The 72,089-nt window shown below is 43.5% G+C and overlaps 3 protein-coding genes across 3 annotated transcripts; 1 reads left to right on the top strand and 2 right to left on the bottom strand.

The window, feature by feature from the left end:
• Positions 1–4,616: 4,616 nt before the first annotated feature.
• On the bottom strand, positions 4,617–16,926 carry LOC311144483 (metaxin-3-like; the record flags this gene model as incomplete). Its single annotated transcript, XM_084180510.1, has 9 exons — positions 16,843–16,926; positions 12,899–12,968; positions 12,473–12,549; positions 12,287–12,379; positions 11,858–12,040; positions 11,641–11,717; positions 11,397–11,551; positions 4,884–4,972; positions 4,617–4,718 (listed from the first exon to the last, which is right to left on the bottom strand). Exons 1-9 carry the CDS (start codon positions 16,921–16,923, stop codon positions 4,617–4,619), a joined length of 927 nt encoding a protein of 308 aa, XP_084036636.1. The 5' UTR covers positions 16,924–16,926.
• Positions 16,927–21,732: 4,806 nt separating this feature from the next.
• Positions 21,733–30,872, top strand: LOC311144357 (thrombospondin-4-B-like; the record flags this gene model as incomplete). The annotated part of the gene is made up of 22 exons (XM_084180385.1): positions 21,733–21,754; positions 22,106–22,303; positions 22,529–22,776; positions 22,896–23,007; positions 23,185–23,270; positions 23,378–23,429; positions 23,793–23,974; positions 24,071–24,208; positions 24,354–24,434; positions 24,704–24,856; positions 24,944–25,048; positions 26,348–26,455; positions 26,555–26,714; positions 27,696–27,814; positions 28,057–28,109; positions 28,205–28,386; positions 28,559–28,737; positions 28,980–29,028; positions 29,195–29,391; positions 29,528–29,700; positions 29,921–30,060; positions 30,209–30,872. The coding sequence occupies 22 exons, from the start codon at positions 21,733–21,735 to the stop codon at positions 30,256–30,258; spliced, it is 2,787 nt and encodes a 928-aa protein (XP_084036511.1). The 3' UTR covers positions 30,259–30,872.
• Positions 30,873–31,029: 157 nt separating this feature from the next.
• LOC311144265 (serine incorporator 5-like) lies at positions 31,030–66,464 on the bottom strand. The gene is made up of 12 exons (XM_084180276.1): positions 66,280–66,464; positions 50,540–50,707; positions 44,437–44,615; positions 44,257–44,339; positions 43,575–43,668; positions 36,569–36,780; positions 36,377–36,469; positions 35,788–35,914; positions 34,978–35,047; positions 34,791–34,827; positions 33,785–33,929; positions 31,030–33,420 (listed from the first exon to the last, which is right to left on the bottom strand). The coding sequence occupies exons 1-12, from the start codon at positions 66,310–66,312 to the stop codon at positions 33,276–33,278; spliced, it is 1,386 nt and encodes a 461-aa protein (XP_084036402.1). The 5' UTR covers positions 66,313–66,464; the 3' UTR covers positions 31,030–33,275.
• Between the last annotated feature and the right edge of the window lie 5,625 nt (positions 66,465–72,089).

The following is a 72,089-nucleotide window of genomic DNA, read 5'->3' as shown; positions in this document are numbered from 1 at the left end:
GCTCTTGGCTTGCAGCTGCTGAAAAGAAAGCTGTACATGGTGGGAACAGTACGGAGGAATAAGCCTGAGCTTCCCCCTGCTCTGTTGTCAAAAAAGGACCGGGCACGGTTCTCATCGAAGTTTGCCTTCACCGAGACCCATGCTCTAGTGTCATATCACCCCAAAAAACAGAAAAATGTTCTTCTGATGAGCACTCTGCATCGGGATGCTGCTGTGAGCAACAGGGATGACAAAAGGCCCAAAATCATTGAAGATTACAATCACAACAAAGGTGGTGTTGATAACCTTGACAAAGTTACCAGTGTGTACACGTGCAAAAGAATGACAGCCCGTTGGCCACTCGTTGTCTTCTACAACATTCTCGACGTGTCTGCATACAACTCTTTTGTCCTATGGTCTGAAATCAAGCCAGCCTGGAATCAGGGAAAGTACAACAAGAGAAGGCTCTTCATGGAGGAGCTTGGGCGACAACTGGTGATACCTCACATCAAGCGACGCAAGGTTATTCCCCGCACGTCAGCCGCTGTCAAATTGGTTAAGGAGATCCAGCAGGTCTCCTCCAGCTCTACCTCTGCAGCAGCTCCCCCTCTCCCAGTTCCCTCATGCCGACCAGCCCTTCCTCGCCCATTACCCAAAAGGAGTAGGTGCAAATTCTGCCCTCGCCGAAGTGATTTCAAAACATCCAAAATGTGCCAAAAATGCAATGCATACATCTGCAAAGATCACGCCATTACTACCTGCCTCGCATGCAACTGAGGGCTCATTCAGACTAAAAAGTTAGGTTTTGAAGTTGAAAATGTTTTGGAAATGAATTATAACATGTGTTATATGTCAGGTAATAGGTTGGAATAAAGTTGACTGAAAAGTTGAAACAGAGAAGTGATTGTAAATGTATACTGTATGCTTTATAAACAGTCAAACCAGGCGGGGTCATTTTTGACCCCAGAGGACAAAAGGTGTGATTATGGGCTGTCATTAATAAAAATAAAATGATTCAAAAACAGCATCCTCACTAAACTTTTACAAATACCACTCAGTGATAAGTCAAATAGTCAAAATAATAATAGGTCAAAATAATTCATAGTTTCATTGTATTTTTACTTAAAAACAGGGTATAATTTTATGTAAACAAGGTCTATTGGCTCTAAATTCCAAAACAAATGAAAAAAATTATAGTAATGGGTTGAACAGAAGTAAGACTAAAGATGTAACACAGAATTGATTGAAAATGTATACTGTATGCTTTATAAACAGTCAAACCAGGCGGGGTCATTTTTGACCCCAGAGGACAAAAGGTGTGATTATGGGCTGTCATTAATAAAAATAAAATGATTCAAAAACAGCATCCTCACTAAACTTTTACAAATACCACTCAGTGATAAGTCAAATAGTCAAAATAATAATAGGTCAAAATAATTCATAGTTTCATTGTATTTTTTACTTAAAAACAGGGTATACTTTTATGTAAACAAGGTCTATTGGCTCTAAATTCCAAAACAAATGAAAAAAAATATAGTAATGGGTTGAACAGAAGTAAGACTAAAGATGTAACACAGAATTGATTGAAAATGTATACTGTATGCTTTATAAACAGTCAAACCAGGCGGGGTCATTTTTGACCCCAGAGGACAAAAGGCGTAAGGCATTTGGGAGGACAACACGAGGGTTAAAAAACTATTCCACAACATGGGGTGAATTAGTGATCAGACTTGATGAACTGATATCGAAAGTAAAATACCTCACAATGACACTTGTATTACGATAGTCTGTTTCTGATACTGCCGAACAATCATCTAAAACATGTATCTAAATTAACCCCAACTGTACAGAGTCAATAACTCAATTCAGTCTTAACTAAAGAATGAAAACACACGTGAGGAGTTGAACTGCATTAATCTAAGCAGCACTGTTATAAAAAGGTACAAGGTTGAATTAAATGCATTGGATTAGTATTTTAAATGTATTTACAATTATACAAAGTTAAGATCACAACAATTTTCTTTTAATGAAGAGGCAGGATAATAGCTAATTAAATTAGGTAACTTCTACAGAGATATGATAGCATACATACTGTACAGTTTATTAGGTACACCACCCCGTTCACGAAAATGGATCGCTCCTACAGACAGTGAGTCATTTGGCCGTTGCTTGCTATATAAAGCATGCAGACAGGCATAGAGGCATTGAGTTACTGTTCGATTGAATGTTAGAATGGGCAAAACGAGTGACCTAAGGGACTTTGAGCACGGTATGATCGTCAGTGCCAGGCGCGCCGGATCCAGTATCTCAGAAACTGCCGCCCTCCTGTGATTTTCACGCACGACAGTATCTAGGGTTTACAGAGAATGGTGCGACAAACCAAAAACATCCAGTCAGCGGCAGTCCTGTGGGCGAAAACAGCTCGCTGATGAGAGAAGTAGAAGGGCAAGAATCGTGCAAGCTAACAGGCGGCCCACAAACAGACAAATAAGGGTGCAGTACAACAGTGGTGTTAAGAATGGCATGACGTGGATGGGCTATTGCAGCAGACGACCATACCGGGTTCCACTCCTATCAGCTAAAAACAAGAAGGACCTGCTCCAGTGGGCACGCAATCACAAACACTGGACAATTAAGGAGTGGAAAAACATTGCTTGGAACATGACAGCGAGGTCAGTTTACTTGAGTCGCCTGCGCAGTCCCCAGACCTCAACCCAATAGAGCATCTTCGGGATGAGATGGAACGAGCTGTTGACATGAATGTACTACCGTCCAATCTGCAGCATCTGCATGAAGCCATCGAGTCAGCATGGACCAACATCCCTGTGGAACGTTTCCGACACCTTGTAGAATGCCCCAAAGAATTCAGGCTGTTCTGGAGGCAAAGGGGGGTCCGACCCAGTACTAGATTGGTGTACCTAATAAACTGAGTGTATACTAATAACTCTATTTACAGTGCTAATTTAACACAACAGTTGTAAAGATGATCTATTTGTTAAAGGGAAAACTTCAGGCTTTGACATCTCCCTCAGTAAAATAAACGTAATCCTAACAAATCATTTGCGTTATATTAAACACTCCCCCATTCAATATGAACATAAATTTGACCTAAAAACACTGGCATCTATCACTGAAACTAAAGAGCTATAGTACAGTACATACCCTCATACAGTAATACTAACTGATTATGCACATAGATACAGCAGGTCTGGATGGAAACACCACAGATAGCTAGTATGCGTCCTAAATGGCACTGTATTCCCTTTATAGTGCACTACTTTTGATCAGGGCCCATAGCACTCTGGTCAAAAGTAGTGCACTTTATAGGGAATAGGGTGCAATTTGGGGCGTACCTCTAGTCACAGTGGATAAAGGGTTGAATCAGTCCTCAGGTGAGGAATGACCTTCACTTTGAGGACAGCATTATTCTGATAATTTAGGATTGTGCAACAACTACAGTAGCTTCTAGCTACATAACATTTCAAAACTCAAGTAGACCAGTGTCAGTGCCTGCCTGTCAGTAATGACCTCATTTAGACCAGAATCTCTCAAAATGATGCATCAATTCCACCTGTACTGTTCATTACAAACATAAATATAAGTGTCCCAAGCATTTTCATTTACATTATACCACAGAAATATAGAATAATTCCCTGATATACTTGGCATAGATTTAGCCCTTAACTAATAAATTCAATCAAACCTGCCATAGCAGTGCTTATGCAGTAACTTTGTTTACACGACTACAGTCCATGAACACACAACTTTTTTCTGAATCCTGAGAGCATCTACAGTACCTGTGCCTGTGGGGGAGCTATGCATTTGTATTACCTGACTACAGGAAAGAAAACATGTAACATGTTCCTGCGTAAATACATACTACAATGCAGGTTTGAATGAATAGGGGCCTCAGTCATTTCAATCCTTTAGAATATGTGACACAGAAAAGGGTTTAATAAAATTACAGTTTTCCCCTCTCATACGATCACTAGAAAGTTATTTTAATGCCACTATCTCTCAGAGCTTTTTTCTCCAACTGGCCATCTAATTTCCTGCCTCTTGCCTTTCAATGTTCTAAAGGCTTCTCATGTAGTAGCAGTCCTCAGCATTCCTCTCTAAACAACTAACACTTTTCTCAACCTTCCACATTCTTCCTCATTTCATGAAACCATATTTATTTAACATACACCATCATGGTCTCTAAATAGTCCACAATTCTGTCATTGTTATTATTCATTGACAGTTTCCATTTAGGGCAGTTTCAATTACACTTGCAAGGCATAAACTGTCTAAAACTATCAAATGCTCTATTTATCATGTAAGGGATAACCCAGGGTATTTGTAGCCTGATCCCAGATCTGTTTGTGCTCTTGCCAACTCCACTGCTGTCCTTGTCAATGAGTGACAAAGAGTTGGCATGCTAGTACAAACAGACTGGCACTCAGGCTATGGTATTTACAGTATCTGAACCAGGTTCAGTATAATACAGCACACCTCCAACACAGGGGTAGAGCTCTTCTCATCCACCAGGCTGGTCAGGGGGGGTAGAGCTCTTCTCATCCACCAGGCTGGTCAGGGGGGGTAGAGCTCTTCTCATCCACCAGGCTGGTCAGGGTCTAGAGGTCAGGGGCTAAGGGTTAGGCAGGGGTAGAGCTCTTGTCGTTGCCCAAGCTGGGTCTGGATCTGGGGTCTGCTCTGAGGGGTTTGTGCTGAGGGCTGCTTCTCAGGTTGTGATCCATCTGCAGGAGAACACACACAGTCAGTAAACATACATATAACATAGAAGTTACTAAAAACAAACTCTAAACACATATACATACAGAAGTGTATCTAATGCCCACAATATACTCCAATTACTAACACAACACACACAAACACGTGCAAGTAGAGAAACGCAGCAGGACCTTCTCTATGAGGTTGGACTCTTTATTAACAAGCTGAGTGAGTTTCTGAAGGTTGGCATCCACTGTCTCATGAACAGACTGGGGAGACCCTGGAGAGAACAGGGTGGGGAGAAACCGGGGGGGAGAGAGAAAGAGAGGCCGTTATAAAAAGAAAGCAGGGTAAATCCATTTGAATTCAATCACTTCTTGACAGCATCTCTTTTGATATAAACAAAACTTTCCATACATGTTTGCCCATGGAAGAAGTGGTCAGAAAGGGACTTTTTGGACCTGAGTGCCAAAACATTCAGGAAATAAAGGTGCTCAATGTGGACCCATTTTGCATACCACACCATACCATGAGACATCCATGTCTTCACCACTTGAAAAGATACACGGTTGAGTTTGATATAATTTAAAAGCTTACAAACAGGGTTGTAAAACTATTTGATAAGTTCTTAAAAAAAAAAAAAGGTAAACTTTGAGCACCTTTATGTCTTGAATGTTTTGGCATTCAGGTCCAAAAAGGTCAATGTTTTAGCACTTCTACAAATGGGCAAATATAGGGCTGTCCCCAACAACAACAAATATTGGTTGACCGAGAGTAGTCTGTTCTTTCGATTGATCAACATTTTAAAACGTGTATTTTTCCATATATAGCCTAATTTAGATCGGTTTCTGCTTATAATTTCTGAAATGTTGGTAGGCTTATTTGTTAGTCGACTTAATTAGATACATGCAGCTTCTCTTGTCATTATATGTTGCCCTAGAAATCTAAATAAACCCTTGCTCACCAGACATTTAGCAGACGCTCTTATCCAGAGCAACTTACAGGTAGTGAGTGCATACATTTTTTATTTTACTGTCACAAATGATGAATGAATGCTTCAATCTAGTTGACATCCGTAAAGTTCTGTCATCTTGGCTTCTTCCTGGAGCAAAGACATTTAGGGACCGGGGAGAAAATGCAAAAAAAAAAAAAAAAAAAAAGGGAACGATTTTCGGTGTGGAATTCAGTTTGACCGGTTGTAAGGAAATAGAAAGCTGTGAAAACGACCCAACATATTTCTGATAAGATTTCAGTTCGGCTTGAATGCATATTTTATGTGGTTCAAATATTCTCTCATGATGCAGAAAGAAAAATCATATTTTTCTACTCCTGTTCCTGAGTAAAAATTTACATTTGATGTAGCCTATCATTTTACTGCAAGAAATGCTAAATTTGCAGGAAATAATATTAAGGCTATGTGAGAGGTTATAGACCTACAGTCAGTGTCCATATTTCCGTTTCCATTTAACCCATCTGAACAGTAGGTTACAGTTCCCCTGATGTGTCATAGGCCTATTTGAAGTTGCCGTCTAGCGACTGTCGAATTTGTATAGCGCCTCCCCACTGGACAAAGACGTCAATTCAACATCTATTCCACGTTGGTTCCACATAATTTCATTAAAATTACGTGGAAACAACGTTGATTCAACCAGTGTGTGCCAAGTGGGTCACAATCATCACACATAACATAGGCAATGCTATCATCCTCTTTTACCACTTCACCAAATCTTTCATACATTACTTTTCTGGTCAACTTTTGCACATTCCCAAAAGCGGTTGGCGTGTAGGCTATTTGGCGTGCATAAAGTTAGGCCCTAAAGCTTAGGCTTACGCATTAATGCCAGATAGCCTACAAATAATGAAAGAAAAACCTCAATGTAGCCTGTAGATATAAATTGCGCAAGAATTATACATTTATGGATTTTTGAAGATATTGTTTTCTCTTTATTCAACCTGCCCGCCACCCACCTGCCCTTCATCCAGTATTTCATGACTCTAAACCCGCCCGCCCTGCGGATCTAACCACGGGAACTGCGGGTTATGAGTAAACCCGCGCATCCCCAACGCATACCATGTAAGCACGAGCTGACAATAATTGACTATTTTTGACTGCTGTCATATCAACACTTACAGTGGGGAGAACAAGTATTTGATACACTGCCGATTTTGCAGGTTTTCCTACTTACAAAGCATGTAGAGGTCTGTAATTTTTATCATAGGTACACTTCAACTGTGAGAGACGGAATCTAAAACAAAAATCCAGAAAATCACATTGTATGATTTTTAAGTAATTAATTTGCATTTTATTGCATGACATAATTATTTGATCACCTACCAACCAGTAAGAATTCTGGCTCTCACAGACCTGTTAGTTTTTCTTTAAGAAGCCCTCCTGTTCTCCACTCATTACCTGTATTAACTAGACCTGTTTGAACTCATTACCTGTATAAAAGACACCTGTCCACACACTCAATCAAACAGACTCCAACCTCTCCACAATGGCCAAGACCAGAGAGCAGTGTAAGGACATCAGGGATACAATTGTAGACCTGCACAAGGCTGGGATGGGCTACAGGACAATAGGCAAGCAGCTTGGTGAGAAGGCAACAACTGTTGGCGCAATTATTAGAAAATGGAAGAAGTTCAAGATGACGGTCAATCACACTTGGTCTGGGGCTCCATGCAAGATCTCACCTCGTGGGGCATCAATGATCATGAGGAAGGTGAGGGATCAGCCCAGAACTACACGGCAGGACCTGGTCAATGACCTGAAGAGAGCTGGGACCACAGTCTCAAAGAAAACCATTAGTAACACACTACGCCGTCATGGATTAAAATCCTGCAGCGCACGCAAGGTCCCCCTGCTCAAGCCAGCGCATGTCCAGGCACGTCTGAAGTTTGCCAATGACCATCTGGATGATCCAGAGGAGGAATGGGAGAAGGTAATGTGGTCTGATGAGACAAAAATAGAGCTTTTTGGTCTAAACTCCACTCGCTGTGTTTGGAGGAAGAAGAAGGATGAGTACAACCCCAAGAACACCATCCCAACCGTGAAGCATGGAGGTGGAAACATCATTCTTTGGGGATGCTTTTCTGCAAAGGGGACAGGACGACTGCACCGTATTGAGGGGAGGATGGATGGGTCCATATATCGCAAGATCTTGGCCAACAACCTCCTTCCCTCAGTAAGAGCATTGAAGATGGGTCGTGGCTGGGTCTTCCAGCATGACAACGACCCAAAACATACAGCCAGGGCAACTAAGGAGTGGCTCCGTAAGAAGCATCTCAAGGTCCTGGAGTGGCCTAGCCAGTCTCCAGACCTGAACCCAATAGAACATCTTTGGAGGGAGCTGAAAGTCCGTATTGCCCAGCGACAGCCCCGAAACCTGAAAGATCTGGAGAAGGTCTGTATGGAGGAGTGGGCCAAAATCCCTGCTGCAGTGTGTGCAAACCTGGTCAAGACCTACAGGAAACATAAGATCTCTGTAATTGCAAACAAAGGTTTCTGTACCAAATATTAAGTTCTGCTTTTCTGATGTATCAAATACTTATGTCATGCAATAAAATGCAAATTAATTACTTAAAAATCAAACAATGTGATTTTCTGGATTTTCGTTTTAGATTCCGTCTCTCACAGTTGAAGTGTACCTATGATAAAAATTACAGACCTCTACATGCTTTGTAAGTAGGAAAACCTGCAAAATCGGCAGTGTTTCAAATACTTGTTCTCCCCACTGTATATTCATTATAATGACATTATTGCTTTTGTGCCGATTTTCACTATTTATCAAGCACACTTGGTTACAAAAACAAGCTGTTACCACATTCCAACACATATGCTTTCTGTTTCATAGTTGTACCAAAGGCACTCCACAAATAAAATTGATTGTACACTTGAATGTGTTGTTACTGGTTTTTGGTTTTTACATTTAGCCTACAGTAACAAACTAACGAAAATGCTATTGTGTTATTTGAGAATTAAAAATAATATTGTATTCTAATGTTACCTTTGACTTTCATAAACACAACCAAATGATTCTTTTTACGATAGCATAAATGAAATGAATGAATTACACTGTTAGCTTGAAGAGGGGGGTCCCTCAAGGCCCAGCGGTTGTAGTGATGAAAGGGGATGTTTGGCATTATGTTAATACTGTATATGTTCGAGGCATAGGCCTAATGGTCCTGGGAAATGTTATATTTATACAATTCAAGCCAGCCCTACGGTATCGTTAAACAGGGGTTACACATACTGTACCTACTGAACATAGCATGGTTGTTTTAGAGATTCCATCTGTTCTGAAATCCCACAGCTGCAGCCTTGAACTGATTCATGTAAATGCCAGATGTTTGATTTCGAAAATTGATTTTAGTGTAACTCTGGCTTCTCAAACCAACGCGGACATTCTGATTATTACTGAATCTTAGTTAAAGAAGTCTAGGCCGAATTCGGATGCGTTTCTGACTGGTTAAAATGTATATACAGTGCATTCGGAAAGTATTCAGACCCCTTGACTTTTTCCACATTTTGTTACGTTACAGCCTTATTCTAAAATGGATTAAATAATTTTCCCCCCTCATCAATCTACACACAATACCCCATAATGACAAAACAAAAACCGGTTTTTAGAAATTTGGGCAAATGTATTAAAAATAAAACACTGAAAAATGACATTTATGTAAGTATTCAGACCCTTTACTCAGTACTTTGTTGAAGCACCTTTGGCAGCGATTACAGCCTTGAGTCTTGGGTATGACGCTACAAGCTTGGCACACTTGTATTTGGGGAGTTTCTTCCATTCTTCTCTGCAGATCCACTCAAGCTCTGTCAGGTTGGATGGGGAGCGTCGCTGCACAGCTATTTTCAGGTCTCTCCAGAGATGTTCAATCAGGTTCAAGTCCGGGCTCTGGCTGGGCCACTCAAGGACATTGAGACTTGTCCAGAAGCCACTCCTGCGTTATCTTGGCTGTGTGCTTAGGGTTGTTGTCCTGTTGGAAGGTGAACCTTCGCCCCAGTCTGAGGTCCAGAGCGCTCTGGAGCAGGTTTTCATCAAGGATCTCTCTGTACTTTGCTCCATTCATCTTTCCCTCGATCCAGACTTGTCTCCCAGTCCCTGATGCTGAAAAACATCCCCACAGCATGATGCTGCCACCACCATGCTTCACAGTAGGGATGGTTGTTCCAAGTCTTGGTGGTTCCAAACTTCTTCCATTTAAGAATGATGGAGGCCACTGTGGAGGACCTTCAATGCTGCAGAAATGTTTTGTTACCATTCCCCAGATCTGTGCCTCGACACAATTCTGTCTCGGAGCTCTACGGACAATTCCTTCGCCCTCATGGCATCATACGGGCCAGATTTCAGTATTTTGAAAATATATGTTTTTCTTAACATTTATACATTCTAAACATTAATAACATTTTTCAGACTTTTCATATTTACTCATTGGATGAGTCTCTCGTCGAGCGGGTTCACGCCTATAAATATCTGGGCGTAAGATTTAAAGTGGGCCTCTTTTTTAGATCTGGCCTCTCTAAACAGCAGGAAGCAGATTGTACAATCAACTTTCCTGCCAGTTTTGGACTATGGTGTCACCATTTATCAAAATGCAGGTAAAATGCAGGTATATCCGCTTTCAGTTTTAATACCCCCAAATTCTTGGAATAGCCTGCAGAACTCCTTGCATCTTGATTCCCTGGTGCCACCAGGGCAGTTTAAGACTAGTATTAGACGTGTTGAATGAGAGTTGGTTGTTTTTGATTGAATGAAGAGATTGTTGTGGTTGTAATGTTGAAAGTTGTAACTTGTAGTTTTGTCTTTGTTTTATCTTTGTTAGAGTGATTATTTTGTATCGTTGTATTGCTGTGCTTAGGGCACCTTTGAAAATGAGACCCTGGTCTCAATGGGTTTCCCCTGACTAAATCAAAGTAAAATAATAAAAATCAAACAATATTGTAATAAACCATACAATTCAGAAAATATTTATAAAATAATGTATTTTTTTGTGTGTTACACCATTGTTCTTACATAATATAACCATATACAATTTCAGTATCACGTCTTAGAGTGATGGACTGTGTCATCCCTGTGGCCTAGTCCGCTAGATTAGTCCGCTGAGACAGACGCCAATCAGACATGCGTCTTGTGTGCCATAAAAAATAACAATATGCGACTGCCCGACAAAAATAAACTTTTGTCCAACAGCCTATCGACCAAACAATCGACCAGTCAACTAAATGGGGTCAGTAATGGAAGGTTTCATAAAACATTTTTAAAGTGATGGAATTCAAATGGATTTACCCAGCGAGAGATATAGACAGCAGAGAAAAGAGCAAGAGAGAGTGAGAGAAAAGAGGGGAGATCTAGCATCAATGCCAGAATGTAGCAGAAGCTCTCCATCACAGCCCAGACAAAGGAAGCGATAAACTGTGTTAGTGTCTTAGTTCACCGACGCTCACACATACATGTACAGACTCTTAGGTATTGCTCCTGCTGCAATGACAACCTGCCAAAAGTACCACATCCTGTGTTTATAAAAGGCTTTGCAGGACCTGAAGTTCACCAGATTTTCACCGCCATGTTCTATTAAAAACACAACAGGCTCTTTGTAACCCAAACCCCTGGACCTGAAGCAATCATCAATATATAAACAGCCTAGGCTGACAATCACACAAACACACACAAGGTATAGAACGCTGGTCTCACCGGGATGACTGCTGAAGTGAGCGTTGAGTATGTGGTCACAGAAGCGTTGGAGGTTGTCCAGCTGTCTGAGGTGGCTCTGCAGAGGGCTGCTGGGTAGACTGGCCTTGTGGAGGGGAGCTACAGAGCCAAACACAAACGCATCCAGGCTGGACGGCCTGCGACAGATAGAAAGACACATACATTAATACACCACACATAATATAATCATACCCAGCCCAACCCACTACGGTAGTCCAGAACTCACGTGTTCCCAAAGAAGTAGTAGGCCGTCCCCAATCTGTGGGAGAGAAGATTCAGACACTCCTTCGCTTCACTGTAAATCTGACGAGAGGGGGGATGGAGAGAGGAGAATTTACTTAGAATGCAGGGGTGAGATATCATTTGGTATCAAGTAGTCCCCACAGTATGTATTCCTGTCCTACCTTCACCTCTGTGATGGTGTGTAGAGGAGTCTCTCCTACCTTTCCCTCCACCTCAGTGATGGTGTGTAGAGGGGACTCTCCCTTGGTCAGCAGGATCCGGGACAGGGCCATGTTGGCATGGCGACCAGGGACCAGGAAGTTGAGGGGGAAGGGAGAGTGGGAGGCGAACCACGGCCGAGTCAGGTTAGCATAGTTCTCAGCATCCACCCAGAACGTGTGTAACTACAGGACAACATACACACACACACACACACACACACACACACACACACACACACACACACACACACACACACACACACAGAATACACACTTAGAAAACAGTACACAATACAGGGCACATAACACTCTTATTATGCAAACAAAAACCCTCTGCTGCACTTTCAAAATGTGTCTAAGTGCAAAACAACATACACACCCACAACAATCTGTACACACCACAACTACACACACACTGGTTGTTCCTACCAGAGCTGGTCGTAGTTTCTCCTCCAGCAGAGCAATGTAAGCCATGGTGTCTGCTCCCTGCCTCGCCGACAACTCATAGTCTGCATTAAACCTCTGGTAGACAACACACAGGCTTTGTTGTTAGCTCTGCATAAATATAGTTCTTCAAAACTTAATTTACTGTGAAGGCAGGAAAGGAGACTTTACTTGTTTTCTCAGGAAGTTGAGAATCTGAGCAGGTTCGGTTACTGTGGATCCCTGGCAGACCAACTCTGGCACTGCGCCTGTAGTGTTGGACAGAGGGGAAACTGAGTTTGACAGTGTGTCATCCTGTGTTACTACACCGTTCATATGTTATAACGGTATGGCCTATACAACTACAGTAGACCAGGAAGAGAGACTTCACCTTTCACTGACACACGTAGGCTCTCTACATTTAGATCATGTTGTAAATATGTCTATGTACAGTAGGCAGTAAATCTCATACTCTTCCATCAGATAGAGTATTTTAGGTCTGGATGACTATCCTTTACTAGCTAATATTTACCTTTTCTACAAGGTTAAATTACATAATAATGATCATGTAATTACTAGTGTTAGTACAACATAATTCTGATTCTTTGGAAACAGTACCTGTCAATGTCCTCCACGTCCAGTCTATGGGTGTAACAGTGAGTTTGGCTCCAGAGAAATTGGCATAAGCCTGAGAGAGAGCAGAGAAGTTAGCTTTTCAGAGGAAACATAAGACATGAGACTATTGAAACCTTTACTGAATAACACTGTATCATAAAGCCTACATAATAATAACCATGAGCGGAACACATGACATTCATTTGTCATCAAGTTTCCCTTGCTCTAGCCAGGCAGGATCATAGCGGTGTTGTCAGAGTATTATGCAGGCTTTAGTCCCTTCTCACAGCCGCTATGTCTCAGTGGCTGTGATAAGAGACTATGCAGGCTTAGGCTATCATATCAATGTTGTCAAAGCAGTACACTTTCTTGGTTGTTAAGCTCGGCAAGATATCACTTAGTATTATTTGGCATTGGCTCTAGTCTAGGCTTTGGCACTAGCTCTAATAGCAGACTATCAGTATTTAGTAGATTGGCGGGTAGATTATTAGTAAGCACCAAGAACAACAATACAAATAGAGATAGGACAGACATGCCAAAATTATGCCAAACTATTTTGTTGACACTGTCAGCCAGCATATGATCTGGCAGTTGCAAGCCATTTTCAACAGGAACGGTGTCACCTTGCAATTGCATGATTCATATAGTTGAAGCAGCTAGCCTATAGGGAATTGGATCATGCAACTGTATACTTACCTAATTAGCTAAATTTGGATATGTTAAAATTAGCTACTGGGCTAGCTAGCTACAAAGCTAAGAACAAGAAGACAGGAGAGTGGTCGTACCGAGGTCAGTAGAAGTAAATCGAGAGAGAGCCGACCTTGAACTTGAAGAAATGTTAGCAATGAGAATGGCATCTGACAGTGACAGCTATTAACATTAGCTAGCTTCAGCTAGACATAAAAGACAGACATACAGTGCATTCTTAAAGTATTCAGACCCCTTGACTTTTTCCACATTTTGTTACGTTACAGCCTTATTCTAAAATTGATTAAATATTTGTATTGGATATTCGGTGGATATTAGGTTCTCTCGTCAATAGCTATTGAACCAAGCATGCCATGACTATAAAGATGGTATATTCGGAATCAAGGGTGGATAGAAGAAAAGCCACATTTTTTCATTTTTGTATATAATAACATTTCGGATTTCAATCTTCAATAGTTCATACACAAAGCATGCCATGACTATGATAATGACATTCTGAATCAGGGGAAGATGGACAAAAATCCACTACGTTTGATTTTTGGAGATTTTTGGAGTTTTTTGCTTTCAATCTTCAATAGTTTTTACACAAAGCTAGCTCTCGAAAACTCTAGGCAGCATTCTACATTTACATTTTAGTCATTTAGCAAACGCTCTTATCCAGAGTGACTTACAGTTAGTGAGTGCATACATTTTTCATACTGGCCCCCCGTGGGAAACGAACCCACAACCCTGGCATTGCAAGCACTATGCTATACCAACTGAGCTACAGTGGACTACTAGATAGTGGACTAATGCATTTGAACAATTCTGCCTTCTCCCTACAGTTATCAGCCACACTTCCTGAGTGTTTGGAGCATGCTAGAAAGCTAATTAGCACAGGTGGTCGCCTCTTGTCTTCCGTCTGTTTTCCTTAAACAAGCGCTGTAACATGGAGATATGGCTGTGTGGGAACACTAACCCTATCAAGGTGTGTATCAATTTAACCTTTTGTTTATTTAAAATTATTTCTTGCTGATACGAAAGATAAGTTCCTTATGCTTCCAAAACCGTACCGCAAGCAATGCATGTTAATGTTCAGACCGAGCGTCTGGGATCTTAACAAAACTCTCCCCATACAAGAGAGCCTTCGTCCAATGACTCTTATGTGTAATGTAATGGATAACACAAAGCGTGCCATGACTATGACAATGATATATTCTGAATCCGGGGAGGACGGACAAAAAATAAAAATGGGCCTCCCAAGTGGCGCAACGATCTAAGGCACTGCATTGCATTGTTAGAGGCGTCACTACAGACGTGAGTTCGATCCCAGGCTGTATCACAACCGGCCGTGATCATGAGTCCCATAGGGCGGCGCACAATTGGCCCAGCGTCGGGAGGGTTTGGCCGGGGATGCTTTACTTGGCTCATCGCGCTCTAGCGCCTCTTTGTGGCGGGCTTGGTGCCTGCAGGCTGACCTCGGTCGTCAGTTGAACAGTGTTTCCTCCGACACATTGGTGCTGGCTTCTGGGTTAAGCGGGCGGGTGTTAAGGCCACATGACTCGACCTTCGCCTCCCGAGCCCGTTGGGGGGTTGCAGCAATGAGACAAGATCGAAAAAGGGGGTTAAATAAAAAATGGGATTTTTTATCTGTGAGCTGTTGGCTAGAACGCACGTGCCAAGACCAGAGTAGGAATATTTGCTATTTAACGCAACAGTTTGTGACAAAACTATCGGTAGAGTTGAAAATGCAATGGAAACACATTGAACTTTAGATATTTATTCGGTATGTGAAAACTTAATCGAAAAAGTAAATTTTGTGTGCACTACGTCATCATGCACTGATGGTGGAAAATGCGCATATTTTCTTTATGCTGATTTTAGAATATTCTCATGAAAATCTGTCCCCAATTGGATGGAAACCTAGCTATAGACCCCCACAGTGGAGTTGTCATAATACCCATAAAACCTAGCGGTCAAACAAGGACATGGTTCCAATCGTTTTTCCACCATTCATTTAGGGGATTTTAGAAACACTTAAATTCAGGGATGTGTTTCGTGTAGGCTTACCCTGGAGTTACATTTTGATAACTGTGTAAATCTCTCTTGGACAAGGTGATTTTTATCACTATATTCGGCTCTATTTACTTTCAGATTCGAAAATGCAAATTAGCATCAAAGTAGACATCATGCAAAACTACAAATCCCTGCCAGCTCCTGCACGTCATCTCTGCTAACAGTTATTGTGTCAATTTAAAACTTGCACAAGATAGTTCACAAATGTCAATTTAAATACATTTTGCCAACTTATTCATTACTACATTTAGCTAACCTTAGATAGTTAATCCAGAGATTATTACCTTTGCCTCGATTCGGCAGTCTTGTCCAGATTATCATGGCATTTGTAGTTCTTTATGAGACACATTAGCAGCTAATTAGCGTTTCATTTTTGGGGGGTAAATACAGTTGAATATATTGATAAGTCACCTTGTCCTAGAGAGATTTACAGTTATCAAAACGTCACACCAGTGTAAGCCTACACGAAACACAGCCCTTATTTTAAGTGTTTCTAAAATCCCCTATAGGAAAAATGAATGGTGGAAAAACGACTCAAACCATTTCCCTGTTTGACCGCTAGGTTTTATGGGTATTATGACTCATAATGTGGTACTCTATAGTCATAGCACGCTTTTATAAGAGTTATTGAAGATTGAAAACCAGAAGTAAAAACTAACTAACTAAATCAATTTACTGGATTTTTGTCTATTCTACCCTGATTCAGAATAGGCTATATCATTTTCATAGTCATGGCACCTTTGTCTAAAAACTATTGAAGAACGAAGCAAAAAAAGGGAAAAAAGTAAGATATTTAAAAAAAACTAAAGCCGTGGATTTTCGTCCATCCTCCCCCAATTCAGAATATATCATTTTCATAGTCATGGCACGCTTTGTGTAAGAGCTATTGAAGATTGAAAGCCGGAAGCTTTTAGGTAGTTAAAATGTAATTTAAAAGCCTCTAAAAGGCTAGATTCATAGATAAACCGAAATACCAAATATCGATATTTAGCTAGCTTTCCAGTTAGCTAGCTAGCTAAATACTGTAGGTAGCTCAGTCTTGTTGATGATGGTTTTGCATGCATCCCTCGTAAGAGGTGAAGATTGTCAGATAAAACAATGGAAATGTAGCTAGCCAGCCATGCATCAGAACACTGGCGAGACAAAGATTATATCATCATTTAGTTTTTCCTGAACGCATTTACCAGCACTATGAGGGAATCTGTGTGTACTGAAGGCAAACCCCAATCACCTCCCCAGCATCTCAGCTCCATGGAAGCCGCCATGTTTGTTTGCTGTGACCTGGGGTGTAATCATTGCTCCAAACAGTTGCAAAAGTTATGTTTTGCAACAAAAACTAGCGTTTCTATTGGACAGACTCAGGTAGGTCCTTCCCTGTGTGCTGAACCTGCCCGATATGAACGCTTTGCAACTGTTTGGAGTAATGAATACACCCCATGAAGTGTGTGATGTCATCGGGAATTTGTCATTTAGTCGGTAATTAGCCCCCAGGAGATGTGGACATTTAAGTGGGTTGCAAACATAACTTTGCAGGTTGAAAATTAATAGTCTACTCAAAGGCTTAACTTAATGGCCTTCTGATACACCCTGCAGGGCCTGTATTCATTCAACTGCAGCTCTATGACCATTAGACCTACCTATGATGATGTCCTATATTGTTGATATTTATGAATACTTTATGAGGGGGTTTATCCAGGAAGTTACATAGCAGAACATGTATGGCAGTCAGACTTGACACTGGTCTAACTCATGTCCATGCATATGGCAATGGACTCTCCATGTCTTAAAATTATCATTATTTTAAATGTGGCTTTCTAAGAACTATATAGGCCTTGGCCCTATATCTTTAAAAAATAGTAAAACATCATACATTATTTTATGTAGAAAATGCTATGTTCAGGAGAAAGAATGTGACATATTTATTGCCCATTTTATGACATGGTCATGCATTGTGTAATTTTCAGTAACTCTTATTCCTTCCAGCTGGTTTAAGCTGTATGAGATTTTACCCCTGGGATTTTCCCCTTTGTGTCATAGAGATAAAAGGCTCCAATATGGCATCCGTCCAGCACCTGATTGGAATAGGGTGGGCCAGTGCCCGCAGCTGGAACTGGTATTAGGGTGAACTGAACTTCAGACACTTGGACACTTCAACTATAGGAAATGGTGTCATTATATGATAGATGTAATTTCAAATCTCTCTCTCAAGAGACTTCCTGGTCAAAGAAAGGTAAAATAAAATTAGAAAATAGAAAACCAAACAGAGCAACACACAGAAAGTGGTATGCATTTGGAGATGTCTGTTATGCTGAAGCCTCTGAGATGTCGAAATAACTTGCGGTTACCAAAGGAAGCACAGAGGCAGAGATGAAGACCAGACTCTCAACTTGAAACTCCTCCAGAGTTAAAAACTGTCTCAAGGTCCAAGGTCTTGACACACACACACACACACACACACACACACACTTCTTTAAAAACCTAGTCACTACAGGAACACTGAGACATTACCCTCCCCTTTAAAAATCCCTTCAGCCACGGGAGTGTAGGGACACACCCCTCCACTTTAAAGTTTGGCCCCTTTAAAAAGCCAGTCTGAAACAACAAGAGCATCTCACCTCTGCTACTGGGACTCTTCTTTCAATATACCCCACAAAGACTTACAGCATCTGTCAGTCTGTCGGTCCATCTATCAGTCAGCACCAGGGGTATTCTAAATAGATAGCTGCTTCAGTGATCCCTGTCTGTAGGACCAGGTCTTTTGTGCAGCAGCTGTGACCCCAGACCCAGCCTGGGTTATCAGGGCTGGTTTGTGCTGAAGGCTGAAGACTAAAGGATACTTCTGAGGATGGGGGTGTGGATCAGAGAAGTGCTCCTCGCTCTGCTGATGCTACAGTTGGCTAGGACTGTCACAGCACAAGGCATAGGTCAGTACCTCAACCTATCATCTATCAATACTCTACTCTCTGACCTCTCAAAATGCTCCTACAGTACTAAACTGATAACTTTAGTAGTTTTAAACCCTATCAATCTACTCAAGGTCCCCTGTAGCTCAGTTGGTAGAGCATGGCGCTTGCAACGCCAGGGTTGTGGGTTTGTTTCCCATGGGGGGCCAGTATGAAAAATGTATGCACTCACTAACTGTAAGTCGCTCTGGATAAGAGCGTCTGCTAAATGACAAAAAAAAATGCACCTTCTTAATCTACTGAGTATGTAATTTATTAATCTACTCAAACTGGAACTTCTAAATCTACTCAATCTACACCAAATTTGAATGTGTAACTTTGCTTCTCTGCTGAATCTGTTTTTTTTCCCTTAGTCTTTAAATCATGCATGGTTTTCTAATTGCAGATGAAGTATAATTATATATTTAGCTGGAGCTGTTAAATGATTGCCTTTGGAATCGTTTGTGAAAAGGCTTCACAGTTACACATCTATCGACTGGGTGACCCAAATAAGCCCACTATGGGAGAGTAGAATAACACTGATTGGCTTTAGGAAAGTGTTTGTGCAATAACTTAATTTCTCTGGAATCCATACACATCAGCTTTTCCCATACAAATGTCTCTTTGTATAATTCCTGAATTTGGGTTATGGCTCTAGCAGCAGCGTGTACATGGTTGTGCATGTGTGTGTGTCAGAGTTGTAGCAGCAGTGGGTTTGTTCCAGTGTAAAGAGTTTACTGCTGGCAATTTGGTCAATCTGCAACTCTATAAAACAGTGGTAACACACAAACACACACACACATGCACACATGCATGTACGCACACACACACACAAACCCACGTACACAAACACAATCTACCACTTCATAAAGCCCTGACACTCAGCAGGAGCTACTCTACAGCAAGGTTATTATAGTAAACTAAAACCGAAACGAAAACGAATCATGAAAAAACCATTTAGTAAACTGAAATAAAATCATTTACAAACACATTTGGAAAAACTAAAACTATACTGAAGCTATTATTTTTGACTCCAAAACTAACTAAAATAAAATAAAAACCATTATAAATTATGTGCAGTTTTAGTTTTTTCTGGGGGGCCAAAAATCCAATGGGGTTTCAATAGGCTTTTCAAGCTTTTTTTTCTAATGGGGTTTTCAAGTTTCTTAATCTGGCAGGTCACATTGAGATTGACTTCATAATTTAAATGTAGACTCAGCGAGATGACATTGCCACGAGCAGCACTGCAGATATTGGGCGTGTTTGAGTGGTAAGGCTAAAGAAACTGACTGTAGACGATAGGAGTGAAGTTGGGGGAGGTGCATCTGCGACAGCCGAAAGTCGGATACTAATGTGGTTTTCCAATGGCAAGGCTCCGATCAACATGGCAGTGTTGCCATTGTTTAAAAAATGTTTTCTTTATAATGTCGAAATAAACATCTTACCCCATACCACACACTCACAAACTGAAATCATAATATAATATTGTGTGAACATTGTACAATCAAGTAGTGAAAGAGAGCCTCAAATATCACATTTATTTGTATATATCCACTGTATACTGTACATAAATCGCAGCAAATTGGTTCCTGTTTAGGTCATGTCTTTGGTCACGTTCAAGTGGGTCTGGAAACTAGGAACTGGGAAATCTCAGACTTCAGTGAGTTCAAGACAACTGGGAACTCTGAAAAAAACATTTTGAACGGTCATCCAACTCGGAATTCCAAGTCGGGAAATCGGGCCTCTTTCTAGAGCTCAGACCTGAAGATCACTGACGTCATGATTCAACCTTGTTCTTTTTTTTCTTCGAGTTCCCAGTTGTCTTGAAAGCACCATAAATCCAGAGAATGCCAGACTTTGATGACAAAGTTTGATGACCGCCGCGCCACCGTCCTGTTCAAGTGAGCACAGCGCAACAAGATTCAACAAGAGTCCAAAAATGTATTGTATGCTGCTGCATAAATGATGTAATATGGCAGGGAGATATGTATACTGTAGCTAAGAAAGTAATAATAAGTGTATGTTGTGTAGTAAGCTGTTAGTAGCCTCACCCTAATAATTTGGTCCCTTTCCCCCTCATAACTTAGCCTACTGTTCTGACTTGGTGGTGCACATGTAGCCTATAGCCTATTTTAGAGAAATGTCATCACTGAATATTGTAAGAGCTTTCATTGTCTGCTTATATGCCCCCTTTATTTATCCTATGGTTCTGACTTGGTGTACAGGGAGAATACTGTAAGAATGGCCCATGTTCTGAATTCTGTTGCTGTACATTTCAAAAGTGCTGAACAAATAGTTATATTGACTACGTCCGTCTTAGCTCTCTCATTAATATCTTAATCGAAATTATGGATTGCCTCTTATCCGGTCATCGTTCCCTTATGCCATAGTTTGTACATCTCAATTGTCAGTAGAAACCACGTTTGTTTAAGCAAGTCAGCCATATCAGCAATGTTTTTTAAAAAGGCAGTAAATTGGGCTGAATGTGTTGTGTAGTGGCTTTGCTGGCATGCATCTACATTTTTGGGGGGGAGTTTGCCCCACCAAGATTTACATGCTAAAATCGCCACTGCTCTGATCCCATATCTCCACGTAGTTTTCCGAACAGGCGTGTGCACAGTGGATGTGGTTTGCTGTAGTTTACAATTGAAGTTACCTGCTGCAGTGTATCTCAGAGTTTTGTGCTCAGCTCTTTTTCCGCCAGTTGCTCTCGGTGTATCATACAATGCGGCCATATGGCAGAGGGAGCCTCCCACGAATAGGCTACTTTCTGTCTCTAGCACTAACATTTTAACTGAAACTAAATAATATAAAATCGAAATATAAATGTTTTTATAAAACTAAGTTTTGCCCTGTGTAGGGTGACATTGCCCTGTGTAGGGTGACATTGCCCTGTGTAGGGTGTGTCTTTCACATGGGACGTTAAACGGGTGTCCTGACTCTCTGGGTCATTAAAAATCCCATGGCACTTATCGTAAGAGTAGGGGTGTTAACCCCTGGTGTCATGGCTAAATTCCCAACCTGGCCCCATTCCATCATGGACACCTAATTATCCCCCTCATTCCTAATTGGCTTATAATTCATCACCTCTCCACTTGATAGCTGATGTGTGTTGAGTGTTCTGCCGCAAAAATGGTTGCCGTGCATCACCCAGGTGGGAGCTGCACATTGGTGGTGGATGAGGTGAGTTTCCCCCTACTATGTAAAGTGCTTTGAGTACCTCAGTTGGTAGAAAAGCGCTATATAAATCCAATCAATTATTCAATAGAAGTGGATCTGAAAACTAACCGAAACTAAACAGAATTTCTAATAAAAATCTTAAAACTAATAGAAATAAAAACAAATACAAAACACAAAACTATAATAACCTTGCTCTACAGCTCATCAGAGCTTGCCATAGGCATGAATTCACATACTAACTAAACTCACTAATAACAGTTACAAACGCATGAGTGTTGAATAAATGTTGCCTGCGTGTTTGTTGTGTGTGTGTTTCCTGTGTTAGTGTACGACCTGCTGGTGTCTCCAGACTGCCTGCCTGACCTGACGCAGGGAGGGCTGAAGAACAAAGGTCTGGATGAGGCCTTCCTCCTCTCCTCCTTCAGGCTCCACAGCAAATCCCCCTCTCATCTCTACAGCATCATCAATCCCAGAGACAACAGCAAGTACCTGGACTTCACCCTGCAGGCCAAACTCAACAAGGGTAAACACTGATGTCTGTCTCACATTAGAAATATGATTATACACCTAAAGCAACACCCATTTCTCTCTCTCTCTCTCTCTCTCTCTCTCTCTCTCTCTCTCTCTCTCTCTCTCTCTCTCTCTCTCTCTCTCTCTCTCTATCTCTCTCTCGCTTTTCCTCTTTCTCTCCCTTCCTCTTTGAATACTATTCATTTCCAACTAACTGTACTCGTTCCACCTCCCTCAGTGACGGTCCGTTACCAGAAGACTGATGGTAGGGCTGGCACCACCAGTTTTAACCACCCTTCTCTGGCGGACGGCAAAGAGCACCATGTGATTATCCATGCCAGTGGTCTGCAGAGAGGACCAGGTCGTATGGCAGTCTACGTAGACTGTAGACTGGCTCACATCATAGATGAGCTGCCAGCTGCCTTTGGGTCGCTGACACCTGGACCCAACAGGGTGGCTCTTAGGACCCTGCAGCCCACTGGGCAGGTGAGACAAAAGAGCAGCATAGATACAGCTGAGTTAGACCAGACTAACCCACAACACAGGTGTGATACTTTTTTGTGTTGTCACTCATCACTAACCACTCATTAATGTGTCTCTGTCAGGATGAGTTGACAGACCTGAAGCTGGTAATAGAGGACACCTTAGATAACGTCGCTACGCTCCAGGACTGCAGCATGCAGCAGAGCGAGTCTCTGGGTACTATTCAGCTACTGGGTAAGAACACAGGCCTGTTATAAAGACTATCAGGCTGCCAGAAACATGACTAGACCGTTTCTGACGTCTCAGCCATACTGTACATTTTACTCACTTGAAAAACCAACAAGTCATGTAGTCTGTATGATGGAACATAGAAATATGTTGTACTGTAGCTAAAGACTGCACTTCCCACAGGCCTCCAGTCAGGCGGTCAGGATCCGTCTCAGATGTTGGAGCTCAACAAGATGATGTCAGAGATGAAGGACCTGCTCCTCCAGCAGGTACATCACCTGCCTTAGAGACCATAAATACAACATCACCTTTCAAGGCACCACCATTTGTATTGTCTGTATCGACAGTAAACTGGTCTTTTCTTTTCCCCTAACAGATTATGGAGACCACGTTTCTTAGAAACACCATCTCAGAGTGTCTAGCCTGTGGTAAGCTGTTCTCTAAGATCTATTACTACTGTTACTGCTTAGTATAAAGGACAAATTATTTCTGATAATAATTAATGACTGACTTATATCACCATGCATACTCTTATTTTAGATGTGAACTCAAACCTGGTCAATAGGATACTGATGATACTAATACTGATTGAGGATACTCAAGTTCTGTGTGATGTTCTATTACACATTTGTGTATCTCTGTCTGTAGCACAGGAGGCTGCTAAGGGGAGCACAGCTCATAATAATGGATAAAACTGAGTTAATTGATACCATTCCACTCATTCCACTCCAGCCATTACCAGGAGCCCAAGCTCCCCAATTAAGGTGCCACTAACCTCCTGTGGTCTATAGGTCTGGGTGGCAACATGGCATCAGGCCCAGGTACAGGTGCAGGGTCCGGCACATCCCAGTGTAGTCCAGGTGTGTGTTTCAATCAGGACATGTGTATCCTGGCCGAGGGAGGAGGCTTCACCTGCACCCCCTGCCCTGACGGATACACTGGAGACGGAGTTCACTGTGACAACGTGGACGAGGTAGTTTTTATTTGATTTTTTAAAAGTAGTGTAAACCCTACTTGCCCAGCGTGTGAACAGTGAACACTAATGTGTGTGTGTGTGTGTGTGTTGCAGTGTCAGTTTAACCCCTGCTTCCCTGGTGTGAGGTGTGTAAACACGGCTCCTGGGTTCCGCTGTGAGAGATGTCCTCTGGGATACACTGGTCCTGAGATCAATGGAGTGGGCGTCACCTACGCACAGTCACACAAACAGGTAATTTACAGTCACACAGGTAGCACACATGCAAATTGTTTATAAACAGTAATAGGCACACTGTATACACTGTGTTGTACTTTAGCTGCTGTTATTGTGTCTTGTAAGTGTGTGTGTGTGTATTTCTTTCCATGTGGGTCTGTAGGTGTGTTATGACATAGATGAATGCCAGGGTCCTCCTGACAACGGAGGCTGCACTGCCAACTCTCACTGTCACAACACTGTGGTAAGAGTCACTCACACGCACAGCTTGAATATTCCCATTCAACGGTATCATCATGACGTATCTTCCTCTAAGCTCTTCTATCTGGTAATGTCTACACACCATTAGAACACCAAACATTCTGGTGCAGTCTTCTAACTGTAGACAGAGAAGAATTCTCAGAATTCAAAGTGCTGGTGACAGTACAGGCCTTTCCTATGGCTGAGTGAAGAGAAGCCCATTGACAGTAGGCCTGAGTTGAAGCCTGGGCCTGTATTTGTTGTCTCTCCCAGGGGTCGTTCCACTGTGGAGAGTGTGAAAGTGGGTTCCCCGGGGACCAGGTGAGGGGCTGCAGGAGGGAGAGGCTCTGTGGGAACGGCCAGCAAAACCCCTGTGACAACAACGCACAGTGTGTAGTGGAGAGAGACGGGAGCATCAGCTGCCAGGTGAGAACACACACACAAACTATTCATGTGACATTACTGCGCAATCAATCGAAAATCAACCTTTTCTCTTCCTCTTCTGTCCATCAGTGTGACATAGGGTGGGCAGGTAACGGCTATGAGTGTGGGAAGGACACAGACATCGATGCTTACCCTGACGACAAGCTCAGGTGCAGAGACAACAACTGTAAGAAGGTAAAACACAGCTTCCCATCCTTCTCCATCTCCCTCTCTCCCTTCCTCTTCCTCTTCCTCTCCCTCTCTCCCTTCCTCTTCCTCTTCCTCTCCCTCTCTCCCTTCCTCTCACTCTCCCTCTCTCCCTTCCTCTTCCTCTCCCTCTCTCCCTCTCTCCCTTCCTCTTCCTCTCCCTCTCTCCCTTCCTCTCCCTCTCCCTCTCCCTCTCTCCCTTCCTCTTCCTCTTCCTCTCCCTCTCTCTCCCTCCCTCTCCCTCTCCCTCTCTCCCTTCCTCTTCCTCTCCCTCTCTCCCTTCCTCTCCCTCTCTCCCTCCCTCTCCCTCTCCCTCTCTCCCTTCCTCTTCCTATTCCTCTTCCTCTCCCTCTCTCCCTTCCTCTTCCTCTCTCCCTTCCTCTCCCTCTCCCTCTCTCCCTTCCTCTTCCTCTCTTCCTCTCTCCCTTCCTCTCCCTCTCCCTCTCTCCCTCTCCCTTCCTCTTCCTCTCTCCCTTCCTCTTCCTCTCCCTCTCTCCCTTCCTCTCCCTCTCTCCCTCCCTCTCCCTCTCTCTCTCCCTTCCTCTTCCTCTCCCTCTCTCCCTTCCTCTCCCTCTCCCTCTCTCCCTTCCTCTCCCTCTCCCTCTCCCTCCCTCTCTCCCTTCCTCTCCCTCTCTCCCTTCCTCTCCCTCTCCCTCTCTCCCTTCCTCTCCCTCTCCCTCCCTCTCCCTCTCTCCCTTCCTCTTCCTCTCCCTCTCTCCCTTCCTCTTCCTCTCTCCCTTCCTCTTCCTCTCCCTCTCTCCCTCTCTCCCTTCCTCTTCCTCTCTCCCTTCCTCTCCCTCTCCCTCTCCCCCTTCCTCTTCCTCTCCCTCTCTCCCTCTCTCCCTTCCTCTTCCTCTCCCTATCTCCCTCCCTCTCCCTCTCCCTCTCCCTCTCCCTCTCTCCCTTCCTCTTCCTCTCCCTCTCTCCCTTCCTCTCCCTCTCTCCCTCCCTCTCCCTCTCTCCCTTCCTCTCCCTCTCCCTCCCTCTCCCTCTCTCCCTTCCTCTTCCTCTCCCTCTCTCCTTCCTCTTCCTCTCCCTCTCTCCCTTCCTCTCCCTCTCCCTCTCCCTTCCTCTCTTTCTCTCCCTTCCTCTTCCTCTCCCTCTCTCCCTTCCTCTTCCTCTCCCTCTCTCCCTTCCTCTCCCTCTCCCTCTCTCCCTTTCTCTTCCTCTTCCTATCTCCCTTCCTCTCCCTCTCCCTCTCCCTCTCTCCCTTCCTCTTCCTCTCCCTCTCTCCCTTCCTCTTCCTCTGGAAATATTTAGTAAAGCAGACTCTATATTTGTTTCCAGGACAACTGTGTGTTTGTTCCGAACTCTGGTCAAGAGGACGCAGACAGGGACGGACTCGGGGATGCCTGTGATGATGACGCTGATAGTGACGGCATCATTAACATACAGGTACACAACTGTCAAATTCCTCTCGTGTACAGTATGTTCACAAGCAGGTAGGATACATGTTGAACAGATGCAGTAACCCTGTCTCTGTGTGTAACTCAGGATAACTGTTGGCTGCATCCTAACGTGGACCAAAAGAACAGCGATAAGGATCTCCATGGCGATGCATGTGACAACTGCTTGACGACGGAGAACCCTAACCAACGGGACACGGACAAGGACGGGCTAGGAGACGACTGTGACGATGACATGGATGGAGACGGTGTGTGTGTGTGTCTGTGCTTTGACTGGCCTTCCCCAGGCTTTGGTCATCACCCACTGGGCACAGACATCAATTTAACGTCTATTTCACTTTTTTTTCAACGTAATTTCATTGAAATGACATGGAAACAACGTTGATTCAACCAGTGTGTGCCCAGTGGGTAGAGTTAGGGAAATTGTACCACAGCTAGTGATTTATTTTAAGGTAGTGACTGTAGAAGTACTTTGTCACACTAAGACGTCTTTATCCATGACCTTAAGATCTATTTTCCCAAACCATAGTTAGTCTGAGGTCAGTCTAGCTGTCTGGTTTAAAACAGCATGTCTCCTGTCTCTAGCCGTTCTAGACTCATATTTGTCATTGTCTTCAACAGAGTGGAGCCATATCTATTGAATACATTCACATCCTCTCAGTCTGTTTTAGTCTGTCTTCCATCCAAGTCTTCTACCTGTTAGTTCATCTGTTTACACAGAAAACAGGAGCTGGGGTAAGGTTCAGCCTCATAAAGTTCAAATCACTAGTAAAAACATTGGTTTAAAATGAGTTCCCATTTCTCACTATAAATAACCCATTTGGAATCCTAACTGTTGTTTTATAAAAAGCTCTGATTCTGAATGATGTGCTCTTTAGCTACTACATTACCCTTTAAAAAAACTATAATTTGTTCCATTGGCAGATACAGTGAAAGTGTGTCCCAGTTGAGTGTGTGTGCGCGTATTCAGTCTGAGTTTGATGTTTCGTGTCTGTGCACAGGGGCAGGCCTCCAACCTCTTGATCGTTTAGTCATGTCTCCCCCTCTAACACTGGATCGCTGAGTGCTTGGTCATGTCTGTCTGCTCTGAAAACATTTTCTATTCCATTATAAACCCTGCCAGCAGCTGCGAGCCAGTGGAAACTAATGATCTCTGCCTTAAACAAACCCTGCCATCTGGGGCCCGAAGAAACTAACAATTTTACCTATGTGTGTGTTTTTGTGGACAGGCGTGAAGAACATTCTGGATAACTGCCAGCGTGTGCCCAACCCAGACCAGAGGGACCGAGACAACGACAGGGTGGGAGACGCCTGTGACAGCTGTCCAGACATGGTCAACCCCAACCAGGTAACCGTAAAAACAACCACAACACAACCATAGCACAACACAACTATAGCACATCACAACCACAACAAAATCACTACAGAACCATAACTCCACTTCAACCATAACACAACCATAGCACCACCCTAACCCCAAACCCAGACTGAAAATCTAATGTAGCCAGTTGCCAGCAGCTGGGTAATAATAATAATATTATTATTATTATTATTATTATTATTATTATCTCTCCATTTCTTCTCCCACAGTCAGATGTTGATGATGATCTTGTAGGAGACACGTGTGACACCAACATAGACAGGTACAGCCTTCTATAAACACATCCACACCTATAGAAGAGTTCTGATACTGAGTGTACTGAGTTGACTTTGCTCCCCCCTCTCTCCTCTCTGTCAGTGATGGGGACGGTCACCAGAACACTAAGGACAACTGTCCTACAGTAATCAACTCCTCCCAGCTGGACACAGATAAGGATGGACAGGGAGACGAGTGTGACAATGATGATGACAACGACGCTATCCTGGATGAAGCAGACAACTGCAGACTGGTGGTCAACCCTGACCAGACAGATGAGGACAGTCAGTCACTCCACTAGTTTCATTTCCTACTGTATCATAGCAATGCTCTCTCAAGTAGTTCCTCACTCTGTGGGCGTGCCATACCAAGAACCCACTGGCTAATCTCAGTGTGACTCTGTGTGTGTGGCGTGTGTGTGTGGCGTGTGTGTGTGCGCCTGTGTGTGTGTTCCAGATGATGGTGTGGGTGATGCGTGTGCAGGGGACTTCGACCAGGACAAGGTGATTGACAGGATAGACAACTGTCCAGAGAATGCTGAGGTCACCCTGACCGATTTCAGAGCCTATCAGACGGTAGTACTGGACCCTGAGGGCGACGCCCAGATTGACCCCAACTGGGTGGTCCTCAACCAGGTGACCTCATCATCTTTTACATTCTGACATTTCAGTCATCTAGCAGATACTGAGTAACATTGACAGTGCTTGAGTCAAAGACTATGCACAAAAAAAAGTAAACGATTCAACACAAGTTTGATCCTTGATTGAGTTCTTTAATTAAGTTTGATCAATGATGTGTAGGTAGTGGAGTATTCTGTACGATGTCATCTGTAGTATCATAACTCTCTCTCTCTCTTTCTCTCTCCCTCTGTCCCCAGGGTATGGAGATAGTTCAGACTATGAACTCTGATCCTGGCCTCGCTGTAGGTAAGACAACTCTCATTCTCCATTTGACAGGCCACCCTCTCCGTGCCACTTACGGTGTGTGTGTGTGTGTGTGTGTGTGTGTGTGTGTGTGTGTGTGTGTGTGGAGGCCCCACATCATTCAGCGTGTATATGTAATAAGCCTGTGTTGTGTTGTGTGTGTGTGTAGGCTACACAGCGTTCAGTGGGGTGGACTTTGAGGGGACGTTCCATGTCAACACGGTGACTGATGATGACTACGCAGGCTTCATCTTCGGCTACCAGGACTCTTCTTCTTTCTACGTGGTCATGTGGAAACAGACTGAACAGACCTACTGGCAGGCTGTACCCTTCAGAGCTGTGGCGGAGCCTGGCATTCAGCTCAAGGTGTGTATGTGTGCTCTTCCATGTTTTTACAAAGTCATCTATCACAGAATGCTTAACACAAACCCCACCCTGCTCTATCCTTTTTCTGGCCTTCCTTTCTTACCTTCTCCTTTTTCACTCCCTCTCCCTCCTCCAGGCAGTGAAGTCTAAGACGGGTCCCGGGGAGTATCTTAGGAACTCCCTGTGGCACACAGGAGACACCAACGACCAGGTACGCCTGCTGTGGAAGGACAAGAGGAACGTGGGCTGGAAGGACAAGGTGTCCTACCGCTGGTACCTACAGCACAGACCACAGGTTGGATACATCAGGTGAGACACACACAACCACCCACACACCCATTTACATTTACATTTTAGTCATTTAGCAGATGCTCTTATCCAGAGCGACTTACAGTTAGTGAGTGTATACAAATTTTTTTTTCTTTATACTGGTCCCCTGTGGGAAACGAACCCACAACCCTGGCGTTGCAAACGCCATGCTCTACCAACTGAGCTACCATTCTGAACCCTGTGTGTGTGTTGTGTTCAGGGCACGTTTCTATGAGGGTCCTAACCTGGTAGCAGACTCTGGGGTGAAGATAGACACCAGTATGCGAGGAGGGAGACTGGGCGTCTTCTGTTTCTCCCAGGAAAACATCATCTGGTCCAACCTCAAGTACCGCTGCAACGGTGCGTGACAGCCTACTCAGCCAACCAGCAGACAGATACAGAGAATAGCCCTGGTCACAGCACGCTGATAGGACAGAAGCTGTCTAAGATTGTCACTGCTACAGTATGTTTAAGTCAACACCTCTCTGTTCTGTTTGTCCTTCTACAGACACCATCCCTGAAGACTACCAGGAGTACAGTGCACAGAACACTGAATAAACCCACCCGGGAGGGGAGGAGAAGATTGGGGAGAGGGTGGTTGAGAGGAAAAAAATAGGAGAATGGGACAGAGAAGAGAGGAGAGAAAGATATGGAGAGAGGAGATGAGAGAACAAACAGCATGGTGCATTTCACTGGGCATTATTAGAGGAGTGAAGGGGAGGATTTTCACAACCAAATATAAAAGCATTGTCATTACTGCTAGACGTGCGCCTGGGGTGAGGACTGAGGTCTACTCATCAGGGCAGCAGACTTCCATACATTACTTGTTATTGCTGTGTTGACGTGCTCTGCAGTCTGAACATACTGTTACTATTAGAATAGGTTCAACTAGAAGATTGATGATGATTGTAGTGTTGTTGTAAACCTGTATGTGTCTGTTATCTGGGGAGAGGGTTGGTGTATCTAGGGGTTAAAACTGTAGTTAGGGTCTCATTCTCTACCATTGGAGGAAACAGACAGAGACAAGGGGAATAGATTGTTGTTTTGACTGGCCTTACATTAAAACACACCTGGACAACCAATGTCCATCAAACGCTACATTCCATACATGTGTTATATATATACTTTTTTTTGTTTAGTTAATCTATGAATAAACATACTGAGCATTTGGTAAAACACCCTCTCTGGGTCTTTTGTTTGGTGTGTAACTAAATGGAACAGATTGCTAGTTGTTGAGTAGAATGCAGTGTGATTTCTTCCCCAAGGCACTGTATTTCAAGCTGAGGCTATAAGTGCTCAGCTTTACACAAACACACAGACACAATGAAATCACAGGCTGTTCATGTTTTATTTTTTGTTTAGGACTAAATCTAACTGTGTACAGAGAATTAGGGCTGTATTCAATCTGTATCACTGAAGTGTTACAGACTGCGCGATAGAAATGTAAAGGTAATTTCCCATTGAGCTGAAATATGCAGCGTTTACTGTGAATGCAGTCTCCGTTAACGTGGGAACACTGCTTTTTAATTTAAATCACGCTGTAACACTGAACTTCCGCGATATGGAATGAATAGAGCCCTTAGTGTGAGCAGAGTGTGTTTGGAGACACATGCACGCACACATACACACACAAAATGTTCTGCACAGACCAAAACTCACTAACGCAAGTGCTCCTGTGCAAATATATGAAACAAACACTCACACTCCTGTGTACACACCTAGTGGTCATCTTAACAGTGGAGAACAGAAAGGGACATCAACAGATCAGGTATGGCAGCATACAGCCTAATCAGATGGTTTTGATCCCTAACGGTTTAACATGAGCTTGACCTGATTGTGTAGAGCTGAGCTGTAGAACACCATGTCACGTCTACCTGGCTCATTCACAGGAACCAGGACAAACAACAACTTGTCTGAAATGACATGTGGACACAATCTGCTAATAGCAAACATTTACAGTAACTGATTAGTCAACACATGTTTTACACCAGGCGTTCCAGTCAATTCAGCATCATACAGTCAATTCAAGTGAAATTCTATTTCACAAATCTATTTTTGAAATATATGACAGCTTTTAATTGTTTCATTGAATTTCCGATTCACTCCATGACATTACTGAATGGATAATGGATTGATCCCAACCCTATTGTTCACATCCTACCCTTCCAGATGGGTTTAACCCCTTCACAACAATGGCTGAGGTGAAGAAATTAAAGTCACAGTGGGTACTTTATTATGGTATAAATATGCATGAACAAACTCATCAAACTGCTGGCTCATAGGGTTATGTGATTATTCTATTCAGCAATTGAAGGAGAAAGACTCAATCTTAAATATTACAATTTTCCAGTTGTTTTTCTTCAACAAATATCAAATATCATTATATTAAACCGAAGTGTACACATATAATATTAGTATCAAAAGGGTTATATACTGTAGGGTTGTAAGTATGACAACAGAATAATGTGGATTTCTGGATAATGTTTTTTTGCTCTCTGTCAGTCATGTCTTGATCTGGGTTTGTTCAGTCAGTAACATCAACAACGAGTGTTAAGTAACCTATACTACACACTAAGTTCCCGGTCCATTTTGAACCCTATCCCCTTGTTTTCACAGTCCTGAAAGGGTCTCTGAAAGTGACCCTTCATCAGAGAGCACACCAAGCAAGTTGCTAGGGGCAAGGGGTTGGTTTAGGATCAGAGGTTTGTGGTAGTTCTAGAGGTTACTCTTGTGAAGAACTTTAGCATGTCCATTCTTTGTTTCTGAGATCTACCTTTGGCAAATGTTTGAAATCAAACTGTTGATCTTCCCTCCATGATTGCCTCTCCGCCTCCTTCCCGTCATTAGTAGTGACTCTGGTCCCACAGTCCTCTACCAGGCAGCACTCTGCTAGTCAGACAGGCTTATTTGGAAAACACAACACCACAAGAAAAGTGTGTACAAATGTTGTGTCTCTAAAGGAGTGCTGACATAATCCATCCTATCTACTCCTAATTAAAATGTTTCACATGACCATGTGACCTAAAGACAGGCAAATCAAATCAAAACATTTTGATTAATTGCATAGAAAACCTCTTCTACAAAAGGGCACAATAACAAGCAAGCAAGACACTTCCAGCTGATATGTGAGCCTGAGAAATGGAACTTCTCTTCATGGGAATAACAGAACAATATGGAGGTCTGGGTCCATCATGGGAAAACAGAGATGCGTCGCACGCGTAAAAATCACAAATGTAAGCAAACATGTAAACAGGGTTCAAATGACATTGGTGCTGAGGGATGCTGGGCAGGCACTCCCATAACAGAATCAGGGCACCACTATGACCATGTGAAGCCACATAAATGACTGTATAAGCATTGGTCCAGCCCATTGTTTTAGGCACCCCGAAGAGTCAGTTTGTGATTCCAACCCTGCATGTAACAAAAAACTCCATGTAACAAGGCAACAATAGCTTAACCATATCAACTATGTATAACTGGTTAAAAAAAAGAAAAAATAAGGAAATAAAAAACACTAAAAGCAACACAAAAAACCCATGTAGAAAGCTGAAGGTCTTTCGCTGTGTTTCAGTGTGTTAGGCCTCGAAGCGTTTGGGGCAGACCATGGGCGCGACCAGGGTCCACATGTAGAGGATGAGACAGACCCAGCAGGACGCCATCTTGATCCAGAACACTGACCAGTTGCCATCCAGCAGCTTATCTATCTTATGGTTTTCATAGCTACAAGAAAACAAACATATCACACTCTTAGTGTTATGCTGAATTGAAATGAATTAAATAACTACAGAGACACAAGCTAGTTAAAGTTTCCCTAGTAACTCTGCTACTTACTGGAACCTAGTTAAATTTTCCCCAGTATCTCTCCTACTAACTGAACCTAGTTAAAATTTCCCCAGGAACTCTCCTACTAACTGGAACCTAGTTAAAGTTTCCCCAGTAACTAACTCTGCTACTATCTGAAACCTAATTAAAGTTTCCCCAGGAACTCTCCTACTAACTGGAACCTAGTTAAAGTTTCCCCAGTAACTAACTCTGCTACTATCTGAAACCTAATTAAAGTTTCCCCAGGAACTCTGCTACTTACTGGAACCAGTTGGTGACGGTCATCATGACATACAGTGAACCCAGGAAGAAGACAAAGTGGAAGTAGGCGTAGCTGTAGATGGTTTTCTCTCTCTCATCATACAGAACGTTTTGGCCTCCTGCAGTCTTCTCCTCATCATAGTCATCTGGACAACACAACCACAACATCACAGCAACGTTATTACAACCTTATATCATAGTCACAACACAACCACAACATCATCGCAGCAACATTATATACATAACACAACATGTATGATGGACAGAACATGTTCTACCCAATAACACTCTCACCATATTATATTCCTGTTTTCTTTTCATTTTCCTGGTCTCTACTCTCTCTATATGTCTCTCCCTCCCCTTTGCCGGACAGGAAACTCCCTAAAAATGTGTAGGTTTCCTGAGAAGGGCTCACGTTTTTTTAATCCATTGTATTGTTCTAAACTGTACACCTGCTATTTTAAAATAAGTTTTCTCTGTGTAATAAATTCATAAATGAAATGATGTGCTGTTCTTTCCCTGGCTGCAGTGCTGCTTTCTCCCACCAGAGGGCAGCTCCAGCCTTCTCTCAGTTCTACTGCTACCATCTGACTGGTCTATCTCCACACAACCATAGTCATAGTCACCTCCTGGTAACAGTGACATCATCTCTGTTTCCTGACCAATGGTGTTCCAACATATTTACTGTTACTATGTGTATGCGAGAACGTACAAGAACACTGCCTCTTTCTGCTGGTGTTGCAGTAGTACAGCAGTATACTCTGGGAGATGATAGAAAGAGAACAGTGGGAGATAGGGAAAGAGGGAGGGAGAGAGGGAGAGAGGGAGGGAGAGAGAGAGGGAAAGAGGGAGGGAGAGAGGGAGGGAGAGAGAGAGGGAAAGAGGGAGGGAGAGAGGGAGAGAGGGAGGGAGAGAGAGAGGGAAAGAGGGAGGGAGATAGGGAGAGAGGGAGGGAGAGAGAGAGGGAAAGAGGGAAGGAGAGAGGGAGAGAATATTTGGGTATTTACCTGTGTCATCTCCAAAGCAGAAACAGCAGCGAGCTCTCTGCAGGAGAGAGGTGAGTTACTACAACAGGAATATACCAACCAATCAACTATACATCACCCTTTCACTAAACATACACGTGCACACACACTAAGCTGATGTGTGTGTTTGTGTGTGTGTGTGTGCGAGTGTGTGTGTAGGTCTTCTTACCTCAGTCTCAGGCATGCTGTTCCTACAAACGCGCAGTGCTGCAGAGCTTCGTCTGGTGGTGGACGTCAAACTACACACACAAACACACACACGCAAGTAAGCATTTCGTTGGACGGTGTATACCATGTGTATCCCGTATATATGACTAATAAAACTTTAAACTTGAAACACACACACAGGGATGTCAGAATACATTTTTCCAGTAATTTGTGGTTGAGAATAGCTCAAGTCTTTTACAGAGACGACCACAGGAGATATGTCTGAGCTTAATGTGAAACACATGTGGACACACGCACTACAGCTCCAGCCAATCACACACACCCTCTCAACAGCTCCAGCCAATCAAAAACACTCTCACATCTGCTCAAGCCAATAACACATTACTTCACTGCAGCTACATATCTCTACACTGGGAGCATCTTAAGAGTCTAAAGAACACAGCCCCCGCTCCTCTCTGCACTGATCTATAAACCGAGGATAGGTGAAAGCAACACGTGTGTGTGTGTGTGTGTGTGTGTTGTTGGGAATTTGAGGTAGTTTAATTTGAAAATGCTGAATTCAAAGGATAAGGCGAACCGTGACGGTATTTTGAAGGTTTATTACAGACAGTGTGCACACAGGGGTAGACAGAAACGTTCTCCAAAGACTCAAGGTCTAAGCCTCATTATATCCCTCAACCTGGGATCAGGCGTCACAGAGGTTGAGCATCCTTATCTGTTCGTTCTCTCAGTGCCAGGCCCAGGCCATAACATAACTGTGTGTGTCTCTCAGTGCCAGGCCCAGGCCATAACATAAATGTCTGTGTCTTACCAGGAGTAGAGCACACAGCCGAACATGATGACAGTTCCCACTATTGATACAATCCTCTTGTCGCTCTCTGATCCAGAGTTGAAGGGGAACACACACACTGTCGTATTCACCCCATTAACCTCCAACACTACACAGAAACAGAGAGAGAGAGAGAGAGAGAGAGAGAGAGAGAGAGAGAGAGAGAGAGAGAGAGAGCGAGGAGAGAGAGAGAGAGAACAGGAATAAGAGGAGGATAATATTTACGTCTGTTTGTACTGGAGAGCTGCAATGGCACATCGGCCAGAATACAGTTTTCATGGAGGCATTTTAAGTGCAATTTAACAAAAAGCTCTGACGAAGGCCTTGAGGCCGATACGTAAGCTTAATAAAGAACAGTGATACTAGCAAGAGCAGTGTGCGGGTTTCTCTTTTCTTTCATGTTATTCAATTGTTACCATGCACCTGCAAGAAAGATAGCTCAGATGTGCGAGTGCCTTTAGAATTTTAAGTGCAATTTAACAAAATGCAAACACATAAAACCTGTTAATAGGTCAACCAGATAGGCAATGAAACACTGGATCTCTATGGGCTGAGCCTCCAGTCTACTTACTCTCTTTGGGCTTGCTGGAGAAGGCTGAGAAGGTGAGGTACATGACGTACACACTGATCACTCCTGGCTGGAGCAGGCCTGACTTAGGCTGGACTGGAAGAAGAACAGATGGAGTGTTAAAGTGTGTGTGTATGTTTGTGTGTGTGTGTGTGTTCCAGTGTGTGTTCCAGTGTGTGTATAGCCTATACTAACTTCTCTGTATGAAGGGCGATATAGCCAGCAGGGTGACTATGAGACAGAGGCTGCCGTTGACCCCCAGGAACACCTTGTTGAGCAGACAGGCCTGAGAGTGTGTGTAGAACAGAGCCATGAACACCACAGCTCCTACTGCCACACTGAACAGCACCAAGGTGACCATGGCCAGCGCTCCATACCACAGACGGTTGTTGTTCACACCTGAACTCCTATTGAGGGGGGAAGGATAGGAGGAAGAGAGAGATGGGGGAAAGATGGGAGGAAGAGAGAGATGGAGGGAAAGATAGGAGGAAGAGAGAGATGGAGGGAAAGATAGGAGGAAGAGAGAGATGGAGGGAAAGATAGGAGGAAGAGAGAGATGGAGGGAAGAATGGGAGGAAGAAAGAGGGGGATATAGTTATATTTTATTCCTGAGGATACAAGGAGTGTCACGACTTCCGCCGAGGCTGCCTCCCCTCCTTGCTCGGGCAGGTTTCGGTGTTCGTCGTCACCGGCTTACTAGCCACTACCGCTCCATATATCATCATTCCATTTGTCTTGTCTTGTTAATTACACACACCTGGTTCTTATCCCCTCATTAGTCCGTGTATAAGTGTTCCCTCTGCCCCCCTTGTCCTTGTGGGTGATTGTTATTTGTGAGAGTAGTGTAGCTCGGTGGAGCTACTCGCACTTTGTATTGCCAGGGTAGATAGGTCCCCTGTGCCTGTATATTATTGGAGTATCTTGTACTGTGTATTGCCAAGGTAGATAGTTTCCCCTGTGCCTGTTTTCGTGTGTCGCTATCCAGCGCTATTTGTGTACGACGTAATAAACTCTGATTTCGGTGATTACCCTCCTGCGCCTGACTCCTTCTATCACACTCATCACAGAATCACCCACCCGCTATGGAGTCAGCGGGAGAAGAGCGCATGCCTGGAGTCATGGCACGGGTCCAGGAGCATTCCACGATGCTGGCCAGCTTGGGGGAAGCGAGACCAGCTGGCCAACCGGATCCAGCCACCTACACCCCAGCACCCGGAGGGATCCAGATATCCCAACCACGGGCGTTTGACGGGACGGCGGCGCTCTGCCAAGGATTCCTCCTCCAACTGGAGCTTTACTTCTCCAGCATCAGGCCGGCGCCATCGGAGCGGCAGAAGGTGTCCGTCCTCGTTTCCTGCCTCTCGGGGAAAGCCCTGGAGTGGGCCAACGCGGTTTGGAACAAAGGAGGAGCCACGTTGGAGGACTACGGGGAGTTCGCTCGCCTCTTTCGGGCGGGTGATCGAAGGGTCGAGAGGCGGGTGAGCGGCTGGTCCACCTGAGGCAGGGGACGAGGACCGCGCAGGACTTCGCGTTGGAGTTTCGGACTCTGGCAGCGGGGTCCGGGTGGAACGAGCGGGCCCTGATCGACCATTTCCGGTGCCATCTGCGGGAGGACATCCGACGGGAGCTAGCCTGCCATGTTGTCTTTCATGAAACTGGTGGACATGGCCATCCGGTTGGACAACCTGCTGGCAGCCAGAGGTAGGGATAGGCGGTTGTAGGGGTCTGCCCGTTTCCACCCCGGACGACTCGGATCCCGAGCTGATAGAGCTGGGTGGAGCCGCCGTCCGAGAAAGCGGAGGACGACAGTGACAGTGCCACTCTGGTGGCACGAAGGGACAGTACACCACACGTCATAGTCAACGCTCTTTTGGGCCTGGAGGCGGCAGGCAGTGCACTCTCGCATCACCCCAGGTATCGAAAACCCACATGTTCAAAGCGCTCTGCTGCGCACTGTACCCTACATATCCATTTTCCCGATCACATGGTAGTTCCCCAGTGTAAGGCACTAGTCGATTCAGGCGCAGCTGGGAACTTTATGGACAGAGAATTCTGACGCCGTCAAGGCATTTCATTGGTTCCCCTATCCATTCCACTCCCCATCAGAGCACTTGATAGTCGACCATTAAGGTCCGGGTTTGAAAAGGAAGTCACTGTACCAGTCACCATGATCACCCAGGAGACTCATTGTGAGCAGGTTACTTTTTCGATTATTGAGTCTCCTGATTTCCCTGTGGTATTAGTTATCCCTTGGCTAGCACTCCACAACCCCACCTTCTCATGGCCGCAGAGTGTTCTCACGGGGTGGTCGCGAGAGTGTCAGGGTAGGTGTCTAGGTGTTTCCGTTGGTGCAACCATGGTGGAAAGTCCAGACAGTACCTCCAACGTGCGCATTACCCCTGAATACCATGATCTGGCACACGCTTTTTCTAAGACACATGGCAACAAAATTACCAACTCATCGGGCAGGGGATTGCGCGATAAACCTTCGGGTAGATGCTGTACCTCCCAGGAGTCATGTGTACCCCATGTCGCAGGCTGAAACGGAGGCTATGGAAACATACGTCACCGAGTCCTTGGGCCAGGGGTATATATGTCCCTCCACTTCACCCGCCTCCTCGAGTTTCTTCTTTGTGAAGAAGAAAGACGGCGGTCTGCGCCCGTGCATTGATTATCGATCACTGAACAAGGAGACTATAAGATTTAGTTATCCTCTCCCCCTCATTCCTTCAGTGATTGAGTCAATGCATGGGGCGCGCTTCTTCACCAAATCAGATCTCAGGAGTGCATACAACCTGGTGCGTGTTCGGGAGGGGGATGAGTGGAAGACAGCATTCAGCACAACCACGGGGCATTATGAATACCTGTTGATGCCCTACGGTTTGATGAATGCTCCATCCGTCTTTCAGTCCTTTGTGAACGAGGTGATTCGGGCCATGCTTGGTCGCGGTGTTGTGGTCTACGTCGATGACATCCTGGTGTATTCCGCTACGTGCGCCGAGCATGTGTCCCTGGTTCGCAAAGTGCTGGCCCGACTGTTGGAAAATGACCTTTATGCCATGGCAGAGAAGTGTATATTTTTCCAGCAGTCCGTCTCCTTCCTCGGATACACACAGGGGAAACTATCTACCCTGGCAGGTGTGGAGATGGAGGGAGATTTCATTTCAGCCGTGCGTAATTGGCCGACTCCAACCTCGGTTAAGGAGGTGCAGCGCTTCCTTGGCTTTGCCAACTACTATCTGAGGTTTATCCGGGGCTTTGGCAAGGTCGCAGCTCCCATTACCTCCCTGTTGAAGGGTGGGCGTTCCCGGCTCCGCTGGTCTGCTGAGGCTGACCTGGCCTTCAGGAGACTGCGGGGTCTGTTCACCTCAGCCCCGGTACTGGCCCACCCCGATCTATCACTACCGTTCGTAGTGGAGGTGTATGCGTCCGAGGTAGGGATAGGCGCTGTCCTATCCCAACGCTCGGGCACGCCACCCAAGCTCCGCCCCTGTGCCTTCTTCTCTAAGAAGCTCAGCCCGGCGGAGCAGAACTACGATGTTGGTGATCGGGAGCTGTTGGCTGTTGTCCGAGCTTTGACTGTGTGGAGGCATTGGCTCGAAGGGGCGAAACACCCTTTCCTCGTCTGGACGGACCACCGTAACCTGGAGTACATCCGGGCAGCGAGGAGGCTGAATCCTCGCCAGGCCAGGTGGGCCCTATTCTTCACCCGGTTTGATTTTACACTGTCATACATTCCGGGTACGAAGAACGTGAAGGCAGAAGCACTGTCCCGGCTGTATAACACAGAGGAGAGGCCCAGAGACAACACCCCCATACTCCCGGCCTCCTGCATTGTGGTAGTATGGGCGATGGACACGGATATAGAGCAGGCATTACGCACAGATCCATCTCCACCTCAGTGTCCAGCTGGGCTGCGGTACGTGCCTGCTCTTTTCCGTGATCGTCTGATCCCCTGTGCCTGTATATTATTGGAGTATCCCGTACCGTGTATTGCCAGGGTAGATAGTTTCCCCTGTGTGTCACTATCCAGTGCTATTTGTGTACGACGGAATAAACTCTGATTTCGGTGATTACCCTCCTGCGCCTGACTCCTTTTATCACACTCATCACAAGGAGACAGGTTTAGGGTTGTTGGCAGATCTTCCACATCCAGAGTACTTTTACTCAGGCAAGTCAACCAGAGCTCCCCAACCCCATCGACACACAGACACAAACACAAACATACAAATACACAGATGCACTAGTGCTGAGCGATTAACCTAAATTTAGGTTATTTGACCGACGTCCGTTCAATTATTTGAATTCCATTTTCTTCAGGTTCTTTTCTGTGAGCTCAATGCGCACATTTCACAGTTTCTCTAGAGATAAATCAGAGCCAGCCTGAACTGTGCGATGTAGTAGGGAGTTGTAGTTTCCAACAGGCCAATATTCTACATAGTTCAGCGCATAAAACGTGGTAATTAACTACAATGACCATAATCCATTGCGCATCTACTTTCCCAGTCTGTGTTTCTTTTATGCCTGCTACGGAAGAGGCAGAAGAATGCGCGATCATGAGGGGATACAGAGAGCAGCCATTGCTTCGCGAGTTACACTATATATACAAAAGTATGTGGACACCCCTTCAAATTAGTGGATTCGGCTATTTCAGCCACACCCGTTGCTGACAGGCGTACAAAATCGAGCACACAGCCATGCAATCTCCATAGACAAACATTGGCAGTAGAATGGCCTTACTGAAGAGCTCAGTGACTTTCAACGTGGCACCGTCATTGGATGCCACCTTTCCAACAAGTCAGTTCGTCAAATTTCTGCCCTGCTAGAGCTGCATCGGTCAACTGTAAGTGCTGTTATTGTGAAGTGGAAACGTCTAGGAGAACAACGGCTCAGCCGTGAAGTGGTAGGACACACCGCCGAGTGCTGAAGCGCGTAAAAATCGTCTGTCCTTGGTTGCAACACTCACTACCGAGTTCCAAACTGCATCTGGAAGCAATGTCAGCACCAGAACTGTTCGTTGGGAGCTTCATGAAATGGATTTCCATGGCCGAGCAGCCGCACACAAGCCTAAGATCACCATGTGCAATGCCAAGCGTCGGCTGGAATGGTGTAAAGCTCACCGCCATTGGACTCTGGAGCAGTGAAAACGTGGTCTCTGGAGTGATGAATCACGCTTCACCATCTGGCAGTCCGACGGACTAATCTGGGTTTGGCGGATACAAGGAGAACGCTACCTGCCCGAATGCAAAGTGCCAACTGTAAAGTTTGCTGAAGGAGGAATAATGGTATGTGACTGTTTTTCATGGTTTGGGCTAGGACCCTTAGTTCCAGTGAAGGGAAATCTTAATGCTAAAGCATACAATGACATTCTAGACGATTCTGTGCTTCCAACTTTGTGGCAACAGTTTGGGGAAGGTCCTTTCCTGTTTCAACATGACAATGCCCCTGTGCACAAAGCGAGGTCCATACAGAAATGGATTGTCGAGATCGGTGTGTAAGAACTTAACTGGCCTGCACAGAGCCCTGACCTCAACCCCATCGAAGACCTTTGGGATTAATTGGAACGCCGACTGCAAGCCAAGCCTAATCGCCCAACATCAGTGCCCGACGTCACTAATGCTCTTGTGACTGAATGGAAGCAAGTCCCCGCAGCAATGTTCCAACATCTAGTGGAAAGCCTTCCGAGAAGAGTGGAGGCTGTTATAGCAGCAAAGGGGGGACCAACTCCATATTAATGCCCATGATTTTGGAATGAGATGTTCGACGAGCAGGTGTCCACATACGTTTGGTCATGTAGAGTATCTCTATCCGAAAATACATGATCTAAGTGATTGATAGTTGGTATTCAGCAGTCATAAAGGTATGCCTTATTTAATTTGAAGATCTACAAAATAGTGATTTTGTCAGACAGCATATAGAGATGAGATGATGGCTTGGAATGAAATAATAAAATCATCAAATAAAACAAATGTGAATAAATGGTGGTTAATAAGTGATAAGCAATGACGAGCAGTCACTAACATCATGGGACTTTTATTCATTGTTTTATTCTGTGTTGTTACAGCATTCAACCGAAATAATTGAAACCGAAATCAAAAACCGTAACAATTTTTTTATAATTTAACCGAAACCAAACTGACCTAAAAAAGCACTAACTATCACTAAGATACACAGACACAAACACACATATACAAATACACATACACACCCAGACACACAGCTCCAGGGTAATTGCAGTGACCTCTTGCCTTATATACCCAGTCAGTGAAAATGGACAAACAGACTCTAAAATGATCCCCTGCTGCTCTAATTTCTATTGTGAGCGTGTGTGTCAGAGAGGGAGAGGAAACTGTGGGTATACACTCCGTTGTCATGTGCATCCTGTCTGCAACATAGACACTGACAAACCCTTACCTTGTACTTTATACAACAAGACACAATAGCTCTCTCCCTCTGTTTCTCTCTATCTCCCTCTGTTTCTCTCTATCTCCCTCTGTTTCTCTCTATCTCCCTCTGTTTCTCTCTATCTCTCTCTGTTTCTCTCTATCTCCCTCTGTTTCTCTTTCTCTATCTCCCTGTTTCTCTCTCTTTATCTCCCTCGGTTTCTCTCTCTATCTCCCTGTTTCTCTCTCTCTCTCCCTCTGTTTCTCTCTCTTCCTCTGTTTTTCTCTCTCTCTCTCTCTTGCCCTCTGTTTCTCTCTCTCTCTCTCTCTCTCTCTCTCTCACCTGTATAAATAACATTACACAGGGGTCCATCCTGGCATCCTCTCCTCCTCTCTCTCTCTCTCTCTCTCTCTCTCTCTCTCTCTCTCTCTCTCTCTCTCTCTCTCTCTCCTTCATACTCTTCCTCTCTCCCTACTCCAAAATAAGCAATCCTACATAAGGTTCATTCCTCCCTCTCTCTAGTCCTCCCTACTTCAACACCACACAGGGATCCATCCTCTTTTCCTCCCGCTGTCCTCCGTTTCTCCCTCCTTAGGTGCCTACCACTTTCCTCTCTCCCTTCTCAACAACCCTTCACATTATTCCCTTCCATATAACATAAATACTGAAGTACTTTAGGCTTGGAGGATGTGTGTCTATCCTATGTAATTATGTAATTATGTATTTATGTGTGACTGTTTTGGCTGAAGACATAAAGAAAGTAAGCAGGACAAAGAGGCTTTATTAGAAGTATTGGTGTTGTTGTTGTGTTTCTCACCAGTTAGTGTTCCATCTGTGAGCAAATTCCACCAGCAGCATGAGCTGGATCAGCAGGAAGATGAACCCTCCTACAGCTCCAACATACCTCCACACTGAGGGGAGGAGAGAGAGAGAGAGAGATGGAGAGGAGGGGAGAGAGAGAGCGAGATGGCGAGAAGGGGAGAGAGAGGAGGGGAGAGCGGAAAAGACGAGAAAGAGACAGAGGGAGGGGAAGAGAGGGGAGAGAGAGACAGAGGGAGGGAGGAAGAAAGGGAGAGATCATACATTTCAAATATTGCAAAGCTAACCATCAAAGGTCTAATCTCTTATATGTTCTGCGGGGTGTGTACACTTGGCTTCTGCATAACCCCTTGTTTGTCGTCATCCCATAGACAACCACAGGGACTAGATTATCACTGTACACACACACATGATAACTAAAGCCTGCAGCTGCACCAGTCCTCTCCTCTGAAGGGAGCAGATAACAGACTCCCTCCCCTCTCTTTCTCTCTCTTTATTTCCCCTCTCTTCTCTCAAAGCTGATTTAGGAAAGGCATTAAAAAGACAGTCAAGCTGACCTCTACAGGTGAGAGAGATTTGAGGGAGAGGGGCTTATATGAGACACCACAGTGTGATAGAGCAGTCTCTCTGTATGGAGAGAATAAAGACTAGGGACAGGACAGGGACATAAGGGTCCATACCTTCCAGAAAGGTGTCCTGCTGTGGCAGGAAGAATCCTCCAACACAGCAGGCCAACAACGCAATGAACTTCAGGAACCAAAACCTGTCAGAGAGAGAGAGAGACAAACATCAATACACACACACAGATTAATGAACAGATTCACACACACACACACCGATACTGTAGACAGTGTACGTACCCGTTGTGTATGGCGGCGCGGCAGCCGGTGGCAGAGTTGACTCGTAGGGTGAAGATACAGAAGAAGAAGAAGAAGCAGGCCATGCCGAAGCAGACCTTGTACACAGCAGAGTAACCTACCAAGGTAGAGCAGTTCTCACCAGCCTTCAGCTTCTCACACAGGTCACTGTAGAATGGGATCTAAAACACAGAGACAGAGAGATACAGCGAGAGAAAGAGAGAGAGAGAGAGAGAGAGAGAGAGAGAGAGAGATAGAGAGAGAGAGAGAGAGAGAGAGAGAGAGAGAGAGAGAGAGAGAGAGAGAGAGAGAGAGAGAGAGAGAGAGAGACAGAGACAGAGACAGAGACAGAGACAGAGAGACAGAGAGAGACAAGGAGCAATGTTAACACTGTAGGTACTGTAATATCACTGATATGGCGGAATGGATCTGTACAGAAAAATAAATTGGTACAAGTGGCAAACAATAATGCAGGCACTAGGAATGGGGGTGTGAGCAGATGAGATGTAGTCATTGTTTGTGTGCGTCTGTAAGTTGTTGTTCGTATGTAAAAAACATTATTAAAATTAAAAAAGGAATGGATCTGTACAAATCACAGCACGTCTGTGTGTGTGTGTGTTCCCCCAGAGGACAGAGGAGCCCACAGTCTTCAGTCAGAGTAGAGTTAATAGGGTCCATGCTGAGCGTCACACTTCTAAACGAGCTGCAAAAGGAACAGGCAGCGACACGAAACCCTCTTTCTCTCCACCAAGCCCTCTTTTATTCTCTCCATCAAACCATCTTTCTCTTTCTCTCCAGCCTGTTACTGAGGCTGTCAGCCACAACAAACAAAGACAGGGATGAATAAATTACCAGCCTGCTTTCAGCAGAGAGAACAAATGACAGAAAGAGAGAGAGAGAGAGAGAGAGAGAGAGAGAGAGAGAGAGAGAGAGAGAGAGAGAGAGAGAGAGAGAGAGAGAGAGAGAGAGAGAGAGAGAGAGAGAGAGAGAGAAAGAGAGGGGTATAGAAAGAAAGAGAGCGAGAGAGAGAGAGAGAGAGAGAGAGAGAGAGAGAGAGAGAGAGAGAGAGAGAGAGAGAGAGAGAGAGAGGAGAGGAGAGAAAATGAGGGAAGAGATGTAGGCCTATATAAAGGGACCGAGAGGGAGGGAGAGAGAATGCCTATAGAAAGTGGATGAGAGTTAGAAAGACCGAGCAAGAGTCACTTGAGTAATTTCTATAGGAAATAAAAACAGCTGCTTCAACGCTGGGCGGAGGGAGCCTCTATATAAAAGTGTTCTAAACCAGTGAGAGACTGGCTGTGTATTGGAATGTCCTTTATAAAGCTGCCCTGGAGCCTTGCATCAGCTTTCACCTGTAGTAGCATACTGGTACATAAGTACTGCTCTATCGAAAACAAACAAAAACCTAAAACGTCCTTTGGTCTACGTCAATCAGAGCACCTGACTGTTCCACTTTCTAGATTATTGGTTGAGTCTGACACCCCCAGCATGGCTGTAGTATAGTCGGCCAGTCACTGGATAGAGCTGTCATAGTTCAGTACCACAGCCACTGTAGAAGTAGTGTAGTAGGATACAGAGCAGTTGGCTTGGCAGGCTGTTTTTGTAGTCTTGTAGTGTGGCGTGAAGGAGCTGATTAGCATGTCCATAGAGGTTTGATTAGGAGAAGGACAGCACTGACGCTCACTGCTGTAAATCTACTGACAAAAGACCAACGCTCTCTCACACACATACACAATGACCACGCCCTCAGCTTTTAGACTGCCCACTGCGCTGTGTGTGTGTCCACTGCACTGGTGTTAGTGTTCATCATGTGTGTCTAACGGTAGCCATTTTGCGCCTGGATGGTCCTTTTACAGAATGTCTGTTTCATATGGAGCTAAACAGCAGTCAGTCTGCTCTATACAGAGAGAGCGGGAGAGTCTTTGACAGCTCTTTCAGTGGTAGAGTAGTCACAGTCAGTGCCATCCCACTGGGCACAGATGCCAATTCAACGTCTATTCCACGTTGGTTCAAAGTAATTTCATTGAAATGACATGGAAACAACGTTGATTCAACCAGTGTGTGCCCAGTAGGATTGTAACAGTCTGATAAATACAGTGAGCTACAAAAGCATTGGGACAGTGACAGATGTTTTGTTGTTTTGGCTCTGTATGCCAACATTTTGGATTTGAAATGATACAATGACTATGAGGCTAAAGAGCAGACTGTCAGCTTTAATTAGAGGGTATTTACATCCACATCGGGTCAACCATTTAGAAATTACAGCACTTTTTGTACAAAGGTATTGGGACAAATTCACTTATATGTGTATTAAATTAGTCAAAAGTTTAGTATTTGGTCCCGTATTCCTAGCACACAATGATTACATCAAGCTTGTGACTCCACAACTTGTTGGACACACTTGCTGTTTGTTTTGGTTGTGTTACAGATTATTTTGTGCCCAATAGAAATGAATGGTAATTGTGTATTGTGTAATTTTGTCACTTTTATTGTAAATAAGAATAGAATATGTTTCTAAACACGTCTACATTAATGTGGATGCTACCATGATTACAGATAATCCTGAATGAATCGTGAATTATGATGAGTGAGAAAGTTACAGATGCACAAATACCATACCCCACAAATATGCTAAACTCCCCTGTTATTGTAATGGTGAGAGGTTAGCATGTCTTGGGGGTATATGCTAGATTTAGAGTTATTTGGCAACTTTAGATGTGAATGATACAAACGATAGAATGCCTTAGAAATCAAAAGATATATGGGCTGCATGATGCGACTATAGGGTATTGATGATTTAAGAATGTTGCAAAAAGAAGCTTGCACTCTGTTCCCTGCCTCAGGCTGCACACGCTGTTCTCTTATCAAGTGATCATATTTTCACCCATCAAACTATTCTCAATGTAATATTGTCTTTACTAATATGTAAAATTAGTTTCAATTTACAATGGCACATTATCAAATGGGCAGGAACAGGGGCAAGAGGAAAAAGACATGTCATCCATATGCACTCGAATTGCGAATGGAGGCCACTTTCAAAGTCACTATAATTGTAGGCTAACTCTGGATTTGTTAAATTTCAGCTAGACCAATGATGTATATTAAATCTGTATTTTTTGTATGTTTTTCTGCCATGTGTAATATGCGGTAGGTTATGTATTGTATAACAGCACAATCACTATTTTAATTCAGGGTTTCTTTCGGGCTTGAGTTCATATATACAGTTGAAGTAGGAGGTTTACATACACCTTAGCCAAATACATTTAAACTCCGTTTTTCACAATTCCTGTCTTAGGTCAGTTAGGATCACCACTTTATTTTAAGAATGTGAAATGTCAGAATAATACTAGAGAGAATGATTTATTTATTTATTTATTTCATCACATTCCCAGTGGGTCAGAAGTTTACATACACTCAATTAGTATTTGGTAGCATTGCCTTTAAATTGTTTAACTTGGGTCAAACGTTTCGGGTAGCCTTCCACAAGCTTCCCACAATAAGTTGGGTGAATTTTGGCCCATTCCTCCTGACAGAGCTGGTGTAACTGAGTCAGGTTTGTAGGCCTCCTTGCTTGCACACACTTTTTCAGTTCTGCCCACAAATGTTCTACAGGATTGAGGTCAGGGCTTTGCCACTCCAATACCTTGACTTTGTTGTCCTTAAGCCATTTTGCCACAACTTTAGAAGTATGCTTGGGGTCATTCTCAATTTGGAAGACCCATTTGCGACCAAGCTTTAACTTCCTGACTGATGTCTTGAGATGTTGCTTCAATATATTCACATAATTTTCCTTCCTCATGATGCCATCTATTTTGTGAAGTGCACCAGTCCCTCTTGCAGCAAAGCACCCCCACAGCATGATGCTGCCACCCCCGGGCTTCACTGTTGGGATGGTGTTCTTCGGCTTGCAAGCAACCCCCTTTTTCCTCCAAACATAACGATAGTCATTATGGCCAAGCAGTTCTATTTTTGTTTAATCAGACCAGAGGACATTTCTTCAAAAAGTACGATCTTTGTCCCCATGTGCAGTTGCAAACCGTAGTCTGGCTATTGTATGGCGGTTTTGAGCAGTGGCTTCTTCCTTGCTGAGCGGCCTTTTTGGTTATGTTGATATAGGACTCGTTTTTACTGTGGATATAGATACTTTTGTACCTGTTTCCTCCAGCATCTTCACAAGGTCTTTGCTGTTGTTCTGGGATTGATTAGCATTTTTCGCACCAAAGTACGTTCATCTCTAGGAGACAGAACACGTCTCCTTCCTGAGCGGTATGACGGCTGCGTGGTCCCATGGTGTTTATACTTGCGTACTATTGTTTGTGCAGATGAACGTGGTACCTTCAGGCGTTTGGAAATTGCTCCCAAGGATGAACCAATTTTTTTTCTGAGGTCTTGGCTGATTTCTTTTGATTTTCCCATGATGTCAAGCAAAGAGGCACTGAGTTTGAAGGTAGGCCTTGAAATACATCCACAGGTACACCTCCAATTGACTCAAATAATGTCAATTAGCCTATCAGAAGCTTCTAAAGCCATGCCATCATTTTCAGGAAATGTCCAAGCTGTTTAAAGGCACAGTCAACTTAGTGTATGTAAACTTCTGACCCACTGGAATTGTGATACAGTGAATTATAAGTGAAATAATCTGTCTGTAAACAATTGTTGGAAAACTTACTTGTGTCATGCCAAACTATAGTTTGCTAACAAGACATTTGTGGAGTGGTTGAAAAATGAGTTTTAATTACTCCAACCTAAGTGTATGTAAACTTCCGACTTCAACTGTAGACCTATGCGTATGCATAAGCTCTAATATACATATGTGTGTTCTGAATTAACCATCACCTTAGAAAGCACTGTCCACAACATCCACAAGGACCATGTTTTCCACTCAGTTTCAACCTGTTGTTGAACTTCTTTCTTCAAACTGATCAATCACAGTGAGGTGAGTTTTAAAAGCACATACTGTTTTGAAGATAAGTGTTTGATGTGATTTTCGATTGCATTTGCATTGATGTCAGAGTGGTTAAAGGAACAGTAGAGCCCTGAGTACCAGGCCATTAGCAACCTGATGATCATTAGTGAGTTGGGTAGTACTAACACGTCCAGAGAGCATAAGAGGAGAATGACTGCCGGCGTGGTGGTAATACGGTCACGCAACAGCCCTACGCACTACCCTCTGTAGCGCCTTGCAGTCGGATGCCAAGCAGTTGTCATACCAAGTGGTGATGCAGCCAGTCAAGATGTTCTTGATGCTGCAGCTGTAGAACTTTTTGAGGATCTGAGGGCCCATGCAAAATCTTTTCAGCCTCCTGAGGGGGAAGAGGCGTTGTCGTGCCCTCTTCACGACTGTGTTGGTGTGTTTGGACCATGATAGATCCTTAGTGATGTGGACACCGCGGAACTCGAAGCTCTCGTCCGCTCCACTACAGCCCTGTCGATGTGGATGGGGGTGTGCTTGGCCCTTCGTTTCCTGTAGTCCACGATCAGCTCCTTTGTCTTACTGACGTTGAGGGAGAGGTTGTTGTTGGTGATCAGGCCTACCACCGTTGTGTCGTCGGCAAACTTAATGATGGTGTTGGAGTTGTGTGCGGCCACGCAGTCGTGGGTGAAAAGGGAGTACAGGAGGGGACTAAGCACACACCCCTGAGTGGCCCCCGTGTTGAGGGTCAGCGTGGCGGATGTGTCGTTGTCTACCCTCACCACCTGGAGTTAATGTCTGTGTTAGCCCCCGTGGCAACCTGCACTAAACTAGGTCATCCTAACTACCATACAATTACACACACAGGAAATCACACCAGCAGTGTTTTCCATAGCTCTGCTCCACTCTGCTGTGCCAGGGAAGGCTTTATTACAGGGTTTATGCAGAGTTTAGAGCTTCCAAAACTATTCTAGAGCTCTACTGGATCTCCATGTATTAACCAACATCAAGGCAGGATACGAGACAAGACCAGACATGTAGGCCCCTATGTGCGTGTGAGCATGTGTGTATGTGTGCGTGCATGTTCCTTGTGTGTGTGTGCATGTATGCATGTAGAGGAAAGTGTGTGAGTATGTGTGTGTGTGTGTGTGTGCACGTACATGTGTGTCTAAATGTGCACGTGTGTGTACTCACATGGTCCCTCATCTCCTGCTCCACAGTAGGTGACATCATGACGACACAGACAATGGTGACCAGGAGGAAGTAGAGGACATACATGAAGCGTGTTGATGTGGACTGCTTGATCTTAGGACAGCAGCCACAGCAACAGGAGCAGGCTGCCGAGCCACAGCAGCACGCCAGCTACACCAGGAAAGAAGAGAAGACATAGACATTAATACTTACAGTATACTTTTATTATGCATGCTCAATAACAACATTATGGCCCGGTTTCCTGGACACAGAGTAAGCCTCTCCGAGAAGGAGATTCTCCATTGAGATTTAGGATTCTCCAATGAGATTTAAGATTATTAATTGAGCATGCTTTTCACTCCAGGACTAGGCTTAATCTGTGTCTGGTAAACCAAACCGCCCCCTTAAGATTTAAACTAAAGCCAGTCACTGCTGCTAACAACTCTGTATTTGTCAGTCAAATCACACTCTCCTGTGCTCCTGTGTCCCCCCCCCAGCTCCGTTGATGCCAGGCTATGACCAGGAGACTCCCCTGAACCAGACAGACAGCACGGTCACTGTCCTGCTGAAGCCTGCCCAGAGCCGAGGCGCCCCTGTCAGGTAGGCCTATTCACACGTCAAACAGCCCTACACACACGCATGTCGCACACACATGAACACACACACCAATTAACACCCTGCCCTCACTCCCGCCACTGTCCTCCTCTCCTCCTCTCGCTCCCACAATTTATTTCACCCCACAAATGGCCCTCGCTAGCCACCAACAGGAAAATGCACAGAGAGAGAGAAAGAAAGCCGTTGATGCAGCCAAAAAGTTGTTGAGCAGGAATCTCAGGAGTTGTGGCTGGTTGACAGGGGTTAGAGGAGTTTGAGTAGATCCCTGGCTGGTAGTGTGTAATGTTGTGAATTGTTAGATACTACCGCACTGTTGGAACTACGAACACAAGCATTTCGCTACACCCGCAATAACAGACCAGTGCGCCATAGCCAATCAGCGATACAGTAGGCCTATATGCAAATAAGCCATTTGCCACACGGGCCTGCCATCATTCACTTTGAACTGGACTGTGTGTTTACAGGCAGTAGCAACAGCGCGACTTTAGATCATTAGAAAGCATTCGCCAAAAGCCACAAAATACCGAATGGATTCCTTCAAATATGTAAATCCCACGGGAGTCCTTTTATATTTGGGAACTTTACAGTCCTATTGATCAAACAACCATGAACAGGTAGGCTATCTCTTCCTCAGTTGACTATTTACATAAACAACAACAATATCAACAACTAATGTTAGCCAGAGTGAGATTAGCTCAAATCTAATGAGGGAACAGTAGATAAACCCTCTGAAACTGTTTTAGCTTGTAGTAGGCCGTCAAAATTGCACTGATAAACGATGGGGAATAGTAGCCTGCTCACTCTTCTTCAGCTTGCCTGCCAATGCTTGCTTGTCCCAACCCACGTTTTGACAACTGAATGGGAACATGCCTGCCTGCCAGCCCATTTGATCGATGCCAAAATAAATTTAATTGAGGCCTCCCGAGTGGCGCAGCAGTCTAAGGCACTCCATCGCAGTGCTTGAGGTATCACTACAGACCTGGGTTCGATCCCAGGCTGTGTCACAACCAGCCACGTTGACTTACTTGTGATCATTGCCCTTGCTAGTTTGATTGTATTGAACTTCCCAGCTTTAGTTTGCTACATTTGTCAGTTTTTGTCCAAAATAGTCATTGAAATTGAAACCGTGCATCCCAAATGGCTGGAGGCAGCAAACAATGTACCAGGGCCCGGTTTCCCAAAAGCATCTTAAAGCTAAGTTCATCGTTAGAACCTTTGTAAGAGCATCTTTACATTTCCGAGCCGTTTCCCAAAACCGTCTTTATTAACGTTGCACTCGTAATCTAACACCTGCCTCAGACCACTCATCGAACAGCTAAGTGCGTCATTAGATCACCATTTGCCCTCCCGTGTCACTTTACACACAAGAAATCTTCACTAAACATAGAATGAAGATGTGTATCTGTCTCTCTGTGACCGCTGAAAACGTCATAGTTGTATATAAATAGCCAAAAAAGTTTGCAATGTTATAAACAAGCGAAGCAAGGATACATTTTTAAAAAATGAAAACCGAGATAACCGATTATTTTTATTTTTTTTCTTATTTTTTAGGGGGGGGAATGGATCAGCTTAATATTGCAGATAGATTGTATCTTCTATCAATGTAATTGTCTGCATCACTTCCAATCCCCCATGTTTTTTTATATATATATAAACTCCCCTTTATTACTTTTCAACCCCGCCATCCTTTCCCTACTTGGAGTAAATTAGTGAACAACAATGCCCAGGCCTCTACTTCCGGTCTATACTTACTATCTACACCTTATGGACAGAGTTAATTTTACAATAATTCTATTATATATATATATTTTTTGCTCCTGAACTTCTTCTACTCTCAACCTCTCCGATCATTTTCATGATGTCCATCCGGTTTGCTTCTATATGCCATATCTTTCTAACTGTGCTCTTTCCCAAAAGCTCCCAACATACAACCTATATACTTATTATGGACACAGTATGCTTACATTATTAGTTATCTTTGTTATTATTTGTTGTTATTTGTTATTAGTCCCATCCTTCAACTCTATTCAATACCTCCCATCTATCTCTTAACACCATCCATATACAGTGGGGGAAAAAAGTATTTAGTCAGCCACCAATTGTGCAAGTTCTCCCACTTAAAAAGATGAGAGAGGCCTGTAATTTTTATCATAGGTACACTTCAACTATGACAGACAAAATGAGAAAGAAAAATCCAGAAAATCACATTGTAGGATTTTTAATGAATTTATTTGCAAATTATGGTGGAAAATAAGTATTTGGTCACCTACAAACAAGCAAGATTTCTGGCTCTCACAGACCTGTAACTTCTTCTTTAAGAGGCTCCTCTGTCCTCCACTCGTTACCTGTATTAATGGCACCTGTTTGAACTTGTTATCAGTATAAAAGACACCTGTCCACAACCTCAAACAGTCACACTCCAAACTCCACTATGGCCAAGACCAAAGAGCTGTCAAAGGACACCAGAAACAAAATTGTAGACCTGCACCAGGCTGGGAAGACTGAATCTGCAATAGGTAAGCAGCTTGGTTTGAAGAAATCGACTGTGGGAGCAATTATTAGGAAATGGAAGACATACAAGACCACTAATAATCTCCCTCGATCTGGGGCTCCACGCAAGATCTCACCCCGTGGGGTCAAAATGATCACAAGAACGGTGAGCAAAAATCCAGAACCACACGGGGGGACCTAGTGAATGACCTGCAGAGAGCTGGGACCAAAGTAACAAAGCCTACCATCAGTAACACACTACGCCGCCAGGGACTCAAATCCTGCAGTGCAAGACGTGTCCCCCTGCTTAAGCCAGTACATGTCCAGGCCCGTCTGAAGTTTGCTAGAGTACATTTGGATGATCCAGGAGAGGATTGGGAGAATGTCATATGGTCAGATGAAACCAAAATAGAACTTTTTGGTAAAAACTCAACTCGTCGTGTTTGGAGGACAAAGAATGCTGAGTTGCATCCAAAGAACACCATACGTACTATGAAGCATGGGGGTGGAAACATCATGCTTTGGGGCTGTTTTTCTGCAAAGGGACCAGGACGACTGATCCGTGTAAAGGAAAGAATGAATGGGGCCATGTATCGTGAGATTTTGAGTGAAAACCTTGTTCCATCAGCAAGGGCATTGAAGATGAAACGTGGCTGGGTCTTTCAGCATGACAATGATCCCAAACTCACCGCCCGGGCAACGAAGGAGTGGCTTCGTAAGAAGCATTTCAAGGTCCTGGAGTGGCCTAGCCAGTCTCCAGATCTCAACCCCATAGAAAATATTTGGAGGGAGTTGAAAGTCCGTGTTGCCCAGCAACAGCCCCAAAACATCACTGCTCTAGAGGAGATCTGCATGGAGGAATGGGCCAAAATACCAGCAACAGTGTGTGAAAACCTTGTGAAGACTTACAGAAAACGTTTGACCTGTGTCATTTGCCAACAAAGGGTATATTACAAAGTATTGAGAAACTTTTGTTATTGACCAAATACTTATTTTCCACCATAATTTGCAAATAAATTCATAGAAAATCCTACAATATGATTTTCTGGATTTTTTTTCTTCTGATTTTGTCTGTCATAGTTGACGTGTACCTATGATGAAAATTACAGGCCTCTCTCATCTTTTTAAGTGGGAGAACTTGCACAACTGGTGGCTGACTAAATACTTTTTTTCCCCACTGTAGGATTTCTATTTGCCATATATATTTCAACCGTACTGTGATGTTTTACAAAAGTTCTGAACCTTTCTCTTCTCATTGCTTCTACAGATTGTGAATTAAAAATAAACATTTTTGCTAAAAGTATTATTATATTATTGATTGATTGACTATGACTTTTCAGATCACCCAGTAATGCTATCTGCAAGGTTAGCTCCAGGTAAATATTGCAATCCTTTAGCCATTCCTGGAACTGTGTCCAAAAACAAGCTACAAATGGACAGAACCAAAACAAATGATCTAATGATTCTGTCTCTTCACAGCAAAATCTGCAGAGCTGGGAAGATTGTATCCCCCATATAAATAACATTCTATTGGTAGCAAGAATTTTATATAATAATTTAAATTGAAAGATTCTAATTTTTGAATCCGGTGTCGTTTTGCGTGTCAGTTCATAAACACTATGCCATGGGATCGGTACGTCAAAGATCTCTTCCCAACTATTTTGCAATCTATATGGGACGGCTGTCAATCCTTTGGTCCTTTAGTGAAACTGATATACTTTTTTATTTATCACAGTTTTCCTTAACCAATTATGTTCTTTAATGCAAGGCCGACAGACAAGTTCCTTACTTTCTCCCCCTTCCACTTTCCTCTTCCACTTTTGCGGTAAGGCTGCAATTATTTGGTTGTAATTTTGGGTAGAGCAGACATTTCCATATGTTTTTGTTAGCTGCATGTGCGACATAACTCCACCAGTCCTACCGATGATATCATTTACGAAGATTATACCTTTTTTAATCATTCTGTCAAAAAATAAAGGTTTTTTGTCAATTAGTATATTTGAATTTAACCACAATATTTGTTGCATTATTTGTTCTGTCGTTTCTGGAGGATTAAATTGAAATTGCAACCAACTTTCTATGGCTTGTTTTAGAAATAGTGATATTTGGGAGATTATTTCCTTTTCAAATAACTGAAAGTGAGAGGTTGTAATCTGAATAAAGGGAAAAAGGCCTTTCTTGAACATTGGGTGAGACAATCTTTCTAATTTGCTTGAGAACCAGTTCGGATTTAAGTATAACTTTTGTATGGGGTGGCAGGTAGCTTAGTGGTTAAGAGCGTAGTGCCAGTAATCGAAAGGTCGCTGGTTCTAATCCCCGAGCCGACTAGGTGAAAAATCTGTCAATGTGCCCTTGAGCAAGGCACTTAACCCTAATTGCTCCTGTAAGTCGCTCTGGATAAGAGCGTCTGCTAAATGACTAAAATGTAATGTAATGTAAATGTATGACTGAAGCTTTTAGTGATAGGTCTAATGCTTTAATATTTAATAATTTCTGTCCTCCGAATTCATATTCATTATATAAATATGCCCTTTTAATTTTGTCTGGCTTGCCGTTCCAAATAAAATGGAATATTTTTTTCTCATATAATTTCAAAAACTGTTCGCTAGGCGTAGGCAAGACCATAAGCAAATAGGTAAACTGGGATAATACTAAAGAGTTAATCAGGGTGATTTTTCCACAAATTGACAGGTATTTTCCTTTCCATGGTAGTAAGATCTTATCTATTTTTGCTAACTTTCTATTAAAATGTATTGAAGTGAGATCATTTATTTCCTTTGGGATATGTATTCCGAGTATATCCACATCACCATCAGACCATTTTATTGGTAAACTACATGGTAATGTAAAAATTGTATTTTTTAGTGATCCAATACGTAATATAGTACATTTGTCATAATTTGGTTGTAATCCAGAGAGGTTAGAAAATGTATCTAGATCCTCTATGAGGCTGTGGAGGGATTCTAGTTGTGGATTTAAAAGAAAACATGAATCATCAGCGTACAATGACACCTTTGTTTTTAAGCCCTGTATTTCTAATCCTCTGATATTATTATTGGATCTGATTTTAATAGCTAACATCTCGATGGCCACAATAAATAGATATGCCGATAGTGGACAACCTTGTTTCACTCCTCTTGACAGTTTAAAACTTTCTGAGAAATAGCCATTATTTACTATTTTACACCTAGGGTTACTATACATGATTTTGACCCATTTTATAAGAGATTCTCCAAAATTGAAATGCTCCAGGCATTTATATATAAACCCCAGTCGAACTTTATCAAATGCCTTTTCGAAGTCTGCTATGAATAGCAGGCCTGGTTTCCCATATTTTCCATAGTGTTCTATTGTTTCCAATACTTGCCTTATATTATATCCAATGTATCTTCTATGTAGAAAACCTGTCTGAAGCAAGGATACATTTAAAAAAAATGAAAACCGAGATAACCAAATTATATAATAGCTCGATTATTAGGCTACAATGATTTGTTGAGCAATTACGGAAACTATTGTCATCATATCCTACTTTTAGGTCACGTTGATATTTTCTATAGCGAATGAGGGAATGAGCGATTTTGACTTTGGCTTTATTAATTCTTGCTCACAGTTTACACAAACTGAAGAAATGCAGAATGTACATAATCAAACATTGCATTCAAAATAACATGAGAAAACACTTAGAGTACATAACACATGGCAAACATAATACAAACACTTAAATACATAACAGGCTAGAGAACATTTCTTCTCTTGATGGGAAAAGAAAAATTAAGATGACTTTGAATAGCCATAAATCATTTAAGAGCTACAGCGAGCTCTTTAGCCTATATTCTGGAATTATTTTCAGCACGGGACAGCTCCTGTTATGACACAGTTAAGTCTCACTTTATAAGGAGTGCAGTGTGTGGTGTTTTAGGAAATGGGTATGGCATCTTTGGACGTTACTTTTACGATGCATTGTTAAAACACTCGTAAGCTTAAGTTCCATCGCTATCGGGAAACCGGCCCTGGCCAGCTGTGATTTACAACCAATATTTGTTGGACTACCAAGAAATGTATTGGTGAATTATATGAATCACGCATTGAACTGCATCCATCTATTCTGCCAACAACGTCATAGATTTTTTTGGTCATAAAATTGGTTTTGTTGCATAAACTAGGAATTTGATATTTTTTACTGATATTATGATTGTCTGTTTGTTTCATATCTATAAAGTAGTTAAAACACTGTCAGTTCCACTTTAAGACTGTATCATATCAGAGAGACAGGACAGCAGGGGACAGGCATGGGAGGGGGAAAAGGATGTATGTGCACAGAGACGGAAGGAGAGCAGGAAACAGCGGCCTGTTTTTGTTTCCTATACTGAAGCCAACTCAGACCCCCCTAACCTCACCACAGCTGTGTGTGTTCTGTAGGATTTAGGGCCACTGGGAATCTTATGACTATGGAAGGGAATGGCAAGGGTGGGGTTCCACTAGAGTGGAAGAGTAGAGGTTCTGAGTATGGTGTATAATTATCCAGTTCAGAAATAGAAGACAATGCCTCTGCTTATGAGAGCAGTAAGACAGATTATCCGGAAGAACAGTCCATTTGTGTGGAGAGTGATGGCTTCAGAGGCATCAGTGTCAACAGCGTGGGTCTAAAATGCGTAGGAGAATCTGCATAAAAACGATGAATGAACAGGCTGACAGTTTGACAGACACACAGGCCATTATTTTAGTAAGCGTAAATTGTATTCTACATTTCTCACACCCACCGATCCTTTCAGATGCAGGAGTGTAGGGCTAGTAAGGAAGGTGTCGTGGAGGAGGGGCTGGGGGGAGTGTGTACTGTGCAGGGTATTGGGTAGAGGTAGGGAGTTGATTTGGGACTGGGCAGTAGGCCTATATCCTCTACTAAACTACACAGGTCTAAATGGGATTAGTTCCTCTCTTTGATAAGAATGAATTAGGCAACACAGACTCAAGTAGAGGATTAGAAAAATGGTTGTGTGGGTGTTGGCTGTCTTTAGTGAGAGTGTATTTAGCGGTTCAGCTAATCTAATAGAGCCAGTGTGTGTAAACGCTCTAATACTAACACAGTGGACACACACTAAGGGGGCTAGAGGAGCTAACCGGGGCTAACTGAATAGCTAGCTACTGTGCTGAGGCATTCCACTGCACACAGAGAAAATGGCGATGCCATGACAACCAACTTTGACCCTCCCCTCCCACCCACAGCACACCAACCCCCACTGTGACTCAACCCTAGCTGGACCCTAGGGGCAATGAGAACTCTCTCCCTCTAGTTATTTCTGTTATGCTATCCCTCTCTCACTTCCTCCCCCCTCTCTACCACCCTCTCATCCTCTTCCCTTTATTTGACCTCCCCATTTCTTTCTCGATTCTCTCTCTCTCTCCTCCCCATCTCGTTCTCTCTCTCATATCCTTCAGCTGTCGCAGGGGTTAGGGGTGAAAGGGGATAGCCCCCTCTCAGTCTAAAGGGGTTGGTAAACTAGAGACCCTGCCCTGTTGTGAACAAACAGACACACACACACCATCTTTCACAATCCTCTGTGTACAACTAGTGGGCCACTCAGTCTCAGAGCTTCAGTATAACAGGATGCTTGGCTTCCGATTCACTTCAGGAAATGAACACAAATCCCCATCGAGACTGAGAGAGTCAAACCACTTTTTGAAAACAATGGGCTAGCTAGTCCAGAAAACACACTGCATTTAGACTCACTTCAAAAACTGATTGAAAAGGAATGGATCAGCAGGTTGTCACATGAGTGTGTGAAACCCAAAGCTGGTCCCAGGTCAGGGGATATCTCTAACACTATGAGATAGGCTACCACTATAGAGTACCACAGTATGAGTCATAATACCCATAAAACCTAGCGGTCAAACAAGGAAATGGTTCCAATCATTTTTCCACCATTCATTTTTCCCATAAGGGATTTTAGAAACACTTAAAATAAGGGCTGTGTTTCGTGTAGGCTTACCCTGGCGTGACGTTTTGATAACCGTGTATACTGTATTCAGACCCCTTGACTTTTTCCACATTTTGTTACGTTACAGCCTTATTCTAAAATTGATTAAATAAAACAAAATCCTCAGCAATCTACACACAATACCCCATAATGACAAAGCAAAAACAGGATTTTAGAATTTTTTGCAAATGTATTAAAAATAAAAAACAGAAATACCTTATTTACATAAGTATTCAGACCATTTGCTATGAGACTCGAAATTGAGCTCAGGTGCATCCTGTTTCCATTGATCATCCTTGAGATGTTTCTACAACTTTATTGGAGTCCACCTGTGGTATATTCAATTGATTGGATATGATTTGGAAAGCTACACACCTGTCTATATAAGGTCCCACATTTCTGCAGCATTGAAGGTCCCCAAGAACACCGTGGCCTCCATCATTCTTAAACAGAAGAAGTTTGGAACCACCAAGACTCTTCCTAGAGCTGGCCGCCTGGCCAAACTGAGCAATCGGGGGAGATGGGCCTTGGTCAGGGAGGTGACCAAGAACCGGTGGTCCTCTGTAGCTCAGCTGGTAGAGCACGGCGCTTGTAACGCCAAGGTATTGGGTTCGATCCCTGGGACCACCCATACACAAAAAATGTATGCACGCATGACTGTAAGTCGCTTTGGATAAAAGCGTCTGCTAAATGGCATATTTAATTTAACCTGATGGTCACTCTGACAGAGCTCTAGAGTTCATCTGTGGAGATGGAAGAACCTTCCAGAAGGACAACCATCTCTGCAGCACTCCACCAATCAGGCCTTTATGGTAGAGTGGCCAGACAGAAGCCACTCCTCAGTAAATGGCACGACAGCCCTCTTGGGAGTTTGCCAAAAGGCACTTAAAGACTCTCAGACCATGAGAAACAAGATTCTCTGGTCTGATGAAACCAAGATTGAACTCTTTGGCCTGAATGCCAAGCGTCATGTCTGGAGGAAACCTGGCACAATCCATACGGTGAAGCATGCTGGTGGCAGCATCATGCTGTGGGGGTGTTTTTCAGCGGCAGGTACTGGGAGATTAGTCAGGATCGAGGGAAAGATGAACCGAGCAAAGTACAGAGAGCAGAGCGCTCAGGACCTCAGACTGGGGTGAAGGTTCATCTTCCAACAGGACAACGACCCTAAGAACACAGGCAAGACAACGCAGGAGTGGCTTCGGGACAAGTCTCTGACTTTCCTTGAGTGGCCCAGCCAGAGCCCAGACTTGAACCCGATCGAACATCTCTGGAGAGACCTGAAAATAGCTGTGCAGCAATGCTCCCCATCCAACCTGACAGAGCTTGAGAGGATCTGCAGAGAAGAATAGGAGAAACTCCCCAAATACAGGTGTGCCAAGCTTGTAGCGTCATACCCAAGAAGACTCGAGGCTGTAATTGCTGCCAAAGGTGCTTCAACAAAGTACTGAGTAAAGGGTCTGAATACTTATGTAAATGTGATATTTCTGTTTTTTATTTGTAATAAATTAGCAAAAATTTCTAAAAACCTGTTTTTGCTTTGTCATTATGGGGTATTGTGTGTAGATTGATGAGGGAAAAAAACAATTTAATCAATTTTGAAATAAGTCTGTAACCTAACAAAATGTGGAAAAGGTCAAGGGGTCTGAATACTTTCCGAAGGCACTGTATCTCTCTAGGACAAGGTGACTTTTATCTATATGTTTGCCTGTATTTAACCCCCCAAAATGAAATGCTAATTAGCTGCTAATGTGGCTATCATAAAAAACTACAGGCACACACACACACGTGAGTCATGCTGCTGCTGACTCAGGGATGTTACTGTATCTACCTGAACACTACAGCTGCATCTGCAGCCAACAAGGCAGAGAGATTAAATCAGCCCATTCCCAAGACACACCCTCTCAAGTTACACACACTCTGTGTCCACAGAGAGAATGAGGAGGAAAGAGAGAAACAGAGAGGGTATGGCCACATATAGAAACCCAGGAAGACAAAGACAGAAGGCTGAGGCACACACACACTAACACACACATGCCTAGACACACACACACACACACATTGGATTACAGAGTTAGGAGCCAAAGCTAGGGTTGGTAAAGAGTAGAGCTAACCTAGTGCCCTTTCTTCCCTGATTGACAGCAACTATTCTGTCTTATCTGTATAGCTAGGCAGTTGCATGCACACTGCAAAAATGTATCACTGCACTGTTTCCTACACAAACAGACAGACACACAAGAGGAAGAAAGGAAGGCCCTAAAAATTGTCACGGACTGTTCTCTCTGCTACCGCTCAGCAAGCCGTACCAATGCACCAAGTCTGGAACCAAAAGGGCCCTGAAATGGGGACGTTGAGCAACCCAAGAGAAACAGAGGAAATGGGGACGTTGAGCAACCCAAGAGAAACAGAGGAAATGGGGACGTTGAGCAACCCAAGAGAAACAGAGGAAATGGGGACGTTGAGCAACCCAAGAGAAACAGAGGAAATGGGGACGTTGAGCAACCCAAGGGAAACAGAGGAAATGGGGACGTTGAGCAACCCAAGGGAAACAGAGGAAATGGGGACGTTGAGCAACCCAAGAGAAACAGAGGAAATGGGGACGTTGAGCAACCCAAGAGAAACAGAGAATATGGGGACGTTGAGCAACCCAAGAGAAACAGAGAATATGGGGACGTTGAGCAAACCAAGAGAAACAGAGGAAATGGGGACGTTGAGCAACCCAAGAGAAACAGAGGAAATGGGGACGTTGAGCAACCCAAGAGAAACAGAGGAAATGGGGAAGTTGAGCAACTCAAGAGAAACAGAGGAACTGGGGACGTTGAGCAACCCAAGAGAAACAGAGGAAATGGAACAAACAGAAGAAAAAAAAGCGACCCAGAGAAGCACAGTGATACAGACAGACAGTAGTACACAGAGGAAGAATGTAGTCCAGTCATAACACAGTGCTATCTGATCAACACAATATATTATCATTGCCTCTTACTCTCAGTTCTGGAACATAGCCACTTCTGTTATACACAGCCGTGTTTACCTTTGCCTCCAATAAAAACATATGCATAAAGAATTTATCTTATAATTGTGTTATAGACAATGTAATAGCTTTAGTTATATGGCAAACTTATATGTGTAGCAGATATTTTTTCATCCAAGATTGGATATCAATTATCAAATACATATAGGCCTATGCATGATGCAACATGCAGTCTCCTAGAGGGGTTGGGTTAAATGTGGAAAACACATTTCAGTTGAATGCATTCAGTTGTGCAACTGACTAGGTATCCCCCTTTCCCCTTCCCTTTCATTTGCTGACTGAAGCAGTGGGTTACACTCTCTCCCTCTCCTTTGATATCACTAGGCTGAACCCATTCCCATCAAGCAGACAGGCATTTCACAGGGTTTCATCATACTACTGTCTCTACACATCGACCCTCAGCTAGCTACAGCCCTAGCCAAACTCCCAACCACAACCCTAGGCTCTGAATGTGACCCTCATCGTAGCCTGTAAAACATTTCAGTTTCCAACTTAATTCAAATCCTCTAATGGCTGCACCTGTTACAAGGACAGTTAAAGGAGTAGTTCACTACTTTACAACTTCATCAAATCAAACCAAGCTTTATTTATACAGCACATTTCTGACGTGGAACGCAACAAAATGTGCTTACCTGGAAAAAACTAATAAAAACAATGAAAATAACAACTTAAATATTTACTACACAACAAATATAAGAGGATAAAAAACAAAATAATAACTATAAAAACGGAACGACTAAAAAGCACCCTAAGGAAAAACAAAGCTAAAAAGGTGTGTTTTAAGATCTCTTTTAAAAATGTGCACAGTTACGCCCCCCCTCAGGTTCTCTGGCAGGTTATTCCAGAGGCTGGGGGCATAGTAACTAAAGGCTGCCTCTCCATGCCTCTTGGTTCAAGGCTTTGGGATAGTTAAAAGGCCAGTGCCAGAGGAACTGAGGGACCTACTGGGTACATAACTTAAAAGCATGTCTGACATGTGATGTATTGGGGTGCACAATCGTGGATTGATTTAAAAAACAACAGAATCATCTTAAAATGAATTCTAAAACTAACAGGCAGCCAGTGCAAAGACCTTAAAACCGGTGTAATGTGTGCTCTCCGTCTGGTCTTGGTCAGTACCCGTGCTACAGAATTCTGTATGTTTTGCAGTTGACCAATGGCTTTCTTGGGTAGACCAGACAGGAGAGCATTACAGTAGTCAAGCCTGCTTGTAATAAACGCATGGATGAGTCTCTCTGTATCAGCCTGAGAGAGAAACGTCCGCACCTTGGCAATGTTCCTCAGGTGGTAAATAGCTATTTTGGTCACATTCCTAATGTGTGATTCGAAATTCTAAAATAACACCTAGGTTTTGTACCTGCTGTTTTATCTTCATTGCCCTTGAATTCAAATGTGCAGCCAGATTTGAATAGATTTCTAGTGATTTGGACATTATTTTGTAAAACATGCTCACATGCCCCCATCAGTTCCATTGATTGTTAGCTTATGGTGGCTAAGGTTAGCTGACGTTTGTAGTGGCTGTTTAAAGAAAAATTTACCATGGATTACAGTTTCTCTTGGCCCATAGACTACTTTCAGGGTGAGGAACCATCTAACACAGGGTTTCCCAAACTCAGTCCTCGGGACCCCAAAACGAGCACCCCTTGGGGTCCCGAGGACCGAGTTTGGGAAACGCTGATCTAACATCAAGTTGTAAAATAGTAATCTACTCCTTTAAGAAGCCAAGCCAATCAAAGGCCATAATATCCTGGTTTTGATCAGGGGTTTAGCTCAAGTCTCCCTCCTCCTGTGGAAGCCTGTACCTGTCTGTTTTCACAGCCAGGGGGGTTTTGAAGGAAGACCACCATAATCACTACATCTGTTGTTTCCTAAACGTGAAGCTATAGTCTATGAGCCAGGAGAGACTGAAAAACCCACGCTATGGCTTTGTTTACGTAGCCACGTTGGTTCAGAGGGAAACCTTCTGAAATTGTTCCAGTGTCAGATATCCCTGCCCCAGCGCTGACCTCAACTATTACAGGCTGAACTACCCTGCTGACCTGGGACCAGTGTCTGGCCTGAAGTGACAGATGACTGGATGTTTATTTTAGTCAGCTGCAGGTGTGTGCACGCGTGTGTCTGCCAGACTACTGCAGGTGTATGCTGAGTAAGTGTGTGACAACAGCGTGTCCCTATGTCTCATTGCTGTGTTTGCCACCATCCTGTTCTGTTTCCAACGTAGCTCAGAGTTACAATTAAGTCTATCGGAGACACCTCTCCGGTCCTGATTCTCTCTCTCATTCTACAGTTCCAGACCCGGACTACTTCTCTCCCTGTCCATCTACACCACTGTTTCTGGCCCTCTTCTGCCCAACTCTGGCAGTTTATCTCCGTCACTAATCTAATCCAAACAGCCAGCTCCCCACATTCAGCCAAGGAGGAAATGAACAGACCACCCGCTGACCACACACACAAATAAGATGGACACACACACGCATACACACAGTCAAAACAAACACAAATACACACACACACTCATACACATGTTGATGGGGACAACGCTAATGGGGGTCTGTGACAGGCAGGATTAGCGCATGGCCTGTGTAGCAGGACAATGTTGACTAAAGTGTTTCCTCTGGAGGAGAAGCTATTCAGTGTGGTTAGTTAGACTAGCAGGCAGTTATTGGACAATGCCAAAGACAAGGCCTATTCAATGGGACATTGAAGATCTCTGCATCACTGTGTTAAATCAGAACCACTTTTCTCACATACCAATATGAAGTTATATTAAACTAGATGTGTTAGTGGACTTTGGCTGGTAATTTATACATAAATTAGCCCCATAGTCTTTTCAGCCATAGAAGCTCTGCTCATCACCTAATGGCTTGGCCATATCATTCCCAAATAGCCTAAGCGAAAAAGTGAGGTTTATTGGATTACGCTCTGTGCTGGTCATGCGAACACAGATAATATAATTCCACTGGGAAAGAAGACACACAGAGACCTGCCCAAAACCTTTAGAACAACACAGCATTACGTCACTGGAAAAGTGTGAGATAGTTTCAAAAAAAGAATTGGATCAAGCCGGGCACAACGGCCAGGCTGTTTGCAGATGTAGCCAAGCGACAAATGTAGGAACTGAACGCAAATTAGTGTTACGAAAGCCGTCACGTTGTGTTAAACAGTGCGATGATACATTGTTTACAGTAGAACTGACATCGACAACACAAGCAACAATGTTGCCAGTTTACACAAATGTTACAGACTCGCATCCGATACAAATCATAACATCTTTGTAGCTGCATCGCGCGCTACTATACATTCTTGGGGGAAACTGTGGCTGGCTAGATTATCTTCGATGGTCATCCGCAAAGAATAGCTAGCTACAGTAACTAGCTAGCTAGCTTTTAGCCAACAGTTGGAAGCCACACACATTTCGTAAAATACAGAAATGAATTTAAACCTTAAATACGAAATCAAGAATAAAACAAAATTAGCTAACTAAATGTCGACATTGTACATCAAATATAGCCTACGCTACATTATGGTGGAGTTTAAATTGTTAGAAAAACCTATAACGTTCGCTGGTGGTGGTTTTTCCATAAACGTGCCGACTATAATATCAGTGAAAACCATACGTAGTTATTACTCACCTGCCCTATACAGCACGGAGTAGGTCTAAACATGTTGTTATAGTTGTCAAAAATGCCCTTTCAGAATTCAGCACACTTTTCCAGTTCGGGACAGACGGACGTTCTAGCATAGAATTCTACTCAGAGCGACTGCAGTACGTGTAGTGTCCATATCCAACCGATCTGTTCTTCCCCGTCTCTCTCTCTCTCCCTTGCTCTCTCTCTTTCTATCCCCCTCTCTCCTCCAACTGTTTTTACCGTGATGGCGTTACTTTCTACAGGCAGGTGCTCATCGCACAGACAAAATGCCACTGGAGCGTGACTCAAAGCGAGTAAGATGCCATAGTAGAGCTACTGTGTAATACATCAATATATGAAGCGTTATAAACAGTTAATATGCACGACAAAAAATATACTGAATGACTATGGCACATTTCATTTACAAGATTGACTTTTCTTCTTTCGTTTCTATCTCACTTCCGTTTTCGTCACATTGTTGGGTTCATATAGATTATATTCATGATAGTTGTACACTATTCTATGAAGGGGATATACAGCGCCTTCTTGATTTAATCCACATTTTGTTGTTACAGCCTGAATTCAAAATGGAATAAACATATTTTTTTATCGTTAATCTACACACAATACCCCATAATGACAAAGTGAAAACATGTTTTTAGAAATGTTTCCAAATGCATTGAAAATGAAATACAGAAATATCTAATTTCCATAAGTATTCACACCCCTGAGCCAATACTTTGTAGAGGCACCTTTGCCAGTGAATACAGCTGGGAGTCTTTCTGGTTAAGTCTCTAAGAGCTTTCCACACCTGTATTGTACAACATTTGCCCATTCTTGTTTTCAAAATTCTTCAAGCTCTGTAAAATTGGTTGTTGATCATTGCTAGACAACCATTTTCAGGTTTTGCCATATATTTTCAAGTAGATTTAAGCTGTACTTAATTTGTACATCGGGAGGTCCCGGAACACATACAGTGGGGAAAAAAAGTATTTAGTCAGCCACCAATTGTGCAAGTTCTCCCACTTAAAAAGATGAGAGAGGCCTGTAATTTTCATCATAGGTACACGTCAACTATGACAGACAAATTGAGAGAAAAAAATCCAGAAAATCACATTGTAGGATTTTTAATGAATTTATTTGCAAATTATGGTGGAAAATAAGTATTTGGTCACCTACAAACAAGCAAGATTTCTGTCTCTCACAGACCTGTAACTTCTTCTTTAAGAGGCTCCTCTGTCCTCCACTCGTTACCTGTATTAATGGCACCTGTTTGAACTTGTTATCAGTATAAAAGACACCTGTCCACAACCTCAAACAGTCACACTCCAAACTCCACTATGGCCAAGACCAAAGAGCTGTCAAAGGACACCAGAAATAAAATTGTAGACCTTCACCAGGCTGGGAAGACTGAATCTGCAATAGGTAAGCAGCTTGGTTTGAAGAAATCAACTGTGGGAGCAATTATTAGGAAATGGAAGACATACAAGACCACTGATAATCTCCCTCGATCTGGGGCTCCACGCAAGATCTCACCCCGTGGGGTCAAAATGATCACAAGAACGGTGAGCAAAAATCCCAGAACCACACAGGGGGACCTAGTGAATGACCTGCAGAGAGCTGGGACCAAAGTAACATAGCCTACCATCAGTAACACACTACGCCGCCAGGGACTCAAATCCTGCAGTGCCAGATGTGTCCCCCTGCTTAAGCCAGTACATGTCCAGGCCCGTCTGAAGTTTGCTAGAGTGCATTTGGATGATCCAGAAGAGGATTGGGAGAATGTCATATGGTCAGATGAAACCAAAATATAACTTTTTGGTAAAAACTCAACTCGTCGTATTTGGAGGACAAAGAATGCTGAGTTGCATCCAAATAACACCATACCTACTGTGTAGCATGGGGGTGGAAACATCATGCTTTGGGGCTGTTTTTCTGCAAAGGGACCAGGATGACTGATCCGTGTAAAGGAAAGAATGAATGGGGCCATGTATCGTGAGATTTTGAGTGAAAACCTCCTTCCATCAGCAAGGGCATTGAAGATGAAACGTGGCTGGGTCTTTCAGCATGACAATGATCCCAAACACACCGCCCGGGCAACGAAGGAGTGGCTTCATAAGAAGCATTTCAAGGTCCTGGAGTGGCCTAGCCAGTCTCCAGATCTCAACCCCATAGAAAATCTTTGGAGGGAGTTGAAAGTCCGTGTTGCCCAGCGACAGCCCCAAAACATCACTGCTCTAGAGGAGATCTGCATGGAGGAATGGGCCAAAATACCAGCAACAGTGTGTGAAAACCTTGTGAAGACTTACAGAAAACGTTTGACCTGTGTCATTGCCAACAAAGGGTATACAACAAAGTATTGAGAAACTTTTGTTATTGACCAAATACTTATTTTCCACCATAATTTGCAAATAAATTCATAAAAAATCCTACAATGTGATTTACTGGATTTTTTTCCTCATTTTGTCTGTCATATTTGACGTGTACCTATGATGAAAATTACAGGCCTCTCTCATCTTTTTAAGTGGGAGAACTTGCACAATTGGTGGCTGACTAAATACTTTTTTCCCCCCACTGTAGTGAGCAGGGGCTCTGAGGTACCAGAACACATTGAGAAAAAAAGTGGTGAAACGGACAGCACTCTCCAAGGTGCTAATTAATCCAAAGCGTTTTAGACTTCACTGCAGTATGCCCACATACTTGAGTACAGCTGGCGGGATTTACGCAAATCGAAATTTATTTCTTATAGCCTAATTTTCTAGACATCAATGTACAGCAACATTTATAGAAGACACTGCAGAACACCCGACATATGCACACATACTCAGCTGTGGGGCTTACAAAACCCGAATTTCATATACATTTCAAGACATCAATGTAGCAGTAGAACAAATATCACAATATCGGAATATAACTTCAAATAAAATAAATCAATGTAGGCTACAGCAGAACACACATATGAGAATATATAGGCCTCCTGCCTATGTGATAATATGAAGCACATATTCAGATTACAAACTTGTTCTGTGCTGTGAAGGTAAAGGGAAAGAAATGTCCTACCTTAGTTTTCAAAACTTCCCACAATGACTCTCCCCATGTCAAGTCCATTTAAGTCCTGAGAGTCAACTTCTTGCTCAAAGCCATGAGCGGGCATGTGGCTGTGATGATTGGTCTCCTTCTAAGGCTGCTCTGAAGACTCTGGCTGTAGTGTCTATTTTTTATATATTGTTTTAGTGTTAACCTGGGTGTCCTCTTTAGCCTTGTCTACAAGGCTTGCTGCCACCAAATGCGCCTTGGTTCAGGCATGTTCAATAACCTTTTTTCTGAGGGCTCTCTGTTGTTATTTTTTTACGTCTTTTGCATAGGATGTTAATTTACTGTACATTCCACCCACCCTTTTGCTAGTTTAATCCCTCCAGTCGTTTCTAGACCGAAGCTCCCTACCTTTTTGCATGTTGTACAGCCCAACTTTGAATTCAGCATGACAAGCCAGGGGATATACATTTGCTTGTTCTTGAACTGCAAATTGCACCTGCTCGGAGCACTTCGTCGGTGGATGCACTGCCCCCTCCCCCCCAGCTCCCCGTCTCCCTCTCCGGCTGAGTCTGACTCGCTAGTAGGCCTACTAGACCGAGGTAAAGATAGCTTGAGGTTGGATATTCCACAGATATTCGCCTGGAGTTTTTCTTACATCTACCAACAGCAGTTAGGGACCGTCAACATAGTGACAAATCACAATTGTCTAATTTCAATAGTTATTTTAACATTACTCCTAAAACGTTCAAAACTGGCAGTGACACATATTGCACACACTTTTTTTTGTAGATTTACATCTCGCACTATTTTAAATTATTTATTTTAATTTTTGAAATTCAATAGCGCCTTGGTCATGTGACCCACACACCTCAAATGAGGTTCATAATGTACACTCAGTGGGCCTACACATTGCACACCCTTTTGTTTGTCCATTTGCATCTCATGAGATTTTATGATCATTTTTAAACATTTCAAATTAGTCCTTAGTCATATGACCTACAACCCTCAAACTACTTTCAGAATATCCACTGAGTAGCCTTATACAGTGAGGGAAAAAAGTATTTGATCCCCTGCTGATTTTGTATGTTTGCCCATTGACAAAGAAATTATCAGTCTATAATTTTAATGGTAGGTTTATTTGAACAGTGAGAGACAGAATAACAACAACAAAATCCAGAAAAACACATATCAAAATGTTATACATTTATTTGCATTTTAATGAGGGAAATAAGTATTTGACCCCCTCTCAATCAGAAATATTTCTGGCTCCCAGGTGTCTTTTATACAGGTAACGAGCTGAGATTAGGAGCACACTCTTAAAGGGAGTGCTCCTAATCTCAGTTTGTTACCTATATAAAAGACACCTGTCCACAGAAGCAATCAATCAATCAGATTCCAAACTCTCCACCATGGCCAAGACCAAAGAGCTCTCCAAGGATGTCAGGGACAAGATTGTAGACCTACACAAGGCTGGAATGGGCTACAAGACCATCGCCAAGCAGCTTGGTGAGAAGGTGACAACAGTTGGTGCGATTATTCGCAAATGGAAGAAACACAAAAGAACTGTCAATCTCCCTCGGCCTGGGGCTCCATGCAAGATCTCACCTCGTGGAGTTGCAATGATCATGAGAACGGTGAGGAATCAGCCCAGAACTACACAGGAGGATCTTGTCAATGATCTCAAGGCAGCTGGGACCATAGTCACCAAGAAAACAATTGGTAACACACTATGCCGTGAAGGACTGAAATCCTGCAGTGCCCGCAAGGTCGCCCTGCTCAAGAAAGCACATATACAGGGTCGTCTGAAGTTTGCCAGTGAACATCTGAATGATTCAGAGGAGAACTGGGTGAAAGTGTTGTGGTCAGATGAGACCAAAATCGAGCTCTTTGGCATCAACTCAACTCGCCGTGTTTGGAAGAGGAGGAATGCTGCCTATGACCCCAAGAACACCATCCCCACCGTCAAACATGGAGGTGGAAACATTATGCTTTGGGGGTGTTTTTCTGCTAAGGGGACAGGACAATTTCACTGCATCAAAGGGACGATGGACGGGGCCTTTACCGTCAAATCTTGGGTGAGAACCTCCTTCCCTCAGCCAGGGCATTGAAAATGGGTTGTGGATGGGTATTCCAGCATGACAATGACCCAAAACACACGGCCAAGGCAACAAAGGAGTGGCTCAAGAAGAAGCACATTAAGGTCCTGGAGTGGCCTAGCCAGTCTCCAGACCTTAATCCCATAGAACATCTGTGGAGGGAGCTGAAGGTTCGAGTTGCCAAACGTCAGCCTCAAAACCTTAATGACTTGGAGAAGATCTGGAAAGAGAAGTGGAACAAAATCCCTCCTTAAGTCTTTATTCTGCCACAGTACTTAACAGCGGTACACAATAGGAGAGAGAAAGAGAATATCTCCTTTCATTGTAAATATCAACCATAAAGGAAAAGGGCAAAGTATGAGAGTCTCGTTATTAATTGTCTAAAGCAGGGATGGAGAGTGAACTGCATGGCCAGTAAGGTAGGCTGCAGTGGGTTTGCTGGTCAATACATATACTGAACATGTAACCACAATAATGGTGGCCAGATAATCAATAATTAACATTTTATATTGACAAATTAAACAGAAATTGTAGACCTTTAATCTTTTCCAACATGTCAACAGACACTTGACTTCAAATAAGTACAAAACATTTCACAGTGTTAACTTTCTCTTTAGCCCTGGTTGATGTAAATTTCAGAGCCTCTTCAGTGTTGATGATGTTGAACTCTTTTGTATTCAT

Source organism: Coregonus lavaretus (genome assembly GCF_964263955.1).
Source record: "Coregonus lavaretus genome assembly, chromosome: 17".
Classification (NCBI taxonomy): Eukaryota; Metazoa; Chordata; class Actinopteri; order Salmoniformes; family Salmonidae; genus Coregonus; species Coregonus lavaretus.
The sequence above is the reverse complement of the archived record's forward strand: the minus strand, read 5'-3'. Positions and strand labels throughout refer to the sequence as shown.

Bases quoted from the DNA above. Each gene is read 5' to 3' on its own strand.
- LOC311144265 (XM_084180276.1), bottom strand. From the start codon at position 66,312: ATGTTTAGACCTACTCCGTGCTGTATAGGGCAG. The intron at 35,915-36,376 runs GTAAGTAGACTG...GTTTCTGTGTAG, and splicing joins CTCCAGCAAGCCCAAAGAGA to TGTTGGAGGTTAATGGGGTG. The intron at 33,930-34,790 runs GTAAATACCCAA...TGTGTTGTCCAG, and splicing joins CTGCTTTGGAGATGACACAG to ATGACTATGATGAGGAGAAG.